Here is a 72089-nt window from a genome sequence, read left to right on the forward strand (position 1 = left end):
CGTGACTGATAAAACCGTTAGAGGTGAGAAACGTTACTGATGGAGTCTGTGCCGTAACACAACACAACAGACCGTTAGAGATGAGAAACATTACTGATGGAGTCTGTACAGTAACACAACAGACCGTTAGAGATGAGAAACATTACCGATGGAGTCTGTATTGTAACACAACATAACAGACCGTTAGAGATGAGAAACGTTACTGATGGAGTCTGTACCGTAACACAACACAACAGACCGTTAGAGGTGAGAAACGTTACCGATGGAGTCTGTACCGTAACACAACAGACCGTTAGAGATGAGAAACGTTACTGATGGAGTCTGTACCGTAACACAACAGACCGTTAGAGATGAGAAACGTTACTGATGGAGTCTGTACCGTAACACAACAGACCATTAGAGATGAGAAACGTTACTGATGGAGTCTGTACCGTAACACAACAGACCGTTAGAGGTGAGAAACGTTACTGATGGAGTCTGTACCGTAACACAACATAACAGACCGTTAGAGATGAGAAACGTTACTGATGGAGTCTGTACCGTAACACAACAGACCGTTAGAGATGAGAAATATTACTGATGGAGTCTGTACCGTAACATAACAGACCGTTAGAGGTGAGAAACGTTACTGATGGAGTCTGTACCGTAACACAACATAACAGACCGTTAGAGGTGAGAAACGTTACTGATGGAGTCTGTACCGTAACACAACAGACCGTTAGAGATGAGAAACGTTACTGATGGAGTCTGTACCGTAACACAACATAACAGACCGTTAGAGATGAGAAACGTTACTGATGGAGTCTGTACCGTAACACAACATAACAGGCCGTTAGAGATGAGAAACGTTACCAATGGAGTCTGTACCGTAACACAACATAACAGACCGTTAGAGATGAGAAACGTTACTGATGGAGTCTGTGCCGTAACACAACAGACCGTTAGAGATGAGAAACGTTACTGATGGAGTCTGTACCGTAACACAACATAACAGACCGTTAGAGATGAGAAACGTTACTGATGGAGTCTGTGCCGTAACACAACAGACCGTTAGAGATGAGAAACGTTACTGATGGAATCTGTACCGTAACACAACATAACAGACCGTTAGAGATGAGAAACGTTACTGATGGAGTCTGTATTGTAACACAACATACCAGGCCGTTACAGATGAGAAACGTTACCGATGGAGTCTGTCCCGTAACATAACAGACCGTTAGAGATGAGAAACGTTACCGATGGAATCTGTACCGTAACACAACATAACAGACCGTTAGAGATGAGAAACGTTACTGATGGAGTCTGTACCGTAACACAACATAACAGACCGTTAGAGGTGAGAAACGTTACTGATGGAGTCTGTACCGTAACACAACACAACAGACCGTTAGAGATGAGAAACGTTACTGATGGAGTCTGTACCGTAACACAACATAACAGACCGTTAGAGGTGAGAAACGTTACTGATGGAGTCTGTACCGTAACACAACACAACAGACCGTTAGAGATGAGAAACGTTACTGATGGAGTCTGTACCGTAACACAACATAACAGACCGTTAGAGGTGAGAAACGTTACTGATGGAGTCTGTACCGTAACACAACATAACAGACCGTTAGAGATGAGAAACGTTACTGATGGAGTCTGTACCGTAACACAACATAACAGACCGTTAGAGATGAGAAACGTTACCGATGGAGTCTGTACCGTAACACAACATAACAGACCGTTAGTGATGAGAAACGTTACCGATGGAGTCTGTACCGTAACACAACAGACCGTTAGAGATGAGAAACGTTACTGATGGAGTCTGTACCGTAACACAACAGACCGTTAGAGATGAGAAACGTTACTGATGGAGTCTGTATTGTAACACAACATAACAGACCGTTAGAGATGAGAAACGTTACTGATGGAGTCTGTACCGTAACATAACAGACCGTTAGAGGTGAGAAACGTTACTGATGGAGTCTGTACCGTAACACAACATAACAGACCGTTAGAGATGAGAAACGTTACTGATGGAGTCTGTACCGTAACACAACAGACCATTAGAGATGAGAAACGTTACTGATGGAGTCTGTATTGTAACACAACATAACAGGCCGTTAGAGATGAGAAACGTTACTGATGGAGTCTGTACCGTAACATAACAGACCGTTAGAGATGAGAAACGTTACTGATGGAGTCTGTACCGTAACACAACATAACAGACCGTTAGAGGTGAGAAACGTTACTGATGGAGTCTGTACCGTAACACAACATAACAGACCGTTAGAGATGAGAAACGTTACCGATGGAGTCTGTACCGTAACACAACAGACCGTTAGAGATGAGAAACGTTACTGATGGAGTCTGTACCGTAACACAACAGACCGTTAGAGATGAGAAACGTTACTGATGGAGTCTGTATTGTAACACAACATAACAGACCGTTAGAGATGAGAAACGTTACTGATGGAGTCTGTACCGTAACACAACATAACAGACCGTTAGAGATGAGAAACGTTACCGATGGAGTCTGTACCGTAACACAACATAACAGACCGTTAGAGATGAGAAACGTTACTGATGGAGTCTGTACCGTAACACAACAGACCGTTAGAGATGAGAAACGTTACCGATGGAGTCTGTACCGTAACATAACAGACCGTTAGAGATGAGAAACGTTACTGATGGAGTCTGTACCGTAACACAACAAAACAGACCGTTAGAGGTGAGAAACGTTACTGATGGAGTCTGTACCGTAACACAACATAACAGACCGTTAGAGATGAGAAACGTTACTGATGGAGTCTGTACCGTAACACAACACAACAGACATATATAAAGATGTTGATTGCACAGTCAGAGGTAGTGCTCTATATAGGGAATAGGCCTGTCTATGTAATATGTCTCTATATATGTAATATGTCTTTATGTAATATGTCTCTATATATGTAATATGTCTCTATATATGTAATATTTCTCTGTGTATGTAATATGTCTCTATATATGTAATATGTCTTTATGTAATCTGTCTCTATATATGTAATATGTCTCTATATAATTAATATGCCTCTATGTAATATGTCTCTATATATGTAATTGTCACGGGTGTCGTAGGGATTGGACCAAAACGCAGCGGAAACGTGTATACTCATCTTCTTTTTTATTGAAGAAGGAAAACAAAAATAAACACGTATACAAAAACAACGACGAAACAGTCCTGTAAGGCTACTAAGCTATACAAGGAACATTAACCACAAACCCCGAAACACATAAAACAAACACCCCCTGCCACGTCCTGACCAACTACAATAACAAATAACCCCTTTTGCTGGTCAGGACGTGACAGTACCCCCCCCCCACCAAAGGTGCAGACCCCGGAAGCACATCACACAAAAATAAACACAAAAAAAATAAACCCCAAAACAAATATTAATCCTAACTAAAGGGGGGTAAGGGAGGGTGGCCACCGTCACCGACAGTACTTGTTCTATACCCCCCCCCTCCCCAACCTCCTACTACGGAGGTAGCTCAGGCTCCGGCCTTACTCCCCAACCTAACCTGTCCACTCCCGCTAAATGCTTATTAAATTTTACCCCTCCCGAAGTCTCTGGGCTATGGCGCATCGCTGAAGGCCTCGGGCTGAGGCGCGTCGCTGGAGACCTCGGACTGAAGGGCGACTCTGGGAGCTCCGGACTGGAGGGCGACTCTGGGAGCTCCGGACTGGAGGGCGACTCTGGGAGCTCCGGACTGGAGGGCGACTCTGGGAGCTCCGGACTGGAGGGCGACTCTGGCTGCGCCGGTTCCGGACTGTAGGGTGACTCTGTCGGTTCCGGACTGTAGGCCGTCTCTGTCGGTTCCGGACTGTAGGCCATCTCTGTCGGTTCTGGACTGTAGGCCGTCTCTGTCGGTTCCGGACTGTGGGCCATCTCTGTCGGTTCCGGACTGTGTGCCGTCTCTGTCGGTTCCGGACTGTGAGCCGTCTCTGTCGGTTCCGGACTGTGGGCCGTCTCTGCCGGTTCTGGACTGTGGGCCGTCTCTGTCAGCTCCGGACTGTGGGCCGTCTCTGTCAGTTCCGGACTGTGGGCCGTCTCTGCAGGCTCCGGACTGTGGGCCGTCTCTGCTGGCTCCGGACTGTGGGCTGTCTCTGCTGGTTCCGGACTGTGGGCCGTCTCTGCAGGCTCCGAACTGTGGGCCATCTCTAGACGGGGCACTGTTGCAGGACACTCTGGACGGGGCACTGTTGCCGGACACTCTGGACAGGGAACTGTTGATAGACACTCTGGACGGGGACTGCGCACTGAAGGCCTGATGCATGGGGCTGGCTTAGGAGGCGCCAGACTAGGGACACGCACCACAGGGCTAGTGCGAGGAGCAGGACGAGCTGGACTGGGCTGACGCACTGGAGGCCTGGTGCGTGGGGCTGGTACTGGAGGTACCAGACTGAAGACATGCACCCCAAGGCTAGTGCGAGGAGCGGGAACAGGACGTACTAGACTGGGCTGACGCACTGGAGGCCTGGTGCGTGGTGCTGACTTTGGAGGCGCCACACTAGAGACACGCACCTCAGGGCTAGTGCGAGGAGCAGGAACTGGATACACCGGGCCATGAGTAGGCACTGGAGGTCTGGAATGCACCTCCTGCACAACCCGTCCTGGCTGGATGGTAATAGTAGCCCTGCATGAGCGGAGTGCTGGCACAGGGTGAACAGGGCTGTGCAGAGGCCTGATGGCTGCCGTGCGTAGAGCAGGCGTAGGGTAGCCTGGGCCTAGGAGGCGCACTGGTGGCCAGATGTGCTGCGCAGGCATCCTCCTTCCAGGCTGGATGCCTACTCTAGCACGGCACTTGCGAGGAGCTGGGATCACTCGCACCGGACTGTGCATGCTCATGGGCGAAATCGTGCGCACTTCCGCATACACCGGTGCTCTCACTGCCAGACGCTCCCCATAATAAACACGGGAAGTTGGCTTAGGGCTTACCCTAGACCCAGCCAAACTAACCGTGTGCCCAAGTGCGAGAGGCAGCCCCCCCCCCAAAAAATGGGGGGCGGCTGCCTCTCGCACTTGCCTGTCGGTGCGTATAATGCCTCATAATAGCGCCGCTCCACCTTGGCTGCCTCCAGCTCCTCCTTAGGGCGCCAGTACTCCCCAGCCTGGTGCCAAGGTCCTGCCCCGTCCAGAATCTCTTCCCATGTCCATGACTCCACAGAGCTCTGCTGCTGCTCCTTCCTCCACTTCTTGGTCCGTTTGTGGTGGGTAGTTCTGTCACGGGTGTCGTAGGGATTGGACCAAAACGCAGCGGGAACGTGTATACTCATCTTCTTTTTATTGAAGAAGAAAAACTAAAATAAACACGTATACAAAAACAATGACGAAACAGTCCTGTAAGGCTACTAGGCTATACAAGGAACATTAACCACAAACCCCGAAACACATAAAACAAACACCCCCTGCCACGTCCTGACCAACTACAATAACAAATAACCCCTTTTACAGGTCAGGACATGACAGTAATATGTCTCTATGTATGTAATAAGACTCTATATATGTAATATGTCTTTATGTAATATGTCTCTATATATGTAATATGTCTCTATGTAATATGTCTTTGTATATGTAATATGTCTTTATGTAATATGTCTTTATGTAATATGTCTCTATAAATGTAATATGTCTCTATATATGTAACATGTCTCTATATATGTCATATGACTCTATGTATGTCATATGACTCTATGTATGTAATATGTCTCTATGTAATATGTCTCCATGTAATATGTCTCTATATATGTAATACCATTGAAGTCGGAAGTTTACATACACCTTATCAAATACATTTAAACTCAGTTTTTCACAATTCCTAACATTTAATCCTAGTAAAAATTCCCTGTCTTTGGTCAGTTAGGATCACCACTTTCTTTTGAGAATGTGAAATGTGAGAATAATAGTAGAGAATGATTTATTTCAGCTTTTATTTCTTTCATCACATTCCCAGTGGGTCAGGAGTTTGCATACACTCAATTAGTATTTGGTAGCATTGCCTTGAAATTGTTTAACTTGCGTCAAACGTTTTGGGTAGCCTTCCACAAGTTTACCACAATAAATTGGGTGAATTTTGGCCCATCCCTCCTGACAGAGCTGGTGTAACTGAGTCAGGTTTGTAGGTCTCCTTGCTTGCACATGCTTTTTCAGTTCTGCCCACAAATTTTCAATAGGATTGAGGTCAGGGCTTTGTGATGGCCACTCCAATACCTTGACTTTGTTGTCCTTAAGCCATTCTGACCCACTGGAATTGATACAGGGAATTATAAGTGAAATAATCTGTCTGTAAACAATTGTTGGAAAAATGACTTGTGTCATGCACAAGGTAGATGTCCTAACCGACTTGCCAAAACTATAGTTTGTTAACAAGAAATTTGTGGAGTGGTTGAAAAACGAGTTTGTATGACTCCAACTTAAGTGTATGTAAACTTCCGACTTCAACTGTATGTCTGTATGTAATATGTCTCTATATATGTAATATGTCTCTATATATGTAATATGTCTCTATGTAATATGTCTCTATATATGTAATATGTCTCTATGTAATATGTCTCTATATATGTAATATGTCTCTATATATGTAATATGTCTCTATGTAATATGTCTCTATATATGTAATATGTCTCTATGTAATATGTCTCTATATATGTAATATGTCTCTATGTAATATGTCTCTATGTAATATGTCTCTATATATGTAATATGTCTCTATGTAATATGTCTCTATATAAGTAACATGTCTCTATATATGTAATATGTCTCTATAAATGTAATATATCTCTATATAAGTAATATGTCTCTATGTAATATGTCTCTATATATGTAATATGTCTCTATATATGTAATATGTCTCTATGTAATATGTCTCTATGTAATATGTCTCTATATATGTAACATGTCTCTATGTAATATGTCTCTATGTAATATGTCTCTATATATGTAATATGTCTCTATATATGTAATATGTCTCTATATATGTAATATGTCTCTATGTAATATGTCTCTATATAAGTAACATGTCTCTATATATGTAATATGTCTCTATAAATGTAATATATCTCTATATAAGTAATATGTCTCTATATATGTAATATGTCTCTATATATGTAATATGTCTCTATGTAATATGTCTCTATATATGTAATATGTCTCTATATAAGTAATATATCTCTATATATGTAATGTGTCTTATGTAATACGGCTCTCAGTATCACAACATAAAACTGCTCCAGTAATAAACTGCTACCCCTCAGGGGACCTATACTGAACAAAAATATAAACGCATAAAAATATAAAATGTAAAGTGTTGGTACCATGTTTCATGAGCTGAAATAAAAGCTTACTTTTCTCAAATATTGTGCACAAATTTGGTTACATCCCTGTTAGTGAGCATTTCTCCTTTGCCAAGGTAATCCATCCACCTGACAGGTATGGCATATCAAGAAGCTGATTAAACAGCATGATCATTACACAGGTGCACCTTGTGCTGGGGACAATAAAAAGCCACTCTTAAATGTGCAGTTTTGTCACACAACACACTGTTACAGATGTCTCAAGTTTTGGCATGCTGACTGCAGGAATGTCCACCAGAGCTGTTGTCAGAGAATTGAATGTTTATTTCTCTACGAAAGCCGTCTCCAACATCGTTTTAGAGAAATTGGCAATGCATCCAATCGGCCTCACAACCACAGACCATGTGAAAACACTCCACATCCGGCTTCCTCACCTGCGGGATCGTCTGAGACCAGCCACCTGTACACAGCTCATCTGTAAATAGTCCATCTAACCAACTACCTACCTCATCCCCATATTTGTTTTAGTTTTTCTGCTCTTTTGCACACCAGTATTTCTACTTGCATATCCTCATCTGCACATATATCAACTGGTCTACCTTGTTAAATAAAGCTGAAATAAAATAAAATAATAAAACCTTGACAGCTGATGAAATTGTGGGTTTGGCACAACCAAAGAATTTCTGCACAAAACGGTCAGAAACTGTCTCAGGGAAGCTCATCTGCGTGCCATTGTCACCAGAGTCTTGACATGACTGCAGTTCGGCGTCGTCACCGACTTCATTTGGCAAATGCTCACCTTCGATGGCCACTGGCACGCTGGAGAAGTGTGCTCTTCACGGATGAATCCCGGTTTCAACTGTACCGGGCAGATGACAGACAGCGTGCAACATTGTGAACAGAGTGCTCCATGGTGGGGTTATGGTATGGGCAGCTATAAGCTACAGACAACCAACACAATTGCATTATATTGATGGCAATTTGAATGCACAGAGACACCGTCATGAGATCCTGAGGCCCAATGTCCTGCCATTCATCCTCCACCATCACCTCATGTCTCAGCATGTTAATGCACAGAGACACCGTCATGAGATCCTGAGGCCCAATGTCCTGCCATTCATCCACCACCATCACCTCATGTTTCAGCATGATAATGCACAGCCCCATGTTGCAAGGATCTGTACACAATTCCTGGAAGCTTAAAATGTCCCAGTTCTTCCATGGCCTGCATACTCACCAGACATGTCACCCAATGAGCATGTTTGGGATGCTCTGGATCGACGTGTACAACAGCGTATTCCAGTTCCCTCCAATATCCAGCAACTTTGAAGAGGAGTGGGACAACATTCCACAATCAAATGCTCTTTCTAGGGTTCAGGTTAGAAGTAGTGTTAGAATGAGGTTTAGGGTTAGGAGCTAGGGTCATGTTTAGAGTTGAGGTTAGGGTTAGGGTTAGGAGCTAGAGTTATGTTTAGGGTTGAGGTTAGGGTTAGGAGCTAGGGTTATGTTTAGGGTTGAGGTTAGGGTTAGGAGCTAGGGTTATGTTTAGGGTTGAGGTTAGGGTTAGGAGCTAGGGTTATGTTTAGAGTTGAGGTTAGGGTTAGGGTTAGGAGCTAGGGTTATGTTTAGGGTTGAGGTTAGGAGCTAGGGTTAGGAGCTAGGGTTATGTTTAGGGTGGAGGTTAGGTTTAGGGTTAGGAGCTAGGGTTATGTTTAGGGTTGAGGTTAGGGTTAGGGTTAGGAGCTAGGGTTATGTTTAGGGTTGAGGTTAGGGTTAGGGTTAGGAGTTAGGGTTATGTTTAGGGTTGAGGTTAGGGTTAGGAGCTAGGGTTATGTTTAGGGTTAGGGTTAGGGGAGTGAGAGGGAGAGAGAGGAGGGAGAGAAAGGGGGAGAGAGGAGGGAGAGAGGGGGGGAGAGGGAGGGATAGAGGGGAGAGGGAAAGGAGAGAGGGAGGGATAGAGGGGAGAGGGAAAGGAGAGAGGGGAGAGGGAGGGAGAGGGGGAGGAAGGGAGAAAGAGGGGGGAGAGAGGAGGGGAGGGGGAGGGAGGGATGGGAGAGGGAAAGGAGAGAGAGTGGAGATGGGGAGAGAAGGGGGGACACTAAGCTGTGTCTCTGGTTGACTGTGAATGTCTCTGGTTGACTGTGAATGTGGAGATAGGTTGATGTGACTGTTTCTGGTTGACTGTGAATGTTTCTGGTTGACTGTGAATGTTTCTAGTTGACTGTGTATGTTTCTAGTTGACTGTGACTGTTTCTGGTTGACTGTGAATGTTTCTGGTTGACTGTGAATGTCTCTGGTTGACTGTGCATGTCTCTGGTTGACTGTGAATGTCTCTGGTCGACTGTGAATGTCTCTGGTCGACTGTGAATGTCTCTGGTTGACTGTGAATGTCTCTAGTTGACTGTGAATGTCTCTGGTTGACTGTGAATGTCTCTAGTTGACTGTGAATGTCTCTAGTTGACTGTGAATGTCTCTGGTTGACTGTGAATGTTTCTGGTTGACTGTGAATGTTTCTGGTTGACTGTGAATGTCTCTAGTTGACTGTGAATGTCTCTAGTTGACTGTGAATGTCTCTGGTTGACTGTGAATGTTTCTGGTTGACTGTGCATGTCTCTGGTTGACTGTGAATGTTTCTGGTTGACTGTGAATGTCTCTAGTTGACTGTGAATGTTTCTGCTTGACTGTGAATGTTTCTGGTTGACTGTGAATGTCTCTAGTTGACTGTGAATGTCTCTGGTTGACTGTGAATGTCTCTGGTTGACTGTGAATGTCTCTGGTTGACTGTGAATGTCTCTGGTTGACTGTGAATGTCTCTAGTTGACTGTGATTGACTGCAGTCATAATCACAACACCTCATAGACTGCAACTTACTTTACTAACGCTGGTAAAGTTGTGGTAAATCTCCTCTCTTCTGCAAGTTGATACAATTCAGAACTGTTGAGACAAGGTTCATACATTAGATAAAATACAGTAACCTCTCTGGGAGTCTGATGTTAGTAATCTTACACCCTTTCCCACCACCTCTTATCTTCTCTCTGAATGGAAGACTAAACACTACAGGGAGAGAATGTGATTCTGGAACAAGAAGAGAGATACAGGAGCTGACAAACACTACTTCCCACTTTCAGAGACACTGGCTGCATCCCAAATAGAACCCTATTCCCTATGGGGACTGGTCAAAATGGAACCCTATTCCCTATGGGGACTGGTCAAAATGGAACCCTATTCCCTATGGGTCCTGGTCTAAATGGAACCCTATTCCCTATGGGTACTGGTCTAAATGGAACCCTATTCCCTATGGGTACTGGTCTAAATGGAACCCTATTCCCTCTGGGAACTGGTCTAAATGGAACCCTATCCCTATGGGCACTGGTCTAAATGGAACCCTATTCCCTATGGGCACTGGTCTAAATGGAACCCTATTCCCTATGGGGACTGGTCAAAATGGAACCCTATTCCCTATGGGTGCTGGTCTAAATGGAACCCTATTCCCTATGGGTACTGGTCTAAATGGAACCCTATTCCCTCTGGGAACTGGTCTAAATGGAACCCTATCCCTATGGGCACTGGTCTAAATGGAACCTTATTCCCTATGGGCACTGGTCTAAATGGAACCCTATTCCCTATGGGGACTGGTCTATATGGAACCCTATTCCCTCTGGGCTTTGGTCAAAGTAGTGCACTATATGGTGCTCTTTGGGACGCAAACAATATTCAAATCAGCCCTCATCACAAGTGACATGGGTCTCCATGGCTACAACCCCCCCTGGCTTTCAACGGGAGCTAATGGTAGATGATAAGCTATCATTACTGGATGGCAGAAAGCAATATCTCATCACAGATGATCTTAGACCACTCCAGGCCTCTCACAGACCTCTCACAAACACCCACACACTGTCCTCTTCACTGACACCCACACACACACACTGCCCTCTTCACTGACACCCACACACACACACTGCCCTCTTCACTGACACCCACACACACACACTGCCCTCTTCACTGACACCCACACGCACACACACACACACACACTGTCCTTTTCCCTGAATAACACACACAAGCAGGCAGGCACACACACACACAGAAACACAGACATACATGCACACATGCACGCACACACACAACACACCACTCTCTTCCCTGACTCTCACACCAAATCCCACAGCTACTCCAACTCCAACACAATCCCCTGGGAGCAGAGGAGCATCGTCACCTTGGCTACTGGTGCCATAGCTACCTACCTGGAGGGCTGAGTACTTCCTCCCTCTCCCTCAGTGACTACTGTTACTACCCATGTTACTGGTGAGGTTTGGTAACTACTCTATCCCTCTCCCTCAGTGACTACTGTTACTACCCATGTTACTGGTGAGGTTTGGTAACTACTCTCTACCTCTCCCTCAGTGACTACTGTTACTACCCATGTTACTGGTGAGGTTTGGTAACTACTCTCTACCTCTCCCTCAGTGACTACTGTTACTACCCATGTTACTGGTGAGGTTTGGTAACTACTCTCTACCTCCCCTTCAGTGACTACTGTTACTACCCATGTTACTGGTGAGGTTTGGTAACTACTCTCTACCTCCCCCTCAGTGACTACTGTTACTACCCATGTTACTGGTGAGGTTTGGTAACTACTTCATGTTCATGTTCATAAGAAGAAAAGGGAAAACCTGAACTGTGTTTTGCACTGGAAACCCATGATGTACCTTTCTGCATTAATAGAGTAGCCTAGTCCAACCTCACTCTCTGTGTCTCCATAGATCAACACCAAACTAGATAATGTAGTCTAGTCCAACCTGACTCTCCTGTGTCTCCATAGATCAACACCAAACTAGATAATGTAGCCTAGTCCAACCTGACTCTCCTGTGTCTCCATAGATCAACACCAAACTAGATAATGTAGCCTAGTCCAACCTCACTCTCCTGTGTCTCCATAGATCAACACCAAACTAGATAATGTAGTCTAGTCCAACCTCACTCTCCTATGTCTCCATAGATCAACACCAAACTAGATAATGTAGCCTAGTCCAACCTCACTCTCCTGTGTCTCCATAGATCAACACCAAACTAGATAATGTAGCCTAGTCCAACCTCACTCTCCTGTGTCTCCATAGATCAACACCAAACTAGATAATGTAGCCTAGTCCAACCTCACTCTCCTGTGTCTCCATAGATCAACACCAAACTAGATAATGTAGCCTAGTCCAACCTCACTCTCCTGTGTCTCCATAGATCAACACCAAACTATATAATGTAGCCTAGTCCAACCTGACTCTCCTGTGTCTCCATAGATCAACACCAAACTAGATAATGTAGCCTAGTCCAACCTCACTCTCCTGTGTCTCCATAGATCAACACCAAACTAGATAATGTAGCCTAGTCCAACCTCACTCTCCTGTGTCTCCATAGATCAACACCAAACTAGATAATGTAGCCTAGTCCAACCTGACTCTCCTGTGTCTCCATAGATCAACACCAAACTAGATAATGTAGCATAGTCCAACCTCACTCTCCTGTGTCTCCATAGATCAACACCAAACTAGATAATGTAGCCTAGTCCAACCTGACTCTCCTGTGTCTCCATAGATCAACACCAAACTAGATAATGTAGCCTAGTCCAACCTCACTCTCCTGTGTCTCCATAGATCAACACCAAACTAGATAATGTAGCCTAGTCCAACCTCACTCTCCTGTGTCTCCATAGATCAACACCAAACTAGATAATGTAGTCTAGTCCAACCTCACTCTCCTGTGTCTCCATAGATCAACACCAAACTAGATAATGTAGCCTAGTCCAACCTCACTCTCCTGTGTCTCCATAGATCAACACCAAACTAGATAATGTAGCCTAGTCCAACCTCACTCTCCTGTGTCTCCATAGATCAACACCAAACTAGATAATGTAGCCTAGTCCAACCTCACTCTCCTGTGTCTCCATAGATCAACACCAAACTAGATAATGTAGTCTAGTCCAACCTGACTCTCCTGTGTCTCCATAGATCAACCCCATCTAGATAATGTAGCCTAGTCCAACCTCACTCTCCTGTGTCTCCATAGATCAACACCAAACTAGATAATGTAGTTTAGTCCAACCTGACTCTCCTGTGTCTCCATAGATCAACACCAAACTAGATAATGTAGTCTAGTCCAACCTCACTCTCCTGTGTCTCCATAGATCAACACCAAACTAGATAATGTAGCCTAGTCCAACCTCACTCTCCTGTGTCTCCATAGATCAACACCAAACTAGATAATGTAGCCTAGTCCAACCTCACTCTCCTGTGTCTCCATAGATCAACACCAAACTAGATAATGTAGCCTAGTCCAACCTCACTCTCCTGTGTCTCCATAGATCAACACCAAACTAGATAATGTAGCCTAGTCCAACGTGACTCTCCTGTGTCTCCATAGATCAACACCAAACTAGATAATGTAGCCTAGTCCAACCTGACTCTCCTGTGTCTCCATAGATCAACACCAAACTAGATAATGTAGCCTAGTCCAACCTCACTCTCCTGTGTCTCCATAGATCAACACCAAACTAGATAATGTAGCCTAGTCCAACCTGACTCTCCTGTGTCTCCATAGATCAACACCAAACTAGATAATGTAGTCTAGTCCAACCTGACTCTCCTGTGTCTCCATAGATCAACACCAAACTAGATAATGTAGCCTAGTCCAACCACACTCTCCTGTGTCTCCATAGATCAACACCAAACTAGATAATGTAGCCTAGTCCAACCAGACTCTCCTGTGTCTCCATAGATCAACACCAAACTAGATAATGTAGCCTAGTCCAACCTCACTCTCCTGTGTCTCCATAGATCAACACCAAACTAGATAATGTAGCCTAGTCCAACCTCACTCTCCTGTGTCTCCATAGATCAACACCAAACTAGATAATGTAGCCTAGTCCAACCTGACTCTCCTGTGTCTCCATAGATCAACACCAAACTAGATAATGTAGCCTAGTCCAACCTCACTCTCCTGTGTCTCCATAGATCAACACCAAACTAGATAATGTAGCCTAGTCCAACCTCAGTCCACCTCTCTGTGTCTCCATAGATCAACACCAAACTAGATCCAACACAATCCCAAACTACAGGATTCAAACAAAAAACTAAACCGATCATTTGTATCATAGGACAGGTGGGCTCCACCAATGGCACGCGAGGCCTTTGGACAGGAGGCGGAGCCTTAGTAGGTTGAATCTAGAGGTCAGGGGTGTCAGACAGATCATGAGATGTGAGAAAGAGCCAAGATGGTGTCGCTGTGAGAGGGACTGTTTTCTCGCTTGTCAAAACGACATTGAGGGTTAGGTGGTTAACAGTCTAATATTGGCTATCAATGTTGAAAGAAACTAACTATAACTTGTTTTAGCGACATAGGACAAGTTTAGAGTTTGTTTTTGTCAAGTTGAATGGAAAAGAACATGACAGGAAGACAACAGTAGATGGAATATCCCAGCCTCACAGAAGACGGCAGGCATGCTAGCTAGCTACAACGAGAGCAACATGGATATAGAAGATGCCGCGAGCTCAAGCAAGAGAAAGAACAAAACTGACCAGGATGAAATCCTTGCAAACTATTTACCTCAGACCCCAATTAAAAATCCACCAGTGAAAGAAGTGAAAGAGAACATTTCTATGTTTGAACTTTTCTCTGCAATCCAGTCCCTGTCTACTAAACAAGACGTCACGTTCTCCAACGTGTCCATCATAAAGCGGGCTACCGAAGAAACATCAAAGAAGATCGATCATTTGTCAGAAACTGTCAATCAGCTTCACAAAATTGTGAGCGAGAACAAGGAAAAGACACCGTTCCTCGAGAATGAGCTGAAGAAACTGCAACCCCAATATAATGAGCTGTGAGAGAATGTAGCTGAACTTCAAAGGTACTCTCGCAGGTGGAATCTGAAAATCCAAATGTGTAAAAGAGGTAGAGGGAGAGGATATTAGGGAAGCAGTCATTAATATCCTGGGAAAGGTGGCTCCGTGCATCAAAGACAGGCTAAGAGACTTGATCGACGTGGTACATCGACTTGGGAAACGAAGATCTGATGGACCCCCTCGCAATGTCATCTTGCTCTTAACTATGCGCCATTACAGGGACATCATCTGGAGAATGGCCAAGGGGAACAAGTTTCTGGGCGAGAAGAAGCTCCGCATCAAAGAGGCTCTGATACCGCAGGATCAGACTGCCAGGGACAAACTGTGGCCGCTTATACAGAAGGAACAACAAGAGGGAAAGAAGCCTGGGTTCAAGGGCCCACACGCGTTTATCAAAGGAAGAATGATTACTGGGTAACACTGTTGACATGAATCATACTGGAACTGTGAGTACTGCCAAAAATACATTTAATGTACTGCCACGAGTTAACGCACCGTGCGAACTACAATTTATGAACACTTGCCAACTAAAAAAAGGGGTGAAAAAGAGATTTGTTATACTGTTAACCACCGCTACCTCAGCTGAGGGTAGTTTCCCTCAGAGTAACCCTCTCAACGTTTGTTTTATTGTTCACATTACTACTTCTGTTATCTAGTTTGTGTTCTTTCTTTTTTAATGCAGGAGTTCGTTTTCAACTCACTCAGTATCGTTAGTCTGAATGCTAGGGGTTTGAGAGATCTTACACTGTCACGTCCCGACCATAGAGAACTTGTATTTTTCTATGGTAGAGTAGGTCAGGGCGTGACTGGGGGGTTTTGTCTCGTTTACTTATTTCTATGTTGGTTCTAGTTTATTTTTCTATGTTGGGGGTTTTGTCTAGTTTATTTATTTCTATGTTGGTTCTAGTTTCTTTTTTCTATGTTGGGGTTTTTGTATGATTCCCAATTAGAGGCAGCTGGTCATCATTGTCTCTAATTGGGGATCATATTTAAGTTATTGTTTTTCCCACTAGGTTTTGTGGGAGATTATTTTGAGTTAGTGTATGTTGCACCGCTTCGTCATGGTTTGTTGTTTTTGTTTATTAGTTTATTGTATGTCTTGCATAATTTCACAGATAAATAAAGATGTGGAACGATACACACGCTGCGCCTTGGTCCATTCCTACACACAATTGTGACATACACAAAGGAAAGCCTTATTTTTATGTTGTAAATGCAGTAACACAGTTTTTGTCCTTTTTCAGTAAACTCATTCGTGTGAAAGTGATTTGAAATTTTGGAAATCACAATGGGGAGACATGGCCTATTTCAGTCATGGATCAAACCATTCTGTCACGGTTGTCGTAGGATGAAGGAGCGGACCAAAGCACAGTGTGTATCGTTCCACTTTTTTTTTATTAAACTGTGAAACTAATGCAATACATACAAATAAACTGAATGACCAAAACAACAATCCGTGACGAAGAGTTACAACATACACTTACTCAAAAACAATCTCCCACAAACCCAGGTGGGGAAAAACAACTACTTAAGTATGATCTCCAATTAGACAACGATGACCAGCTGCCTCTAATTGGAGATCATCCCAAAAAAGCCCAACATAGAAATACAAAACTAGAACATAACATATAAAATCTAAACTCGAAAAAAACCTGTCACGCCCTGACCTACTCTACCATAGAAAATAACAGCTTTCTATGGTCAGGACGTGACACATTCTGCTGGTGTTTTGACACTTATTCACAAGTTTAAAGGCAACATTCTAGAATCAACATCTTCACAGGATGGGAGATGGGTCATAGTAACTGTTAAACTTGACAATGATATTTTCATCATCTGTAATGTATATGGACATAACTCACATGCTCCAAATAAGACCCTTTTTACCCAATTTACCAGGAAAATACAGGATTTAAGCAACTCAGAGGCTTTTTCAAATTATTTCAGGGGATTTTAATGAAACACCTGATGCATCTTGATCGTTTTCCTCCTACAATGAGTCAAAGCCTTCAAAATAGCAATATCATCACTACATTATGCAAGGATCTCTCTGTTGATGATGCCTGGCATCATTTCAATCCAGATGCAAAGGAAATACCTGGACCAACAAAACTATGTCACGTAAATCTAGAATAGATGTATTCCTAATTCACCCGTTTTGTTACAATTAGTTATAGATGTAGATCATCAGTTGGCTCCCTTTTCTGATCATCACATGATTCCCCTGATTTTACAAGCTACTAAAAAAATCTAAAGGTACTCGAGGATATTGGAAATTAAACAACACACTTCTTAAAGATCCTATTGTCATTGGAAACATCAAATCATTGGCCAAAGATATTTTTGCAAGAAAAGACTTGGGTCATGTAAGTAGATGGGAATTTTTCAAATATAAAGTCAGAGCCATTAAATGTGCCAAAGAGCTGATGCAATTAATGAACCTTAGAGAAAAAGAGTTGATGAGCAAGCTTGACAGTTTTCTAAAGAAAGATAATCTATCTCAAGAAGAAGAGTCTGTATTTAAGTCTTTACAACTAGAATTAGAACAGCTTTACACGGATCAAAGGGTGCCTTTGTCAGATCAAGAGCAAAATGGATTGAAGAGGGGGAAAGAAACACTAGTTAGTTTTTTGCACTTGAAAAGAGAAACTATAAAATAAAATCTATAACTGCACTCAAAATTAATGTGTTATGCAAAGATCCCATTGCAATGTCAACATTTGTCAATTCCTTTTATGAAAACCTTTACAACTCACAATTTCAGGAAGATGGTTGTGAAAGCTACATTTGCCACATTCAGTTATGTCCCTGTAATTGAGGATGATTTCCACTCAGTTTGCGATTCACCTGTGTCAATTGAAGAAATTAGAGAGGCTCTGAATTCAATGAAAAAAGGGACATCACCTGGCCCTGATGGCCTGTCAGTTTTTTTATTTCTTTATTTCACCTTTATTTAACCAGGTAGGCAAGCTGAGAACAAGTTGAATTCTATTGTCATAATCTTCGTCTTCTGAGGAGTAAGAAATATCGGACCAATACGCAGCGTGGTAAGTGTCCATACTTATACTTTTATTTTTTAAACGTGAACACTAAACAAAACAAGAAAACGAACGACAGTCCTGTAAGGCTACACAGCTATACAAAGAAACAACCACCCACAAACACAAGAGAACATAAACCCACTTAAATATGGCCTCCAATTAGAAGCAACGACAACCAGCTGTTTCTAATTGGAGGTCGTTCCCAAAACTAACATAGAAATAGAAAACATAGAACATAAACCAAAAACCCCGAAACACACAAAACAAACACACCCCTGCCACGTCCTGACCAACTACAATAACAAAATGACCCCTTTACTGGTCAGGACGTGACTTCTATAGACAGTTTGGGGAGTTACTAGAAGACCCTATTTTTAATATGTTTCAAGATTGCATTAAAAATGGGGAAATGGTCTCCACTATGAAACAGGGCCTTTTTTCACTGATCCAGAAGCCCGATAAAGACCCTTCTCTCATTGACAGTTGGAGACCAATTACTTTATTAAATACTTTATTAAATATTGATTACAAATTGATTGCTCTGGTTTATGCCAAAATGTTAATGAAAGGAATAGATACCATTATAAATGAGACTCCAACAGGATTTATGAAGGGCCGTCACATATAAGCTCTAACATTCGTTTAGTCTTGGACCTTCTAGATTATTCAGATGCAATTGACTCAGATGCGATTGTTTTATTTTTGGACTTCTGTGAAGCATTTGACACAATTGAACATGTATTTCTCTTTAGGTCACTTAAACTGTCTTGGTTCGGTGAACATTTTATCAAAGTAATTCGCTTGTTTTACAAAGATATAAATAGTTCTGTGTTACTAAACCTTAATACATCCGAAAGATTCAGTATCAACAGAAGTGTACGACAGGGATGCCCAATTTCGCCATTTTTATTCATTTTGGTTGTGGAACTTCTATCTCTAGATATTCTGAATAATGCAAATCTGTATGATTTAACCATTTTTAACAGAGAAATTAACATGCCCCAACTGGCTGATGATACTACTCTTTATTTAAGAGACAAAGACCAGGTCGTCCTTAATGCTATCACTGCATTCTCTATTGCATCAGGATTAAAACTGAACGTCTCTAAATGTGAAATCTTATGATTATATGACTCTGATGATAAAGAATTTGAAAATATTCCTGTAAAGGACTGTGTTAAATATTTAGGAATACATCTGTCAGACAACATATTCTCTCCTAAAATTAAGAAAACAAAAAATATATTTAATAATTGGCTACAAAGGGATCTTTCTATACTTGGGAGAGTGATTCTGTCCAAGGCAGAGGGACTTTGTGTACCCCTCATTATATTTATTTGTAAATCCCTCTACTTGTAAAGAGATCAACAAGACCTTTCTTGACGTCATCTGTAAAAATAAGTCTCACAAACTGAAAGAGTCAGTCCTCTCTAATAAAAGAGCTGAAGGAGGTCTGGAAGTGTTGGATTATGTTGACATAAATAACACTTTCAAGATCAACTGGTTGAAAAGATGTTTGATCAATACTGATTCAATATGGTATTTCATTCCAAATTATGTGTTTAATAATTTGGGAGGTCTTCAATTTTTACTGAAATTTAAATATATTTCTGAAAGATTACCCGCTAAATTGGCTAGGTTTCACCAACAAGCTTTAATGGCCTGGAAAATATGTTTCCTGCACAATTGTTCCCCACATAAAGCTCTTTTGTGGAATAATTCAAACATAACATAAGGAATAAGTCATTGTTCTACCCCAGCTGGCATTAGAGGAATATTGACTTTGTTCTTGATGTTTTTGACAACAGGGGTAATATTCTCACGTATGAACAATTCATAACATTGAAAGAGTTTCCAATACCTTTCAGAGAGTTTATTTCTGTGATCAAAGCCGTTCCCAGTGGTCAAACTACACTAATGAAAACTCATCTTAGCTTTGGTAATGATCACAAAGTTTATCCAGAACTCAGATTGGAAGGCGTGGGCTTACTTGATAAATCTTGTTGTAATAAATATATAAGACAAATTCTCCGTTCACAGAACCAAATTACGCCGAGAGGAAAATGTTTCTGGAACATGTTTATTCCTGACATTGTCTGGAAAAAAGCTTGGTTAAGGCCTAACAAATTGCAGAATACTTATTTACCATTATGAACACTACCCATGTTTACAACATGAAGGATATATAATATCCTACTATAGCAATGATAACAAGACCATTGAAATGATAGTGATTTTTTTAAATTCTTGTTTCCAAATACGCACACAACACACACACACACGCACACAACACACGCACACACACAACACACGCACACACACAACACACGCACACACAACACACGCACACACACACAACACACACACACACGCACACACAACACACGCACACACACACAACACACACACACAGAACACACGCACACACAACACATGCACACGCACACACAACACACACACACACGCATGCACACACACACAACACACGCATGCACACACACACAACACACGCACACAACACAACGCACGCCACACACACACACACACACACACACGCACAACACACGCACACGCACACACACAACACACAACACATGCACACACACAACACACGCACACACACTCACACAACACACACACACGCACGCACGCACGCACGCACGCACACACACACACACACACACACACACACACACACACACACACACACACACACACACACACACACACACACACACACACACACACACACACAGGTCAGATGGGCCACAGCTGTACTGACTCTACAGGGTTGTTTGTATGCAGCCCTTCCCAGTGGTGTGCTGAGGACATCATCTCAGCCTCTCTCCCAAAACATGACACACACTTTCACACACACACACACACACACACACACACACACACACACACACACACACACACACACACACACACACACACACACACACACACACAATTAAAAACAACACACACACAACACACACCACACACACGCACACACTCACACAACACACAAACACACAAACAACACACACACGTAAACAACACACACACACACACACACACACACACACACACACACACACACACACACACACACACACACACACACACACACACACACACAACACACACAGGGAAATCATGTGATGTGAATGTGATACAGTGTTGTACCAGAAGCCTTTTGAAGCACAGAGCAGAATCAGAATATTGGCCAGATTTCCTTTCTATTCCTTTGAGGATTTCTTCCATATCACTGGTCTCTTTCATGTTTCTTAAATCATGCTGGCTTGAACACAGCATTTCTGTTGCTACTTTTTATTCCTGTTATTATAAATGGCCCTTTAATGAATTAATGGCTCAGTCTATGCTATGTGTGTGTGTGCATGTGTGTGCGTGTGTGTAGTAGTAGTAGTAGTATTTTTCATTATTACTGGAAGTCAAGGATTTCAGCATTTAACTACTCTCAATGAAATGACATAGTAAAAAATATATATACAGTACCAGTCACAAGTTTGGACACACCTACTCATTCCAGGGTTTTTCTTTATTTTTACTATTTTCTATATTGTAGAATAATAGTGAAGACATCAAAACTATGAAATAACACATATGGAATCATGTAGTAACCAAAAAAGTGTTAAACAAATCAAAATATATTTTATATTTGAGATTCTTCAAAGTAGCCACCCTTTGCCTTGGATATATCTTTTTATTTTTATTGTACATTGTAGAAAATAGTAAAAACCAAGAAAAACCCTGGAATGAGTAGATGTGTCCAAACTGTTGACTGGTATATGTATTATTCTGTATAGGAGTTCTTATTACCTGGAATTTCAGGTTCAAATGAATAAGGCTGCTCTCGAGCGGTGTCACGTCCTGACCAGCAGATGGAGCTATTGTATTAGTTTTGGGGTCAGGACGTGGCAGTTTTTGTATGTGAATGATTGTGTTGTTGATTGGGACTTCCAATTGAAGGCAGGTGTGTTGAGTTGCCTTTGATTGGAAGTCCTATATAGGTGTGTGTGTTTTTCTTTGGGGTTGTGGGTGGTTGTTTTTGCACTGCGTTTAATAGCCTGCAGAACTGTTGCTGTTGTCACCTTTATTGTTTTGTCAAGTGGATGCTTTACTCCTTTTTTTAAAATTAAATATGACTATTCACATACCTGCTGCGCCTTGGTCTTCTCTCCATGACAACATCTGTTACAGAACTACCCACCAAACCAGGACCAAGCAGCAGAAGAGGAGGAAGCCACAGGAGAAAAAAAGGGAGGAATGGACATGGGAGGAAGTCCTGGACGGCAAGGGAGCCTACACCTGGGAAGAGATCCTGGCCGGAAGGGATCGCCTCCCATGGGAACAGGTGGAGGCACTCAGGAGAGTGGAGGCAGCTGGACAGAGGAACCAACGGGAACGTTATGGTGGAACACGGTTGGGTAAGAAACCCGAGAGGCACCCCCAAGACATTTTTTGGGGGGGCACACGGGTAGCTTGGCCAGGCCAGGGAAGAGCCGTAAGCCAGCTACCCGTGACTACAGGGAGGTGCGTATGAGGTGGAGGGCGCCATGTTACGCTGAGGTACGCACCATCTCGCCTATACGGACGCACAGCCCAGTCCGCCCAGTACCAGCGCCCCGCAGGTGCCAGGGCAAGGTGAGCATCGAGCCGGAAGGGGTGATGCCAACCCTGCACTCAAGACCGCCAGTGCGCCCTTTCGGTCCGGTGTTTCCCGCTAGACGCACTAGCATGGAGGTGCGTGTCTCCAGGCTGGCACGTCCAGTACCAGCCTCACGCATTAGGAGTCTAGTGCGTCAGCCCAGCCTCGCCAGTCAAGAGTCACCAGAGCTGCCCGCCAGTCGTAAGTCACCAGAGCTGCCCGCCAGTCGTAAGTCACCAGAGCTGCCCGCCAGTCGTAAGTCACTAGAGCCGCCCGCCAGTCGTAAGTCGCCAGAGCCGCCCGCCAGTCGTAAGTCGCCAGAGCCGCCCGCCAGTCGGAAGTCGCCAGAGCCGCCCGCCAGTCGGAAGTCGCCAGAGCCGCCCGCCAGTCAAAAGTCGCCAGAGCCGCCCGCCAGTCGTAAGTCGCCAGAGCCGCCCGCCAGTCGTAAGTCGCCAGAGCCGCCCGCCAGTCAGGAGTCGCCAGAGCCGCCCGCTAGTCAGGAGCCGCCAGAGCCGCCCGCTAGTCAGGAGCCCCCAGAGCCGCCCGCTAGTCAGGAGCCCCCAGAGCCGCCCGCTAGTCAGGAGCCGCCAGAGGGGCCCGGCTGCCCGGAGCCGCCAGAGTGGCCAGACTGCCCGGAGCCGCCAGAGTGGCCAGACTGCCCGGAGCCGCCAGAGTGGCCAGACTGCCCGGATCTGCCAGAGGTGCCCGCCTGCCCGGATCTGCCAGAGGTGCCCGCCTGCCCGGATCTGCCAGGGTGCCCTGCCTGTCCTCCGGCCCAGCCCGAGTGGCCCTCCTGTCCTCCGGCCCAGCCCGAGTGGCCCTCCGGTCCTCCGGCCCAGCCCGAGTGGCCCGCCTGTCCTCCGGCCCAGCCCGAGTGGTCCGTCTGCCAGGGTCAGCCCGAGTGGCCCTCCGGTCCTCCGGCCCAGCCCGAGTGGACCTCCTGTCCTCCGGCCCAGCCCGAGTGGCCCTCCTGTCCTCCGGCCCAGCCCGAGTGGCCCTCCTGCCCTCCGGCCAAGCCCGAGTGGCCCTCCTGCCCTCCGGCCCAGCCCGAGTGGCCCTCCTGCCCTCCGGCCAAGCCCGAGTGGCCCTCCTGCCCTCCGGCCCAGCCCGAGTGGCCCGCCTGTCCTCCGGCCCAGCCCGAGTGGCCCGCATATCTTCCGACCCAGCCCGAGTGGCCCGTCTGCCCGGCACAGCTATCGGCGCCACCAAAGTGGGCGACGCCGAAGGTGGAGCGAGGTCCACGTCCTGCACCTGAGCCACCTCCAGGATAGGTGGGTTGGGGAGGGAGGGTGTAGCACAGTGCCGTCGGTGACGGTAGCCACCCTCCCTTCCCTCCCTTATTGTTTAGGGGTTATTGTTTATGTTTTTTTTGTTGGTGTTTTCTGTTGGTAGGTGCATTCCGGGGTCTGCACCTTGAGGGGGGTACTGTCACGTCCTGACCAGCAGATGGAGCTATTGTATTAGTTTTGGGGTCAGGACGTGGCAGTTTTTGTATGTGAATGATTGTGTTGTTGATTGGGACTCCCAATTGAAGGCAGGTGTGTTGAGTTGCCTTTGATTGGAAGTCCTATATAGGTGTGTGTGTTTTTCTTTGGGGTTGTGGGTGGTTGTTTTTGCACTGCGTTTAATAGCCTGCAGAACTGTTGCTGTTGTCACCTTTATTGTTTTGTCAAGTGGATGCTTTACTCCTTTTTTTAAAATTAAATATGACTATTCACATACCTGCTGCGCCTTGGTCTTCTCTCCATGACAACATCTGTTACAAGCGGCTGGATGTTCTTCACCATTCGGCCATCAGATTTGCCACCAATGCTCCTTAAAGGACACATCACTGCACTATATATATTTTTTTAAATTGAACCTTTATTTAACTAGGCAAGAACAAATTCTTATATACAATGATGGCCTACACCAACCAAACCCCGACGACGCTGGACCAATTGTCTGCCGCTCTATGGGACTCCCAATCCCGGCTGTTTGTGATACAGCCTGGATTCGAACCAGGGTGTCTGTAGTGACGCGTCAAGCACTGAGGTGCAGTGCCTTAGACCGCTGCGCCACTCGGGAGCCCTGTAAACTATACTCTTGTGTAAACTGGTCATCTCTGTATACCCGTTGCAAGATCCACTGGTTGATACTATTTATAAAACACTCTTACTGTAGGCCTCATCCTCCACATACAACATCCGTTCTGCCAGCACACACATCTCTGGGTCACTCCTCTGGCGACTGGAACGAGCTGCAACAAACACTCAAACTGAACTGTTTTATCTCCATCTCTTCATTCAAAGACTCAATCATGGACACTCTTACTGACAGTTGTGGCTGCTTCACATGATTTATTGTTGTCTCTACCTTCTTGCCCTTTGTGCTGTTGTCTGTGCCCAATAATGTTTGTTCCATGTTTTGTTCTGCTACCATGTTGTGTTGCTACCATGTTGTTGTTATGCTGTGTTGCTGCATGGTGTGTTGTCATGTTGTGTTGCTACCATGTTGTTGTCATGTTGTGTTGCTACCATGCTGTGTTGTCATGTTGTGTTGCTACCATGCTGTGTTGTCATGTTGTGTTGCTACCATGTTGTTGTCATGTTGTGTTGCTGCCATGCTGTGTTGTCATGTTGTGTCGCTACCATGCTGTGTTGTCATGTTGTGTTGCTACCATGTTGTTGTTATGCTGTGTTGCGACCATGCTGTGTTGTCATGTTGTGTTGCTGCATGCTGTGTTGTCATGTTGTGTTGCTACCATGCTATGCTGTTGTCTGAGGTCTCTTTTTATGTAGGTTTGTGGTTTCTCTCTGGTCATGATGTGTGTTTTGTCCTATTTGTTTTTGCCTTATGTTAGGCCATCATTGTAAATAAGATGTTTTTCTCTACTGATTGGCCTAGTTAAATAAAGGTCACATGAATAAAATAAAATGTTAAAAAATGAAGGCTCCGTTAAAAGAATGACCTATATATATCTTCAGAAAGGTTGCTTCTGATTCAAATTATAGGCTTTGTTTACATGATTACTTTCATCTGAATCAGTTATGATTTCGGAGGAAAGGCTATTACAGCCAAAAATGAGGACAATAGACCAAATATCGAACTTCCTTTATGGCTGAACCGAACTGGAGAGAAAGAAAGAGAGAGGAGGAGGGGATAGCCTTAGAGGACGGAAACGGCGAGGGCTTCATCAACAGACAGAGGAGTCTCTTGTCAGGCTGATAGAGGGCAGGCTGTAGGAAATGAAAGCCTGACACGGGATACGCCACGGAAATCTCTCTGGCTGAGATAACATAGTCGACGTTTACAGAAAATAATTCCAGCGGCTGGAGATCCAGATGTTTACATAAAACAGCTGTCAATCTTATTCTTGGAACTGGAACTTTCATCGCATTTTGATTCTCTCTGTGCTGATTGGGGGGTTGGCTACAACCGTGCCACATTTAACTCGTTTGCGTCACGCTTTGGAGTTTCCTCCCTGGTTAGACATTTGGCGTTTGCTGAGGTTTTGGGACCAAAACCGAAATTCCAGACCATTTTTGGCTGGTGGGCTAAAGCTGCGTTCTCTGATGGGTTACATGGCGTGCGTTTGATCCTGGGGTGTGCGCTGCGCGATGGCCGCGTCGGGCGGACGGAAGAGCGAGAAGTTGGACGAGGCACAGGCGTTGGCCCGGAGCTGCGCGGGGAGACCGGACTTTCTCCCGTGCGACGGACTGTCCATCTGCGCAACACACAGCCATGGGAAGTGCTTCAAGCTCCACTGGTGCTGTCACTTGGGATGGTGTCACTGTAAGTAGCCTTGCTTAAAGCCCGTCGATGTCTCACCATTCTCTGGGTTGTCCATGTGCTTAGCTGTGCTCTCCCCTCACTCCCTGGTTGGAAGGAGAACATCAATGTCTATAAATAGCCTGTTATATGTCAATGTTTACAAGAATAGCAGCCTATTGTTTGACTTCAGACAATTATACTGCCCTGCCAAGCAAAAAGACAGTAACTGCTCATAGCGTGGAACTGAGAAAAATAGCTTTTATTTACCTTGGTTTCACAGTAACTTTATGCAGTTAATGCTAACATGACCCCTATTTTCTTCAAAACACAATACAATAGAGGCAGGATACTTGTCCACATGATTAACATGTATTTAATGTAGCAAAAATGACATTAACTCATTTTCGACCAAATGAGCAGTTACTGCCTTTTTGCTTGGTAGGGCAGTGTAGCCCTCTGCCGTTTTTGTTGGCTTGTTGGAAACCAGACATCCATCTCCTTAGCTGGATGGGACAAGTCAACACAGACATTCTGATTGGTTAGACTACATATTTAAATGCACAGCCTAAATTCAGCTGATTAAACCTGTAGCAGGCTAGAATATTGTTCCTAGTTATTCAATGTTGGCTCAGTGGTGCAGACAGGCAGGCAGGCAGGCAGACAGACAGACAGACAGGTAGACAGTGTACCATTCGTGGACTGTCACCCTCACAGCTGGAAGCTGCTGATAGAGAGCGAATGAATGATGTTAAATATACTGAATTCATTCATCCTCTTATTCATCAACAGACCATGTCTGTCTTGCAGCTCAGCCTCAGCAGTTGGCTACTGAGATGACTAAATCGACTACACTGTCTTACAATTTATAAGAATCTCATGACCACGTCTCCAAGAATCCAGACAGGACTGCCAGACTAGAGTACTGAGGATCACTGTCTGGACCTTGATGTTATAAACTACAGTTGGCTCTCTACACCAAAGGATGTTTTTGGGCAACAAGCTTGTTTCTCTGCACTACAACAGCTGGTGTATGATGAAGGTATTATCTTGTATCTCCACTACAACAGCTGGTGTATGATGAAGGTATTATCTTGTTTCTCTGCACTACAACAGCTGGTGTATGATGAAGGTATTATCTTGTTTCTCTCCACTACAACAGCTGGTGTATGATGAAGGTATTATCTTGTTTCTCTGCACTATAACAGCTGGTGTATGATGAAGGTATTATCTTGTTTCTCTGCACTACAACAGCTGGTGTATGATGAAGGTATTATCTTGTTTCTCTGCACTACAACAGCTGGTGTATGATGAAGGTATTATCTTGTTTCTCTGCACTACAACAGCTGGTGTATGATGAAGGTAGTATCTTGTATCTCTGCACTACAACAGCTGGTGTATGATGAAGGTATTATCTTGTTTCTCTGCACTACAACAGCTGGTGTATGATGAAGGTAGTATATTGTTTCTCTGCACTACAACAGCTGGTGTATGATGAAGGTATTATCTTGTTTCTCTGCACTACAACAGCTGGTGTATGATGAAGGTAGTATCTTGTTTCTCTGCACTACAACAGCTGGTGTATGATGAAGGTAGTATCTTGTTTCTCTGCACTACAACAGCTGGTGTATGATGAAGGTATTATCTTGTTTCTCTGCACTACAACAGCTGGTGTATGATGAAGGTATTGTCTTGTTTCTCTGCACTACAACAGCTGGTGTATGATGAAGGTATTATCTTGTTTCTCTGCACTACAACAGCTGGTGTATGATGAAGGTATTATCTTGTTTCTCTGCACTACAACAGCTGGTGTATGATGAAGGTATTATCTTGTTTCTCTGCACTACAACAGCTGGTGTATGATGAAGGTAGTATCTTGTTTCTCTCCACTACAACAGCTGGTGTATGATGAAGGTATTATCTTGTTTCTCTCCACTACAACAGCTGGTGTATGATGAAGGTATTATCTTGTTTCTCTGCACTACAACAGCTGGTGTATGATGAAGGTATTATCTTGTTTCTCTGCACTACAACAGCTGGTGTATGATGAAGGTATTATCTTGTTTCTCTGCACTATAACAGCTGGTGTATGATGAAGGTATTATCTTGTTTCTCTGCACTACAACAGCTGGTGTATGATGAAGGTATTATCTTGTTTCTCTGCACTACAACAGCTGGTGTATGATGAAGGTATTATCTTGTTTCTCTGCACTACAACAGCTGGTGTATGATGAAGGTATTATCTTGTTTCTCTGCACTACAACAGCTGGTGTATGATGAAGGTATTATCTTGTTTCTCTGCACTACAACAGCTGGTGTATGATGAAGGCATTATTACATTGTTAATAATGTATTACAACACTACAACACCAAGTAGTGAAACTGAGTGAAGTTACACTCAGCCACCAGTAGAGGGCAGGTTCACTTCCTCACTGTCTGAAAGACCAAGTTACACGTGGTAAAAACAGGTGATAGAAGACCAAGCCAATACTGAGGGATAGAGAGAGAGTGTGTGTGTGTGGTATGCGGTTGTGTGTGTGGTATGCGGTTGTGTGTGTGGTATGCGGGTGTGTGTGTGTGTGTGCGGTTGTGTGTGTTTGGAGTAAATATTACACTTTCAAAGGAGTGTCTGGAACTGTATCTGTCTAGACTAGCACCGATTAGAGTAGCATGGAGACTGAGTCCCAGAGAGAGTTAGTTTAAGTCTTCCTCAGTCAACTAAGGAGGGAGGGAGGGAGGGAGGGAGGGAGAAGGGAGAGAGAGGGGAAATGGAAGAGGGAGGAAAAGGGGAGGGAGTGAGGAAGGGAGGGATAGGTGAGGAAGGGAGGGATAGGGGAGGAAGTGAGGGAGGGAGGACGTGAGGGAGGGAGGAAGGAAGAGGGGAGGGGAGGGAGGAAGAGAGGAAGGGGGGAGGGAATGTTTAACCAGGGACCACAAAGCCCTGTGTTTAACTAGGGACCACAAAGCCCTGTGTTTAACCAGGGACCATAAAGCCCTGTGTTTAACCAGGGACTAAGTGTTTGACGTGTGTGTTTGTGTGCGTATCTGCGTCCGTGCCCGTGCGTCTTTGTCCATATGGATGTACGTTTTGGAGTAGTGAGACCCTAGAAAAGCCTGTGAAATGTGCTGTCAGTCAGTTTCCTTTTCTGTATCAGTAACACAGCCATCTGTCCTGGCTGTTGACTTCACAGTACTGCTCAGTAACTGGTTGCTGTGTGGCTGTCAGCCTCCATCCTCTGTAATGCTCCTCCATTCTCCTTTTGCTGCATTGTTATTGTGATGGGTAAAGTCAAGCACTCCTGTATCTCCGGGCCGGCCGCCAAAACAACATTGAATTTGTGTCAAGCTGAAGTGACAGAGGATGGCATTTCAAAAAGTATCTCACAGTCAGACTGTATTCTATAGCCTGAACACACTAATGTTATACACAGAACACCAACACACAGCTCTCTGTGGGCTGACTGTCTCTGGGCTGACTGACTCTGGGCTGACTGTCTCTGGGCTGAGTGATCACTGACAGGACAGTCTCTGGGCTGAGTGATCACTGAGAGGACAGGCAGAGGGTCAGCCTCAGAGGTTATAGGTCAGCTGCCACTTGACCTCTCTGGTCCGTCAAGCCCTATCAAACCATCCGGCCCGTTGGCATTTGTGATCCCTCCACACCCAGCCTCCCTCTCCTCCCATCCTAGATGATTCAGACCCTGCTGTCAGCATTAACAGAGGTATCCCAAGGAAGGAGGGATGACAACATCTCTCTTTCTCTCGCTTTCTCTCTTTCTCTCTTCCCCCCCTCCTCCTATGGAAACAAACTGTGTTACAGCCATGTTTCCATCAGCTCCACTCTGCATATTATATGAAGTGTCTATAGTTCTCCCACCGACGATGCCGTTGTTATACATAATATTATATGAAGTGTAAATTAGACAGGGGTTATAGTTAATATAGGTCATTAATAATAAACAGGAAGTGTAAATTAGACAGGGGTTATAGTTAATATAGGTCATTAATAATAAATGGGGAATAATAAACAGGAAGTGTAAATTAGACAGGGGTTATAGTTAATATAGGTCATTAATAATAAATGGGGAATAATAAACAGGAAGTGTAAATTAGACAGGAGTTATAGTTAATATAGGTCATTAATAATAAACAGCAAGTGTAAATTAGACAGGGGTTATAGTTAACATAGTTCATGAATAATAAATAGTGAATTAACAGTCTGAAAAGTAATGTGATAATAAACAGGAAGAGACATGATGTCCTCTGGGGGAGCAGGAAATTACACGTGTGTAGTTGTGTACTACTTCCTGCTTGCGTCTACAGGCTTAAAACCACCGTCTGTCTGTATGTCGTCATCCCAAATGGCACCCTATTACCTATTTAGGGCACTACCCCATAGGACTCTGGTCAAAAGTGGGGGGGAGTGTATGTGTGTGGAGTGGGGGTACCTGTCATTCTCTACATGTAGCTGTCATCCTCTACTCTACATGTAGCTGTCATCCTCTACATGTACCTGTCATCCTCTACTCTACATGTACCTGTCATCCTCTACTCTACATGTACCTGTCATCCTCTACATGTACCTGTCATCCTCTACTCTTCATGTAGCTGTCATCCTCTACATGTACCTGTCATCCTCTACTCTACATGTAGCTGTCATCCTCTACATGTAGCTGTCATCCTCTACTCTACATGTAGCTGTCATCCTCTACATGTACCTGTCATCCTCTACTCTACATGTACCTGTCATCCTTTACTCTACATGTACCTGTCATCCTCTACTCTACATGTAGTTCTCTGCTGCCAATGACTGGAACGAACTACAAAAATCTCTGAAACTGGAAACACTTATCTCCCTCACTAGCTTTAAGCACCAGCTGTCAGAGCAGCTCCCAGATCACTGCACCTGTACATAGCCCATCTATAATTTAGCCCAAACTACTACCTCTTCCCCTACTGTATTTATTTATTTTATTTATTATTTTGCTCCGTTGCACCATATTATTTATATTTTAACTTTCTTCAAATTATAAATCTACCATTCCAGTGTTTTACGTGCTATACTTTATTTACTTTGCCACCATGGCCTTTTTTTGCCTTTACCTCCCTTATCTCACATCATTTGCTCATATTGTATATAGTCTTATTTTTGTCTACTGTATCATTGATTGTATGTTGTTTTACTCCATGTGTAACTCTGTGTTTTTGTATGCTGTCGAACTGCTTTGCTTTATCTTGGCCAGGTCGCAATTGTAACTGAGAACTTGTTCTCAACTTGCCTACCTGGTTAAATAAAGGTGAAAAAAAATAAAAATAAAAAATAAAAATGTAGCTGTCATCCTCTACATGTACCTGTCATCCTCTACTCTACATGTACTTGTCATCCTCTACTCTACATGTACCTGTCATCCTCTACATGTACCTGTCATCCTCTACATGTACCTGTCATCCTCTACTCTACATGTAGCTGTCATCCTCTACTCTACATGTACCTGTCATCCTCTACATGTACCTGTCATCCTCTACTCTACATGTACCTGTCCTCTACATGTAGCTGTCATCCTCTACTCTACATGTACCTGTCATCCTCTACATGTACCTGTCATCCTCTACTCTACATGTAGCTGTCATCCTCTACTCTACATGTACTTGTCATCCTCTACTCTACATGTACCTGTCATCCTCTACATGTACCTGTCATCCTCTACTCTACATGTACCTGTCCTCTACTCTACATGTAGCTGTCATCCTCTACTCTACATGTAGCTGTCATCCTCTACATGTACCTGTCATCCTCTACATGTAGCTGTCATCCTCTACATGTAGCTGTCATCCTCTACATGTAGCTGTCATCCTCTACATGTAGCTGTCATCCTCTACATGTAGCTGTCATCCTCTACATGTAGCTGTCATCCTCTACTCTACATGTAGCTGTCATCCTCTACTCTACATGTAGCTGTCATCCTCTACATGTAGCTGTCATCCTCTACATGTAGCTGTCATCCTCTACTCTACATGTAGCTGTCATCCTCTACATGTACCTGTCATCCTCTACATGTAGCTGTCATCCTCTACTCTACATGTAGCTGTCATCCTCTACTCTACATGTAGCTGTCATCCTCTACTCTACATGTACCTATCATCCTCTACTCTACATGTAGCTGTCATCCTCTACATGTAACTGTCATCCTCTACATGTAGCTGTCATCCTCTACTCTACATGTAGCTGTCATCCTCTACTCTACATGTACCTGTCATCCTCTACTCTACATGTAGCTGTCATCCTCTACATGTAGCCGTCATCCTCTACATGTAGCTGTCATCCTCTACATGTACCTGTCATCCTCTACTCTTCATGTAGCTGTCATCCTCTACATGTACCTGTCATCCTCTACATGTAGCTGTCATCCTCTACATGTAGCTGTCATCCTCTACTCTACATGTACCTGTCATCCTCTACTCTACATGTACCTGTCATCCTTTACTCTACATGTACCTGTCATCCTCTACTCTACATGTAGTTCTCTGCTGCCAATGACTGGAACGAACTACAAAAATCTCTGAAACTGGAAACACTTATCTCCCTCACTAGCTTTAAGCACCAGCTGTCAGAGCAGCTCCCAGATCACTGCACCTGTACATAGCCCATCTATAATTTAGCCCAAACTACTACCTCTTCCCCTACTGTATTTATTTATTTTATTTATTATTTTGCTCCTTTGCACCATATTATTTATATTTTAACTTTCTTCAAATTATAAATCTACCATTCCAGTGTTTTACATGCTATACTTTATTTACTTTGCCACCATGGCCTTTTTTTGCCTTTACCTCCCTTATCTCACATCATTTGCTCACATTGTATATAGTCTTATTTTTGTCTACTGTATCATTGATTGTATGTTGTTTTACTCCATGTGTAACTCTGTGTTTTTGTATGCTGTCGAACTGCTTTGCTTTATCTTGGCCAGGTCGCAATTGTAACTGAGAACTTGTTCTCAACTTGCCTACCTGGTTAAATAAAGGTGAGAAAAAAATTACAAATAAAATAAAAATGTAGCTGTCATCCTCTACATGTACCTGTCATCCTCTACTCTACATGTACTTGTCATCCTCTATTCTACATGTACTTGTCATCCTCTATTCTACATGTACTTGTCATCCTCTATTCTACATGTACTTGTCATCCTCTACTCTACATGTACCTGTCATCCTCTACATGTACCTGTCATCCTCTACTCTACATGTAGCTGTCATCCTCTACATGTACCTGTCATCCTCTACTCTACATGTACTTGTCATCCTCTACTCTACATGTACTTGTCATCCTCTACATGTACCTGTCATCCTCTACTCTACATGTACCTGTCATCCTCTACTCTACATGTAGCTGTCATCCTCTACATGTAGCCGTCATCCTCTACATGTAGCTGTCATCCTCTACATGTAGCTGTCATCCTCTACATGTAGCTGTCATCCTCTACATGTAGCTGTCATCCTCTACATGTAGCCGTCATCCTCTACATGTAGCTGTCATCCTCTACATGTACCTGTCATCCTCTACTCTACATGTACCTGTCATCCTCTACTCTACATGTACCTGTCATCCTCTACTCTACATGTACCTGTCATCCTCTACATGTAGCTGTCATCCTCTACATGTAGCTGTCATCCTCTACATGTAGCTGTCAACCTCTACTCTACATGTAGCTGTCATCCTCTACATGTACCTGTCATCCTCTACATGTACCTGTCATCCTCTACTCTACATGTACCAGTCATCCTCTACTCTACATGTACCTGTCATCCTCTACTCTACATGTACCTGTCATCCTCTACTCTACATGTACCTGTCATCCTCTACATGTACCTGTCATCCTCTACATGTAGCTGTCATCCTCTACATGTAGCTGTCATCCTCTACTCTACATGTAGCTGTCAACCTCTACTCTACATGTAGCTGTCAACCTCTACTCTACATGTAGCTGTCATCCTCTACATGTAGCTGTCATCCTCTACTCTACATGTAGCTGTCATCCTCTACTCTACATGTAGCCGTCATCCTCTACATGTAGCTGTCATCCTCTACATGTACCTGTCATCCTCTACTCTACATGTAGCTGTCATCCTCTACATGTAGCCGTCATCCTCTACTCTACATGTAGCTGTCAACCTCTACTCTACATGTAGCTGTCAACCTCTACTCTACATGTAGCTGTCATCCTCTACTCTACATGTAGCTGTCATCCTCTACATGTACCTGTCATCCTCTACTCTACATGTACCTGTCATCCTCTACTCTACATGTACCTGTCATCCTCTACATGTACCTGTCATCCTCTACTCTACATGTAGCTGTCATCCTCTACATGTACCTGTCATCCTCTACATGTACCTGTCATCATGTATGTAGTCTAGTCCTGGTAGATACTGTACTGTATGTAATCTAGTCCTGGTAGATACTGTATATAGTCTAGTCCTGGTAGATACTGTATGTAGTCTAGTCCTGGTAGACACTGTATGTAGTCTAGTCCTGGTAGATACTGTATGTAGTCTAGTCCTGGTAGATACTGTATGTAGTCTAGTCCTGGTAGATACTGTATGTAGTCTAGTCCTGGTAGATACTGTATGTAGTCTAGTCCTGGTAGATACTGTATGTAGTCTAGTCCTGGTAGATACTGTATATAGTCTAGTCCTGGTAGATACTGTATGTAGTCTAGTCCTGGTAGATACTGTATGTAGTCTAGTCCTGGTAGATACTGTATATAGTCTAGTCCTGGTAGATACTGTATATAGTCTAGTCCTGGTAGATACTGTATGTAGTCTAGTCCTGGTAGATACTGTATGTAGTCTAGTCCTGGTAGATACTGTATGTAGTCTAGTCCTGGTAGATACTGTATGTAGTCTAGTCCTGGTAGATACTGTACTGTATGTAGTCTAGTCCTGGTAGATACTGTATATAGTCTAGTCCTGGTAGATACTGTATATAGTCTAGTCCTGGTAGATACTGTATATAGTCTAGTCCTGGTAGATACTGTATATAGTCTAGTCCTGGTAGATACTGTATGTAGTCTAGTCCTGGTAGATACTGTATGTAGTCTAGTCCTGGTAGATACTGTACTGTATAGAGTCTAGTCCTGGTAGATACTGTACTGTATAGAGTCTAGTCCTGGTAGATACTGTACTGTATATAGTCTAGTCCTGGTAGATACTGTACTGTATATAGTCTAGTCCTGGTAGATACTGTACTGTATAGAGTCTAGTCCTGGTAGATACTGTACTGTATAGAGTCTAGTCCTGGTAGATACTGTACTGTATAGAGTCTAGTCCTGGTAGATACTGTACTGTATAGAGTCTAGTCCTGGTAGATACTGTGTGTAGTCTAGTCCTGGTAGATACTGTGTGTAGTCTAGTCCTGGTAGATACTGTATGTAGTCTAGTCCTGGTAGATACTGTATGTAGTCTAGTCCTGGTAGATACTGTATGTAGTCTAGTCCTGGTAGATACTGTATGTAGTCTAGTCCTGGTAGATACTGTATATAGTCTAGTCCTGGTAGATACTGTATATAGTCTAGTCCTGGTAGATACTGTATATAGTCTAGTCCTGGTAGATACTGTATGTAGTCTAGTCCTGGTAGATACTGTACTGTATAGAGTCTAGTCCTGGTAGATACTGTATAGAGTCTAGTCCTGGTAGATACTGTACTGTATAGAGTCTAGTCCTGGTAGATACTGTACTGTATATAGTCTAGTCCTGGTAGATACTGTACTGTATAGAGTCTAGTCCTGGTAGATACTGTACTGTATAGAGTCTAGTCCTGGTAGATACTGTACTGTATAGAGTCTAGTCCTGGTAGATACTGTACTGTATAGAGTCTAGTCCTGGTAGATACTGTACTGTATAGAGTCTAGTCCTGGTAGATACTGTACTGTATAGAGTCTAGTCCTGGTAGATACTGTACTGTATAGAGTCTAGTCCTGGTAGATACTGTACTGTATAGAGTCTAGTCCTGGTAGATACTGTATGTCGTCTAGTCCTGGTAGATACTGTATGTCGTCTAGTCCTGGTAGATACTGTATGTAGTCTAGTCCTGGTAGATACTGTACTGTATGTAGTCTAGTCCTGGTAGATACTGTATGTAGTCTAGTCCTGGTAGATACTGTACTGTATAGAGTCTAGTCCTGGTAGATACTGTACTGTATAGAGTCTAGTCCTGGTAGATACTGTACTGTATAGAGTCTAGTCCTGGTAGATACTGTACTGTATAGAGTCTAGTCCTGGTAGATACTGTACTGTATAGAGTCTAGTCCTGGTAGATACTGTACTGTATAGAGTCTAGTCCTGGTAGATACTGTACTGTATAGAGTCTAGTCCTGGTAGATACTGTACTGTATAGAGTCTAGTCCTGGTAGATACTGTACTGTATAGAGTCTAGTCCTGGTAGATACTGTATAGAGTCTAGTCCTGGTAGATACTGTATGTAGTCTAGTCCTGGTAGATACTGTATGTAGTCTAGTCCTGGTAGATACTGTATGTAGTCTAGTCCTGGTAGATACTGTATGTAGTCTAGTCCTGGTAGATACTGTATGTAGTCTAGTCCTGGTAGATACTGTATATAGTCTAGTCCTGGTAGATACTGTATATAGTCTAGTCCTGGTAGATACTGTATGTAGTCTAGTCCTGGTAGATACTGTATGTAGTCTAGTCCTGGTAGATACTGTATAGAGTCTAGTCCTGGTAGATACTGTACTGTATAGAGTCTAGTCCTGGTAGATACTGTACTGTATATAGTCTAGTCCTGGTAGATACTGTACTGTATAGAGTCTAGTCCTGGTAGATACTGTACTGTATAGAGTCTAGTCCTGGTAGATACTGTACTGTATAGAGTCTAGTCCTGGTAGATACTGTACTGTATAGAGTCTAGTCCTGGTAGATACTGTACTGTATAGAGTCTAGTCCTGGTAGATACTGTACTGTATAGAGTCTAGTCCTGGTAGATACTGTACTGTATAGAGTCTAGTCCTGGTAGATACTGTATGTAGTCTAGTCCTGGTAGATACTGTATATAGTCTAGTCCTGGTAGATACTGTATATAGTCTAGTCCTGGTAGATACTGTATATAGTCTAGTCCTGGTAGATACTGTATGTAGTCTAGTCCTGGTAGATACTGTATGTAGTCTAGTCCTGGTAGATACTGTATGTAGTCTAGTCCTGGTAGATACTGTATAGAGTCTAGTCCTGGTAGATACTGTACTGTATAGAGTCTAGTCCTGGTAGATACTGTACTGTATATAGTCTAGTCCTGGTAGATACTGTACTGTATAGAGTCTAGTCCTGGTAGATACTGTACTGTATAGAGTCTAGTCCTGGTAGATACTGTACTGTATAGAGTCTAGTCCTGGTAGATACTGTACTGTATAGAGTCTAGTCCTGGTAGATACTGTACTGTATAGAGTCTAGTCCTGGTAGATACTGTACTGTATAGAGTCTAGTCCTGGTAGATACTGTACTGTATAGAGTCTAGTCCTGGTAGATACTGTACTGTATAGAGTCTAGTCCTGGTAGATACTGTACTGTATAGAGTCTAGTCCTGGTAGATACTGTACTGTATAGAGTCTAGTCCTGGTAGATACTGTACTGTATAGAGTCTAGTCCTGGTAGATACTGTACTGTATAGAGTCTAGTCCTGGTAGATACTGTATGTATAGAGTCTAGTCCTGGTAGATACTGTATGTAGTCTAGTCCTGGTAGATACTGTATGTAGTCTAGTCCTGGTAGATACTGTACTGTATATAGTCTAGTCCTGGTAGATACTGTACTGTATAGAGTCTAGTCCTGGTAGATACTGTATGTAGTCTAGTCCTGGTAGATACTGTACTGTGTATATAGTCTAGTCCTGGTAGATACTGTATAGAGTCTAGTCCTGGTAGATACTGTACTGTATAGAGTCTAGTCCTGGTAGATACTGTATATAGTCTAGTCCTGGTAGATACTGTATGTAATCTAGTCATGGTAGATACTGTGTAGAGTCTAGTCCTGGTAGATACTGTACTGTATAGAGTCTAGTCCTGGTAGATACTGTACTGTATAGAGTCTAGTCCTGGTAGATACTGTACTGTATAGAGTCTAGTCCTGGTAGATACTGTATGTAGTCTAGTCCTGGTAGATACTGTATATAGTCTAGTCCTGGTAGATACTGTATGTAATCTAGTCCTGGTAGATACTGTGTGACGGAGAAGTCAGTCACTGGCCGCGGGCAGCGTTTGGTACACCAACAAACACATTCATCGCGCCTCCCTGCTCCGTTATCAGCTCCGTTAACAATGTCGACGTACATACATTTCACACTTTATTCTTACCTCCTGTCAGTAACAGTTTCTGGTATAAAGAATATACAGACAAGCCTTCATGTTTAATTTAAGCAACGTTTATTGTACTTGTCAATGTTATGGATGAGCGCTTTGTTTGTTTGGTTCTGTTCCTCTCTCTCCATCTCTGTAGCTTCTGGGTATGCTGGGATAAGGACCAGAGCTACGGTAATCGGGCTGGCTTTGTAGTGCCTGTCCTGAATGGCTCGTTCATGTGAATGGGCATATTGGAAGTAGGGATGGGATTTTATAAATGTGTTATATTGGTATATTGTATCATGAGAAATGTGTTGCAATGTATATAATTCAGTATGTTTAGCTGAGTGGAAAATGTAGGCTTTGATGAAGGTAATTGCTTAATGAATTAGTGCTGGGTATGTTCTGATGGGATGGGCTTCCCCTATAAAAAGGAGCCTCTCTTTCAGTTCAAGGGGTGAACCATTTTGGATTGATCTGTTGATGGGGCAGCATTGTTTTTAACCTGTCCCCATAATGGATACTTTGGATGGCAGTACTGTTGTTTTTCTTCCGGATTCACTATGTAAATAAACACCCAGAAGCACAGAAGTACTTTTGCGGCTCCGCCATCTTTTTATTTGATAGAGGTTAGGTTTTTCAGTTTAGCCTTCTGGCCTACTCTACGTGACATACTGTATGTAGTCTAGTCCTGGTAGATACTGTATAATCTAGTCCTGGTAGATACTGTACTGTATGTAGTCTAGTCCTGGTAGATACTGTACTGTATGTAGTCTAGTCCTGGTAGATACTGTACTGTATGTAGTCTAGTCCTGGTAGATACTGTATGTAGTCTAGTCCTGGTAGATACTGTATGTAGTCTAGTCCTGGTAGATACTGTACTGTATGTAGTCTAATCCTGGTAGATACTGTACTGTATAGAGTCTAGTCCTGGTAGATACTGTATGTAGTCTAGTCCTGGTAGATACTGTATGTAGTCTAGTCCTGGTAGATACTGTATGTAGTCTAGTCCTGGTAGATACTGTATGTAGTCTAGTCCTGGTAGATACTGTATGTAGTCTAGTCCTGGTAGATACTGTATATAGTCTAGTCCTGGTAGATACTGTATATAGTCTAGTCCTGGTAGATACTGTACTGTATGTAGTCTAGTCCTGGTAGATACTGTACTGTATATAGTCTAGTCCTGGTAGATACTGTACTATATATAGTCTAGTCCTGGTAGATACTGTACTATATATAGTCTAGTCCTGGTAGATACTATATATAGTCTAGTCCTGGTAGATACTGTATGTAGTCTAGTCCTGGTAGATACTGTATGTAGTCTAGTCCTGGTAGATACTGTATGTAGTCTAGTCCTGGTAGATACTGTATATAGTCCTGGTAGATACTGTATGTAGTCTAGTCCTGTTAGATACTGTATATAGTCCTGGTAGATACTGTATATAGTCCTGGTAGATACTGTATGTAGTCTAGTCCTGGTAGATACTGTATGTAGTCTAGTCCTGGTAGATACTGTATGTAGTCTAGTCCTGGTAGATACTGTACTGTATGTAGTCTAGTCCTGGTAGATACTGTATGTAGTCTAGTCCTGGTAGATACTGTACTGTATGTAATCTAGTCCTGGTAGATACTGTACTGTATGTAGTCTAGTCCTGGTAGATACTGTACTGTATGTAGTCTAGTCCTGGTAGATACTGTATGTAGTCTAGTCCTGGTAGATACTGTATGTAGTCTAGTCCTGGTAGATACTGTATATAGTCCTGGTAGATACTGTATGTAGTCTAGTCCTGGTAGATACTGTATGTAGTCTAGTCCTGGTAGATACTGTACTGTATGAAATCTAGTCCTGGTAGATACTGTACTGTATGTAGTCTAGTCCTGGTAGATACTGTACTGTATGTAGTCTAGTCCTGGTAGATACTGTATGTAGTCTAGTCCTGGTAGATACTGTATGTAGTCTAGTCCTGGTAGATACTGTATGTAGTCTAGTCCTGGTAGATACTGTATGTAGTCTAGTCCTGGTAGATACTGTATGTAGTCTAGTCCTGGTAGATACTGTATGTAGTCTAGTCCTGGTAGATACTGTATATAGTCTAGTCCTGGTAGATACTGTACTGTATGTAGTCTAGTCCTGGTAGATACTGTACTGTATGTAGTCTAGTCCTGGTAGATACTGTACTATATATAGTCTAGTCCTGGTAGATACTGTACTATATATAGTCTAGTCCTGGTAGATACTATATATAGTCTAGTCCTGGTAGATACTGTATGTAGTCTAGTCCTGGTAGATACTGTATGTAGTCTAGTCCTGGTAGATACTGTATGTAGTCTAGTCCTGGTAGATACTGTATATAGTCCTGGTAGATACTGTATGTAGTCTAGTCCTGGTAGATACTGTATATAGTCCTGGTAGATACTGTATATAGTCCTGGTAGATACTGTATATAGTCCTGGTAGATACTGTATATAGTCCTGGTAGATACTGTATGTAGTCTAGTCCTGGTAGATATACTGTATGTAGTCTAGTCCTGGTAGATACTGTACTGTATGTAATCTAGTCCTGGTAGATACTGTACTGTATGTAGTCTAGTCCTGGTAGATACTGTACTGTATGTAGTCTAGTCCTGGTAGATACTGTATGTAGTCTAGTCCTGGTAGATACTGTATGTAGTCTAGTCCTGGTAGATACTGTATGTAGTCTAGTCCTGGTAGATACTGTATGTAGTCTAGTCCTGGTAGATACTGTATGTAGTCCTGGTAGATACTGTATATAGTCCTGGTAGATACTGTATGTAGTCTAGTCCTGGTAGATACTGTATGTAGTCTAGTCCTGGTAGATACTGTATGTAGTCTAGTCCTGGTAGATACTGTATGTAGTCTAGTCCTGGTAGATACTGTACTGTATGTAATCTAGTCCTGGTAGATACTGTACTGTATGTAGTCTAGTCCTGGTAGATACTGTACTGTATGTAGTCTAGTCCTGGTAGATACTGTATGTAGTCTAGTCCTGGTAGATACTGTATGTAGTCTAGTCCTGGTAGATACTGTATGTAGTCTAGTCCTGGTAGATACTGTATGTAGTCCTGGTAGATACTGTATATAGTCCTGGTAGATACTGTATGTAGTCTAGTCCTGGTAGATACTGTACTGTATATAGTCTAGTCCTGGTAGATACTGTACTGTATATAGTCTAGTCCTGGTAGATACTGTACAGTATGTAGTCTAGTCCTGGTAGATACTGTACAGTATGTAGTCTAGTCCTGGTAGATACTGTACAGTATGTAGTCTAGTCCTGGTAGATACTGTATGTAGTCTAGTCCTGGTAGATACTGTATATAGTCTAGTCCTGGTAGATACTGTATGTAGTCTAGTCCTGGTAGATACTGTATGTAGTCTAGTCCTGGTAGATACTGTATATAGTCTAGTCGGAGTAGACACTGTTTTAACAGTCGTTCGAGATGCTCTGTCTTGAGAGGAGAGGAGCTAGCTACATGACTGCTAGTGTAGGAAGTATGCATTATTGAACAGACAGAGAGACTGCACTGTCCACACTGACCCAGAACCAAGGGATTACCAAGGGAATTACCCAGAGAACCTAGGACAGGGATGGGAAACTCCAGTCCTCCAGGGCCTGATTAGTGTCCCAGCCCACAATAATCACCTCATCATGATCTTCAGTTTAGAATGCAATTAGTTTAATCAGCTGTGTTTGCTAGGGATGGGGGAAATGGTTGACACCACTTCAGAGGTGGGCTTGAACCCAACCTGAGAGCTACACCCTGAGAGCTACACCCTGAGAGCTACACCCTGAGAGCCACACCCTGTGAGCCACACCCTGTGAGCCACACCCTGTGAGCCACACCCTGTGAGCCACACCCTGAGAGCCACACCCTGTGAGCCACACCCTGAGAGCTACACCCTGAGAGCTACTACTGTATGATCAAATAGAAATCTATTCATACAGTGTGTATGTCTGTTTCCTTGTTCGTCCCTGGAGGCTGGGTTGGAGTGGTACTATGCATGTTCTCCTCTGTGATTACTCAGAGCGACAGGAAGTGAAACTAGGGCTGAAAATAGGAATGGATTTGGCACTCATGGTTTTTGTGAATATTTTTTATTAAAAATTAAAAAAAATTGTGGCCTCATTTTACATTAGAGTGGCTGAAATGTTTCATTCTGAAAACAGTTTTTCTACCCCTCTTCAAACCATTGGCCTCATTTTACATTAGAGTGGCTGAAATGTTTCATTCTGAAAACAATCACTACACAACTGTAGTTTTATGAAACCTGTAAGATGCAACAATTCTGACAGTATTGTAAGTATTCTGGACTGTTTGTACTACACAATATGACATAAAATAGGTTTTGTCTCTACATGCGCTCCAGAGATGTTTCCTCCACATCTTAATGTGTTGTGGTATGTTCATGACTGTTGCTGAGATGGAAAGAGACCGTTGGTGATGGACAATCAGTCACAGCTAGTGATGGACAATCAGTCACAGCTAGTGATGGACAATCAGTCACAGCTAGTGATGTTAGATAGAAAGAGACCGTTGGTGATGGACAATCAGTCACAGCTAGTGATGTTAGATAGAAAGAGACCGTTGGTGATGGACAATCAGTCACAGCTAGTGATGTTAGATAGAAAGAGACCGTTGGTGATGGACAATCAGTCACAGCTAGTGATGTTAGATAGAAAGAGACCGTCGGTGATGGACAATCAGTCACAGCTAGTGATGTTAGATAGAAAGAGACCGTCGGTGATGGACAATCAGTCACAGCTAGTGATGTTAGATAGAAAGAGACCGTTGGTGATGGACAATCAGTCACAGCTAGTGATGTTAGATAGAAAGAGACCGTTGGTGATGGACAATCAGTCACAGCTAGTGATGTTAGATAGAAAGAGACCGTTGGTGATGGACAATCAGTCACAGCTAGTGATGTTAGTCATGTCACCAGATCTGCATATTTCTGGGACTTATCTGTTTGTCGCTGCCAGATCTGCATATTTCTGGGACTTATCTGTTTAATGTCGCTGCCAGAGCCAATAATGTATGTTATCTCTCATTAGAGAGTGCGTAGGTATGTGTCAAATCAAAGTTTATTGGCGTGTGCATGTGATTAGCAGAGGTCGATTCCCAGCTGTGCTTGAGAGCTCAGCCTAATCATCTGTAAATACCATCAGTCCCTATGATGCATCTCTGTGAATTCATTATTCATGACATAACATCCAACCAGTTGGGAGGGAGGTTGAGGACCAGGAAACTCCCTGTTTAGGGGAACTGTCTCTGTATGTAGTGTCTATAGTATGACATTAGCATGTTATAGCATGTATTACATCGCTAGCCCTGCACCCCTTTATGTGGGTTAAAACCCCTTTTGAAGGCTAAAGTGTAGCTAAGCTAACAACACTGAAACAGCCCCAGGAAGTCTTCAGTGAACCATCTGAAATGCTTCTTTAGCAGGCTATGAGTCTTCCTATAGTGCTGAAACCAAAACTTCATATCCAACCTTTACATCCCATCAACTTGTATGAATTGAGAGGCTAAGACCCTGGAATGCTGCCTGCCTTCCTGCCTGCCTTCCTGGTCTCTCTGTGTGTGACTGACTCTGATCCTGGTAAACTAGAGGACTAGTGTTTTCCCAGCCTCTCATCAATCTTACAGCTCCTCTGCAGCCCTGAAGAAGAAAAAAAAACACACGCACGCACGCACACACACAGGCACACACACACACACACACACACACACACACAAACATCGCAGCACATTCAGCCCAGAAAAGGACATTAGCAAAGTGGAGCAAGAAGCCCAAGTCTTCAACCATCCACACTATACAGTACAATAACAACCTTCCACACAGATCCACAATATACAGTACAATAACAGCCTTCCACACTATACATTACAATAACAACCTTCCACACTATACAGTACAATAACAACCTTCCACACATATCCAGTACAATATACAGTACGATAACAACCTTCCACACGGATCCACACTATACAGTACAATAACAACCTTCCACACAGATCCACAATATACAGTACAATAACAACCTTCCACACGGATCCACACTATACAGTACAATAACAACCTTCCACACAGATCCACACTATACAGTACAATAACAACCTTCCACACAGATCCACAATATACAGTACAATAACAACCTTCCACACAGATCCACAATATACAGTACAATAACAACCTTCTACACAGATCCCCACTATACAGTACAATAACAGCCTTCCACACTATACATTACAATAACAACCTTCCACACTATACAGTACAATAACAACCTTCCACACATATCCAGTACAATATACAGTACGATAACAACCTTCCACACGGATCCACACTATACAGTACAATAACAACCTTCCACACAGATCCACAATATACAGTACAATAACAACCTTCCACACGGATCCACACTATACAGTACAATAACAACCTTCCACACAGATCCACACTATACAGTACAATAACAACCTTCCACACAGATCCACAATATACAGTACAATAACAACCTTCCACACAGATCCACAATATACAGTACAATAACAACCTTCTACACAGATCCACACTATACAGTACAATAACAGCCTTCCACACTATACATTACAATAACAACCTTCCACACTATACAGTACAATAACAACCTTCCACACATATCCAGTACAATATACAGTACGATAACAACCTTCCACACGGATCCACACTATACAGTACAATAACAAACTTCCACACAGATCCACACTATACAGTACAATAACAACCTTCCACACAGATCCACAATATACAGTACAATAACAGCCTTCCACACAGATCCACACTATACAGTACAATAACAACCTTCCACACAGATCCACACTATACAGTACAATAACAACCTTCCACACAGATCCACACTATACAGTACAATAACAACCTTCTACACAGATCCACAATATACAGTACAATAACAACCTTCTACACAGATCCACACTATACAGTACAATAACAATCTTCCACAATATACAATACAATAACAATCTTCCACAATATACAGTACAATAACATCCTTCCACACAGATCCACACTTTACAGTACAATAACAACCTTCCACACTATACAGTACAATAACAACCTTCCACACAGATCCACAATATACATTACAATAACAATCTTGCACAATATACAATAACAACCTTCCACACTATACAGTACAATAACAACCTTCCACACTATACAGTACAATAACAACCTTCCACACAGATCCACACTATACAGTACAATAACAATCTTCCACAATATACAGTACAATAACAACCTTCCACACTATACAGTACAATAACAATCTTCCACAATATACAATAACAATCTTCCACAATATACAGTACAATAACAACTTTCCACACTATACAGTACAATAACAACCTTCCACACAGATCCACAATATACATTACAATAACAATCTTGCACAATATACAATAACAACCTTCCACACTATACAGTACAATAACAACCTTCCACACTATACAGTACAATAACAACCTTCCACACAGATCCACAATATACAGTACAATAACAATCTTGCACAATATACAGTACAATAACAACCTTCCACACTATACAGTACAATAACAACCTTCCTCACAGATCCACAATATACATTACAATAACAATCTTCCACAATAACCTTCCACACTATACAGTACATTAACAACCTTCCACACAGATCCACAATATACAGTACAATAACAACCTTCCACACTGTACAGTACAATAACAACCTTCCACACAGATCCACACTATACAGTACAATAACAACCTTCCACACAGATCCACAATATACAGTACAATAACAACCTTCCACACAGATCCACAATATACAGTACAATAACAACCTTCCACACAGATCCACACTATACAGTACAATAACAGCCTTCCACACTATACAGTACAATAACAACCTTCCACACAGATCCACACTATACAGTACAATAACAACCTTCCACACAGCAAATATACAGTACAATAACAACCTTCCACACTATACAGTACAATAACAACCTTCCACACAGATCCACAATATACAGTACAATAACAGCCTTCCACACTATACAGTACAATAACAACCTTCCACACTATACAGTACAATAACAACCTTCCACACAGATCCACTAACAACCTTCCACACTACACAGTACAATAACAACCTTCCACACAGATCCACAATATACAGTACAATAACAACCTTCCACACAGATCCACAATATACAGTACAATAACAACCTTCCACACAGATCCACAATATACAGTACAATAACAACCTTCCACACTATACAGTACAATAACAACCTTCCACACTATACAGTACAATAACAATCTTCCACACTATACAGTACATTAACAGGCAAACATCTCCATGCCTTGTCCTTCAACACAATAAAACAGTGGTTGTCAGGAAACAGTCCCAGCCTTGGAACTTCCTGTCAGAGGAAAGTCCCTGAGAGGGCCATCTTCACACCAAGTGCATGGATGGATGGGAAATACATTATTGTGGGGATTCAGTCCTTGAAATACTTTTTATTTCATTTCATTTGAATCGGATTTCTTTTTGACAATAGATCAGGCTAGAGAAGGGTGGGTGTGATTGTATCACTGTGCTGCTAGTCAGTCAGCCAGCCAATCTGTCAGCCAGCCAGCCAGCCAATTAGCCAGCCAGTCAGTCAGTCAGCCAGCCAGCCAATCAGCCAGCCAGTCAATCAGCCAGTCATCCCGCCAATCAGCCAGCCAGTCAGTCAGTTAGCCAGCCAATCAGCCAGTCAGCCAGCCAGCCAGTTAGCCAGCCAATCAGCCAGTCAGCCAGAGGTGTGCTGCTCTCACACATAATGTTAACATGTGGGCAGTGAGTGTGACTGTGCATGAGGTACTGGTACAGTACGTAACATGGTGGGCAGTGAGTGTGACTGTGCATGAGGTACTGGTACAGTACGTAACATGGTGGGCAGTGAGTGTGACTGTGCATGAGGTACTGGTACAGTACGTAACATGGTGGGCAGTGAGTGTGACTGTGCATGAGGTACTGGTACAGTACGTAACATGGTGGGCAGTGAGTGTGACTGTGCATGAGGTACTGGTACAGTACGTAACATGGTGGGCAGTGAGTGTGACTGTGCATGAGGTACTGGTACAGTACGTAACATGTGGGCAGTGAGTGTGACTGTGCATGAGGTACTGGTACAGTACGTAACATGGTGGGCAGTGAGTGTGACTGTGCATGAGGTACTGGTACAGTACGTAACATGGTGGGCAGTGAGTGTGACTGTGCATGAGGTACTGGTACAGTACGTAACATGGTGGGCAGTGAGTGTGACTGTGCATGAGGTACTGGTACAGTACGTAACATGGTGGGCAGTGAGTGTGACTGTGCATGAGGTACTGGTACAGTACGTAACATGGTGGGCAGTGAGTGTGACTGTGCATGAGGTACTGGTACAGTACGTAACATGGTGGGCAGTGAGTGTGACTGTGCATGAGGTACTGGTACAGTACGTAACATGGTGGGCAGTGAGTGTGACTGTGCATGAGGTACTGGTACAGTACGTAACATGGTGGGCAGTGAGTGTGACTGTGCATGAGGTACTGGTACAGTACGTAACATGGTGGGCAGTGAGTGTGACTGTGCATGAGGTACTGGTACAGTACGTAACATGGTGGGCAGTGAGTGTGACTGTGCATGAGGTACGGCGAACAGTGGGCAGTGAGTGTGACTGTGCATGAGGTACTGGTACAGTACGTAACATGGTGGGCAGTCGTGCTGACAGACATGAGCGCTCTCGCTCAATTTTCTTTTCAATTCAAATTGTTTTATTGGCATGACGTAACAATGTACAGTACCAGTCAAATGTTTGGACACACCTACTCATTCAAGGGATTTTCTTAATTCTTACTATTTTCTACATTGTAGAATAATAGTGAAGACATCAACACTATGAAATAACACACATGGAATTAAGTAGTAACCAAAAAAGTGTTAAACAAATCTAAATATATTTTAGATTCTTCAAAGTAGCCACCCTTTGCCTTGATGACAGCTTTGCACACACTTTGCATTCTCTCAACCAGCTTCACCTGGAATGGAGTTCCCATATATGCTTAGCACTGCTTTTCCTTCACTCTGCAGTGCAACTCATCCCAAACCATCTCAATTGGATGGAGTTTGGGTGATTATGGAGGCCAGGTCATCTGATGCAGCACTCCATCACTCTCCTTCTTGGTCAAATAGCCCTTACACAGCCTGGAGGTGTGTTGGGTCATTGTCCTGTTGAAAAACAAATGATAGTCCCACTAAGCGCAAACCAGATGGGATGGTGTATCGCTGCAGAATGCTGTGGTAGCCATGCTGGTTAAGTGTGCCTTGAATTCTAAATAAATCGCTGACAGTGTCACCAGCAAAGCACCATCACGCCTCCTCCTCCATGCTTTATGGTGGGAACCACACATGCAGAGATTATCTGCTCACCTACACTGCGTCTCACAAAGACACGGGGGTTGGAACCAAAAATCAAAAAAATCTCAGACCAAAGGACAGATTTCCACCAGTCTAATGTCCATTGCTCGTGTTTCTTGGCCCAAGCAAGTCTCTTCTTCTTATTGGTGTCCTTTAGTACTGTCTTTGCAGCAATTTGACCATGAAGCCTGATTCATGCAGTCTCCTCTGAACAGTTGATGTTGAGATGTGTTTGTTACTTGAACTCTGTGAAGCATTTATTTGGGCTGCAATTTCTGAGGCTGGTAACTCTAATGAACTTGTTCTCTGCAGCAGAGGGAACTCTGGGTCTTCCTTTCCTGTGGCGGTCCTCATGAGAGCCAGTTTCATCATAGCGCTTGATGGTTTTTGCAACTGCAATTGATGTAATGATGTTTCCAAAACTTAATTGCTCTTTTTTGAGTTGTTATTATTAGTGGATATTGGCCTAAATCTGCCCTGCATGCATTGTTTGTAGTTTTCCTCTGGACATGTAGGAGAATCTTACAGAACTCTGCATGCAGGGTTTCAATTGGGTGTTTGTCCCATTGGGTGAAATCTTGTTTTGGCAGTGGACTCCACACCTCGCTGCCATAAAGTGCAATTAGTTCAATGACACAATCAATTAGTTTTAGCCACATTTGTATAAGTATATTCATTTGTATTTGTTTTTTAATGGCGTAGAATACCCTGCTTGCTTTCTCTCTCAGTTCATTTAGTGGCTGATTTAGGTTTCCAGTTGAGCTTCTTTTTAAACCTGAGTAATTGTAGTGTGTGGGTATGTACGACCAGGCCCCTGGTCTGACAGGTCCAGGATCTGCTGTAGGACATGTGCTGTGGGTGACAGCAGGCACAGGTCATCTGGGTAGAGCAGGTATTTCATCTCTGAATTGCAGAGACTAACACCAGGGGCTGAGGATTCTACTAGAATAGTGGCCAATTCATTATGTACAGTGCCTTTGGAAAGTATTCAGGCCCCTTGACCTTTTCCACAATTTGTTAGGTTACAGACTTATTCTAAAATTGATTAAATCATTTTTTCTCATCAATCTATACAAAATACCCCATAATGACAAAGCATAAACAGGTTTTTAGAAATTTGAGCAAATGTTTTAAGAAAATATATTCAAATTTACATGAACATTCAGACCATTTACTCAGTACTTTGTTGAAGAACCTTTGGCAGCAATTACAGCCTCGAGTCCTCTTGGGTATGGTGCTACAAGCTTGGCACACCTGTATTCGGGGAGTTTCTCCCATCCTTCTCTACAGATCCTCTCAAGCTCTGTCAGGTTAGATGGGGAGTGTTGTTTCTCATGGTCTGAGAGGCCTTTAGGTGCTTTGGCAAACTCCAAGCGGGCTGTCATGTGCCTTTTACTGAGGAGTGGCTTCCGTCTGGCCACTCTACTATAAAGGACTGTTGGAGTGCTGCAGAGATGGTTGTCCTTCTGGAACATTCTCCCATCTCCTTCAGAGGAACTCTGGAGCTCTGTCAGAGTGACCATTGGGTTCTTGGTCACCTCCCTGACCATGGCCCTTCTCCCCCTATTGCTCAGTTTGACTGATAGGCCAGCTCTAGGAAGAGTCTTGGTGGTTCCAAACTTCTTCCATTAAAGAATGATAGAGGCCACTGTGTTCTTGGGGACCTTCGATGCTGCAGACATGTTTTGGTACCCTTCCCCAGATCTGTGCCTCGACACAATCCTGTCTCAGAGCTCTACGGACAATTCCTTCAACCTCTTGGTTGGGTTTTTGCTCTGCCATGCACTGTCAACTGTGGGACCTTATATATATATATATATATACAGGTGTGTGCCTTTCCAAATCATGTTCAATCAATTGAATTTACCACAGGTGAACTCCAAGTTGTAGAAACATCTCAAGGATGATCAATGGAAACAGGATACAACTGAGATCAATTTCTCATAGCAAATGGTCTGAATACTTATGCAAATAAGGTATTTCATTTGCACAAAAAAATCGGTTGTGTGTAGATTCATGAGGAAAAAAATGTACTTAAACAATTTTAGAATACGACTGTAACGTAACAAAATGTGGAAAAAGTCAAGGGGTCTGAATACTTTTTGAATGCATTGATTTCATTATGTAATGTTTTACTCCCTACACTGCTTTCAATAACTTTGTAGAACAGTTCTGTATGCCAAACTTATGATTACCCATCTGTAGCCTGTGGGACAGTGACAGCATGATCACCTCTCTGTAGCCTGTGGGACAGTGACAGCATGATTACCTCTCTGTAGCCTGTGGGACAGTGACAGCATGATTACCCATCTGTAGCCTGTGGGACAGTGACAGCATGATTACCTCTCTGTAGCCTGTGGGACAGTGACAGCATGATTACCTCTCTGTAGCCTGTGGGACAGTGACAGCATGATTACCTCTCTGTAGCCTGTGGGACAGTGACAGCATGATTACCTCTCTGTAGCCTGTGGAACAGTGACAGCATGATTACCTCTCTGTAGCCTGTGGGACAGTGACAGCATGATTACCTCTCTGTAGCCTGTGGGACAGTGACAGCATGATTACCTCTCTGTAGCCTGTGGGACGGTGACAGCATGATCACCTCTGTAGCCTGTGGAACGGTGACAGCATGATTACCTCTCTGTAGCCTGTGGAACAGTGACAGCATGATCACCTCTCTGTAGCCTGTGGGACGGTGACAGCATGATTACCTCTCTGTAGCCTGTGGAACGGTGACAGCATGATTACCTCTCTGTAGCCTGTGGAACAGTGACAGCATGATTACCCATCTGTAGCCTGTGGGATGGTGACAGCATGATTACCTCTCTGTAGCCTGTGGGACAGTGACAGCATGATTACCCATCTGTAGCCTGTGGGACAGTGACAGCATGATTACCTCTCTGTAGCCTGTGGAACGGTGACAGCATGATTACCTCTCTGTAGCCTGTGGGACAGTGACAGCATGATTACCCATCTGTAGCCTGTGGGACAGTGACAGCATGATTACCCATCTGTAGCCTGTGGGACAGTGACAGCATGATTACCCATCTGTAGCCTGTGGAACAGTGACAGCATGATTACCCATCTGTAGCCTGTGGGACAGTGACAGCATGATTACCTCTCTGTAGCCTGTGGAACAGTGACAGCATGATTACCTCTCTGTAGCCTGTGGAACAGTGACAGCATGATTACCCATCTGTAGCCTGTGGGACGGTGACAGCATGATTACCCATCTGTAGCCTGTGGGACAGTGACAGCATGATTACCCATCTGTAGCCTGTGGGACAGTGACAGCATGATTACCTCTCTGTAGCCTGTGGGACAGTGACAGCATGATTACCTCTCTGTAGCCTGTGGAACAGTGACAGCATGATTACCCATCTGTAGCCTGTGGGAGAGTGACAGCATGATTACCTCTCTGTAGCCTGTGGAACAGTGACAGCATGATTACCTCTCTGTAGCCTGTGGGATGGTGACAGCATGATTACCTCTCTGTAGCCTGTGGGATGGTGACAGCAAGTATTCAGACCCCTTCACTTTTTCCACATTTTGATATTTTACAGCCTTATTCTAAAATGGATTAAATAGAAATCCTCATCAATCTACACACAATACCCCATAATGACAAAAACAGAAATACCTTATTTACATAAGTATTCAGACCCTTTACTATGAGACTGTAAATTGAGCTCAGGTGCATCCTGTTTCCATTGATCATCCTTGAGATGTTTCTACAACTTGATTGGAGTCCACCTGTGGTAAATTCAATTGATTGGACATGATTTGGAAAGACACACACCTGTCTATATAAGGTCCCACAGCTGACAGTGAGAGAGAGCGATAGAGAGAGTATTTCTGCACTGAAACCCTTTACATGGTTCCAGCACTGAATGCTGATTGGCATTCCGTGGTATATCAGACCGTATACCACGGGTATGACAAAACATGTATTTTTACTGCTCTAATTACGTTGGTAATTAGTTTATAATAGCAATAAGGTAACTCGGGGTTGGTGATATATTGACAATATACCACGGCTAAGGTCTGTATCCAGGCACTCTGCGTTGCGTCGTGCGTAAGGACAACCCTTAGCCGTGGTATATTGACCACATATCACACCTCCTCAGTCCTTATTGCTTTAAAGCCTTCCCAGAAGAGTGGAGGCTGTTATAGCAGCAAAGGGGGGACCAAGTCCATATTAATGCCCATGATTTTGGAATGAGATGTTCGATGAGCAGGTGTCCACATACTTTTGGTCATGTAGTGGTATATTGTCAATATATCACCAAGGAGGAGGAGATGTAGTGCCGTATACCATTCCCGTGGTATACAGCACTACATGATCAAAAGTATGTGGACACCTGCTCATCGAACATCTCATTCCAAAATCATGGGCATTAATATGGAGTTGGTCCCCCCTTTGCTGCTAGAACAGCCTCCACTCTTCTGGGAAATCTTTCCACTAGATGTTGGAACATTGCTGCGGGGACTTGCTTCCATTCAGCCACAAGAGTATTAGTGAGGTCGAGCACTGATGTTGGGCGATTAGACCTGGCTCGCAGTCGGTGTTCCAATTCATCCCAAAGGTGTTCGATGGGGTTGAGGTCAGGGCTCTTTGCAGGCCAGTCAAGTTCTTCCACTTTGTGCACAGGGGCATTGTCATGCTGAAACAGGAAAGTGCCTTCCCCATTTCTGCATTGTCATGCTGAAACCGGAAAGGGCCTTCCCCATTTGGACATTGTCATGCTGAAACAGGAAAAGGCATTCCCCAAACTGTTGCAACAAAGTTGGAAGCACAGAATCATCTAGAATGTCATTGCATGCTGTAGCATTAAGATTTCCCTTCACTGGAACTAAGGGGGGAGCGTAGCCCGAACCATGAACAACAGCCCCAGACCTCCTCCACCAAACTTTACAGTTGGCATTATGCATTAGGGCAGGTAGCGTTATCCTTGCATCTGCCAAACCCAGATTTGTCCGTCGGACTTCCAGATGGTGAAGCGTGATTCATCACTGCAGAGAACGCGTTTCCACTGCTCCAGAGTCCAGTGGTGGCGAGCTTTACACCACTGCAGCCAACGCTTGGCATTGCGCATGGTGATCGTTAGGCTTGTGTGCGGCTGCTCGGCCATGGAAACCCATTTCATGAAGCTCCCGACGAACAGTTCTTGTGCTGACGTTACTTCCAGAGGCAGTTTGGAACTTGGTAGTGAGTGTTGCAACCGAGGACAGACACTTTTTATGCGCTACGCGCATCAGCGGCCTACCACTTCGTGGCTGAGCCGTTCTTGCTCCTAGATGTTTTAATAATAACAGCACTTACAGTTGACCGGAGCAGCTCTAGCAGGGCAGAAATTTGACAAACTGACTTGTTGGAAAGGTGGCATCCTATGACGGTGCCACGTTGAAAGTCACTAAGCTGTTCAGTAAAGCCTTTCTACTGTCAATGTTTGTCCATTGAGATTGCATGGCTGTGTGCTCGATTTTATACACCTGTCAGCAACGGGTGTGGCTGAAATGATCAAATCCACTAATTTGAAGGGGTGTCCACATACTGCTGTATATATAGTGTATCTTGCTTGTCATTCTAACTGTTTCCCTTGTAATGCCTTCTATCTTTGTGATTGAATACCCATGTATTTCAGTAATGTATTTGTTGGGTTACATAAAGAAACCCTGTCTCTCTCTCCTTCTCTCTCTCCTTCTCTCTCTCCTTCTCTAGGTAAATACGTGTACCAGCCGATGACCAACGTGTGCCGCCTCCCCAGCACCCCAGTGCCTGCCACGCCCACAGACCACACCCACACCATGGACCTGACAGTCTCATTGGCCGAACGTTTCCTCATGACCGCCCCCGCCTTCCAAGCCCCGCCCTGCCTGGAGTCGCCCAAGTTCTGCATCATCTCAGACCTCTTTGTGGACGACTACATGGTCAAACGCATCAATGGGAAGATGTGCTATGTTCAGAGACCTCAACCTTCGACCATGCCCAGCCCGCCTCAATCACATGCTCCTCACCCCCGTAACCCCCATCCCCAACGGACCCCCAGACACCACCCACACCCCCAGGGCACCAAGCCCAGTGCCCTGGGGGACAAGGTCACCACCCCCAAAATAGACCACTGCTCCTCCCCGTCCAGCTCTGAGGATTCTGGGATAAATGCACTGGGCGGCCATTACATGGAGTCATGTGACGAGGGTTCTGAGGAAGAGGAGGAAGACGAGGAGGAAGAGGAGGAAGAGTTAAGTAGTGATGGAGAGTCTAGTCCAATAAGTATGTGGACTCAAGATGAGTGTTCTCTGCTCTCTCCGTCCAAGTCTATGGTGGAGATTATCGAGAAGATAGAGACAACTGTGTGAGACAACTTGCAGTGTCACGTTGAGACAGCGACCTAGCCGGTTCATCTTAGAGCCACACACACACACACACACACACTAGCCTGCCAACGTTCCTCTAACTACAGTATACTAATCTTACAACGCCAAAACAGTGACCTGTTACCTATGAACTTTGACCTTTCACCCTGTTATAGCATGGTTACCTACCACCTTTCACCCTGTTATAGCATGGTTACCTACGACCTTTCACCCTTTTATAGCATGGTGTACCTACCCCATTCTACTCTACTCTGGAGGGATTTCACTTATCTTTCCAAACCAGTAGTCAGCTGAAAGAACCCACAAATGAACAAGAGCACAAATGTAGGAATAAGTGAATCTAATCTAGTCCATGACCCAACACACTTAAAGACAGAAGATGTGACCAAACAGATTCTACATCATGAGGCTACTACTTTTTATACAACAATCCAGGGCCAAACCCAAATGGCACCCTATTCCCTATGTAGTGCACTACTTTAGACCAGAGCCCATAGGGGATAGTGCACTACTTTTGACTATGGCCCATCGGGGATAGTGCACTACTTTTGACCAGGACCCATAGGGGATAGTGCACTAGTTTAGACCAGTGCCCATAGGGGATAGTGCACTACTTTAGACCAGGGCCATTGGGGATTGTGCACTACTGTGGACCAGGGCCCATAGGGGATAGTGCACTACTTTAGACCAGGGCCATAGGGGATTGTGCACTACTGTGGACCAGGGCCCATAGGGGATAGTAGGGAATATGTAGAAAAAAGGGTGCCATTTGGCCCACATTCCACGTGTTACATCACTAGTGTACTAAGAAGTATCTTCACAAGCTTACATCACAAACACAGGACAGGAGAGGAGAGGAGAGGAGAAGGGGACATGTGTGATGATGAATCTGTGACATCATGAGCATATTAACATCTGAAGTCTTTTACAACACTGCACATGTTTACAGGCCACGCCCACAAACAACCCAGACAACATGGATGACCTGTTACAGGACTTATCTACACAGGTGGATGGATGGTTACAGCGTACAGACGCACCCAGGGTCCTGCCAAGGCTTTCTGACAATCATCTGACTACAATCACCCAGCTGAAATGTGAACATAGCCCTGTACATGGAGCTTCGGAGCATGAGGAGTCACAGCCCAGGACAGGGGTCTCAGTGTATTTCACACAATGCAGAGCAGTAGCAGTGGCTCGAGGACATTGTTCTGACCACCACAAAACAACAAGGAGAAGAAGACTGTCTTGTCTGTCTCTAAATGATTTCTCCAGTCACATGTTGAGGGTCTTGAGCAAAGCACACCTTTCTGATCTATTAACACACAGAAACTATAGACACACACACGCACACACAAACACACATATACACACACACACACGCTTTGTGGGTGAATTTCTATTCCTCTCTGATTGAAAGAGAATTGTAACATCAGGGATAAAAAAATATATACGCTTTAAAACATCACTGTAAATACAGATGTAGGATCTTGATTTGATCACCCTGTTGCAGGACAACTTTCCTGCAATGCAGGAAATGTACAACTTGTAGTGTATTTGAGGTTTAAAAAGGCTTCTGAAGTTTGTAATTTCCACTTTGAAATTTCAGACTTGATTTTCCCTTACAAAACATCTATCAACCCCTACAAAAATGTAAATTCTTTATAATCCACATAATAATTCGCATTTCCTGTTGATGCAGGGTTCATTTCATACTGTAGCAAACTGGCTCAAATGAAGATCCTACATCTGTACACGTACAGTCAAATGATCACATATTATAGAGGGTATATAAAGCACACCATTGTTTTCTGATGTCTTCAGTATATTGTTGCTATTCTGATTTTTTTAATAAAGGATTTCACTAAAAAGAGACTGTTTTGTGTGGTGATTGAGTCCCAAGAAGTGAGTTTGTCATATTAACATTTCTATCAGCATTATAAACGGTATCTATCTCTAAAACAGCATTACAATACATCCATCAGCTACAGTAGAGACATAGGATTAATACAGTACAATATTACCACACTGTCAACAGTAGACATAGGATTAATACAGTACAATATTACCTCACTGTCAACAGTAGACATAGGATTAATACAGTACAATATTACCACTGTCAACAGTAGACATAGGATTAATACAGTACAATATTACCTCACTGTCAACAGTAGACATAGGATTAATACAGTACAATATTACCTCACTGTCAACAGTAGACATAGGATTAATACAGTACAATATTACCTCACTGTCAACAGTAGACATAGGATTAATACAGTACAATATTACCTCACTGTCAACAGTAGACATAGGATTAATACAGTACAATATTACCTCACTGTCAACAGTAGACATAGGATTAATACAGTACAATATTACCTCACTGTCAACAGTAGACATAGGATTAATACAGTACAATATTACCACACTGTCAACAGTAGACATAGGATTAATACAGTACAATATTACCACACTGTCAACAGTAGACATAGGATTAATACAGTACAATATTACCTCACTGTCAACAGTAGACATAGGATTAATACAGTACAATATTACCTCACTGTCAACAGTAGACATAGGATTAATACAGTACAATATTACCTCACTGTCAACAGTAGACATAGGATTAATACAGTACAATATTACCTCACTGTCAACAGTAGACATAGGATTAATACAGTACAATATTACCTCACTGTCAACAGTAGACATAGGATTAATACAGTACAATATTACCTCACTGTCAACAGTAGACATAGGATTAATACAGTACAATATTACCTCACTGTCAACAGTAGACATAGGATTAATACAGTACAATATTACCTCACTGTCAACAGTAGACATAGGATTAATACAGTACAATATTACCTCACTGTCAACAGTAGACATAGGATTAATACAGTACAATATTACCTCACTGTCAACAGTAGACATAGGATTAATACAGTACAATATTACCTCACTGTCAACAGTAGACATAGGATTAATACAGTACAATATTACCTCACTGTCAACAGTAGACATAGGATTAATACAGTACAATATTACCTCACTGTCAACAGTAGACATAGGATTAATACAGTACAATATTACCTCACTGTCAACAGTAGACATAGGATTAATACAGTACAATATTACCTCACTGTCAACAGTAGACATAGGATTAATACAGTACAATATTACCTCACTGTCAACAGTAGACATAGGATTAATACAGTACAATATTACCTCACTGTCAACAGTAGACATAGGATTAATACAGTACAATATTACCTCACTGTCAACAGTAGACATAGGATTAATACAGTACAATATTACCTCACTGTCAACAGTAGACATAGGATTAATACAGTACAATATTACCTCACTGTCAACAGTAGACATAGGATTAATACAGTACAATATTACCTCACTGTCAACAGTAGACATAGGATTAATACAGTACAATATTACCTCACTGTCAACAGTAGACATAGGATTAATACAGTACAATATTACCTCACTGTCAACAGTAGACATAGGATTAATACAGTACAATATTACCACACTGTCAACAGTAGACATAGGATTAATACAGTACAATATTACCACACTGTCAACAGTAGACATAGGATTAATACAGTACAATATTACCTCACTGTCAACAGTAGACATAGGATTAATACAGTACAATATTACCTCACTGTCAACAGTAGACATAGGATTAATACAGTACAATATTACCTCACTGTCAACAGTAGACATAGGATTAATACAGTACAATATTACCTCACTGTCAACAGTAGACATAGGATTAATACAGTACAATATTACCTCACTGTCAACAGTAGACATAGGATTAATACAGTACAATATTACCACACTGTCAACAGTAGACATAGGATTAATACAGTACAATATTACCTCACTGTCAACAGTAGACATAGGATTAATACAGTACAATATTACCTCACTGTCAACAGTAGACATAGGATTAATACAGTACAATATTACCACACTGTCAACAGTAGACATAGGATTAATACAGTACAATATTACCACACTGTCAACAGTAGACATAGGATTAATACAGTACAATATTACCTCACTGTCAACAGTAGACATAGGATTAATACAGTACAATATTACCACACTGTCAACAGTAGACATAGGATTAATACAGTACAATATTACCTCACTGTCAACAGTAGACATAGGATTAATACAGTACAATATTACCTCACTGTCAACAGTAGACATAGGATTAATACAGTACAATATTACCACACTGTCAACAGTAGACATAGGATTAATACAGTACAATATTACCACACTGTCAACAGTAGAGTGACCTTGCCACCCCTCTCTCTTCCCTCCCATCCACCACTTCCTCCTTCCCTCACCCTCTCTCTCCACTCCCCTTCCCGCCTTTTCCCCATTCACACCTCTCTTCTCTTCCTTCCCCTCTACTCCCCCTCCCTCTCTACTCCCCTCCCTCCTTCCTCTCTACTCTCCCTTCCTCCCTCCTTCCCTTCTACTCTACTTCCCTCCCCCTCCATCCTTCCCCACCACTCTACTCCCCTCCCTCCCTCCTTCCCCTCTACTCCCCTCCCCCTCCACTCTACTCCCCCCCTCCTTCCCCTCTACTCCCCTCCCCCTCCACCCCACCCCCCCTCCCTCCCTCCTCCCCTCTACTCCCCTTCTACTCTACTCCCCTCCCCCTCCATCCCTCCTTCCCCTCTACTCCCCTCCCCTCCCTCCTTCCTCTCTACTTCCCTCCCCCTCCCTCCTTCCCCTCTACTCTCCTCCTTCCTTCCCCTCTACTCCCCTCAACTCCCCTCCCTCCTTCCCCTCTATTCCCCTCCCCTCCCTCCTTCAACTCCCCTCCCCCTTTCCCCTCTACTCCCCTCCTTCCTTCCTCTCTACTCCCCCCTCCCTCCTTCCCCTCTACTCCCCTCCCTCCTTCCCCTCTACTCCCCCCTCCCTCATTCCCCTCTACTCCCCTCCCTCCTTCCCCTTTACACCCCCCCTTCCTCCATCCCCTCCCTCCTTCCGCTCTACTCCCCTCCCTCCTTCCCCTCTACTCCCCTCCCCCTCCCTCCTTCCCCTCTACTCCCCTCCCCCTCCCTCCTCCCCCTCTACTCCCCTTTCCCGTCCCTCCTTGCCCTCTACTCCCCTCCCCCTCCTTCCCCTCTACTCCCTCCCCCTCCCTCCTTCCTCTCTGCTCCCATGAAGCATTCATCCTTTCCACTCTAGTGTGTTTCTCACCACCATGAATGAGATGGCAGCCAGAACCACCAGGAGATAGCAGCCAGAACCACCAGGAGATAGCAGCCAGAACCACCATGCAGGAGATAGCAGCCAGAACCACCATACAGGAGATAGCAGCCAGAACCACCAGGAGATAGCAGCCAGAACAACCAGGAGATAGCAGCCAGAACCACCAGGAGATAGCAGCCAGAACAACCAGGAGATAGCAGCCAGAACCACCAGGAGATAGCAGCCAGAACCACCATGCAAGAGATAGCAGCCAGAACCACCAGGAGATAGCAGCCAGAACCACCATACAGGAGATAGCAGCCAGAACCACCAGGAGATAGCAGCCAGAACAACCAGGAGATAGCAGCCAGAACCACCAGGAGATAGCAGCCAGAACAACCATACAGGAGATAGCAGCCAGAACAACCATACAGGAGATAGCAGCCAGAACCACCAGGAGATAGCAGCCAGAACCACCAGGAGATAGCAGCCAGAACCACCAGGAGATAGCAGCCAGAACCACCAGGAGATAGGAGCCAGAACCACCAGGAGATAGAGACATCTGCTCTACAAAGACACCTCTCTCTCTCTCTCTCTCTCTATCCACCCATCATGATGTGAGTCATGTGTCCAAAGGGGGAATTACCGGTCCCCTGGGGCCCTTTGGTAAATATGCTAATTGTTTTCTTCACATGCCTGCCAGTAAAAATATGGATGACAGTTACTCCAAATGAATTGAAATTTTCCCACCTCCAGTGATAGATTTGTATTGCTGTTGTTTTCTTGTCTTTGTTTTTGTCCTGCTTCAATAACAAATGTCCCCAGATTGGGTCTGCTGGATGCTGGGATTTCTCCCTGAGGATTAGCCCTCTGACTCTCTGACCTGTAACTCTGCAGTGAGATTATAAACAGAGATATCTTTCCTTCTCAAAACAAGGTCTGGGCGTACTGCCAAATTGCAGATACTGATAAGTGAGGATTCGTTCAATCAGTCACTTGCATGAACACAGAAATTGGTTATTAGAACAGCACAAAACATTTCCATCATATTCTATCCTCTTATCACTTGTGTGACCTCTCTCTCAAAAGACACCTCTCTCCTTTTATCTTCTGGAGAGAAAGAACGAGAGGGAGAAATAGAATGAGAGAGAGAGTGCCTGGGAGACAGGGGAGAGATAGAGTTTCTCCCTAGAGGGGAGAAAGCCATTCACATCACTTGTCAATCATAATAGGTGCCCAAATGGTGTCAGTCCAGAAGGCTTGGTGAAACACCCAGAAAACCCCCCTGTTATCAGACTCCTGCTTCCCAACTCAAACACACAACAATTATTTCAACGGATTTCCATTTAATTGGTCCGCCGACACGCTTCGCACACAGGAGAATGAAATACATTATTTTCCCGGTTTTCTCAACCTATCAAAATCTACCTCAGGCGGGGAAAATGAGAGAAAAATAAGGAAACAGTAATTGTTAATGTGCTCATGAATATTCTCCCTAATGGAAGTGAAATGAAGTGGTTCTCTGTGTGTGTGTGTGTGTGTGTGTGTGTGTGTGTGTGTGTGTGTGTGTGGTGGATTGTCTGGAGGTAAGAGGGAAAGATGCTGATGATGGAGGGAGGAGGAGAGGGGGAAGGAATATAATGATCAACAGATGCACGCACACACACACACACACACACACACACACACACACACACACACACACCCCCCAATGTTACAGTAGCAGCCTCCGGCATGGAAAGCCTCGGGGAGTGTATCTCTCTCTCTTTCCCTCTCTTTACTGTATATCTCTCTGTTTTCCCTCTCTTTACTGTATCTCTCTCTCTTTCCCTCTCTTTACTGTATATCTCTCTCTTTCCCTCTCTTTACTGTATATCTCTCTCTTTCCCTCTCTTTACTGTATATCTCTCTCTTTCCCTCTCTTTACTGTATATCTCTCTCTTTTCCCTCTCTTTACTGTATATCTCTCTTTACTGTATATCTCTGTTCTCTCTCCCTTTCCCCCTCCCTCTTTACTGTATCGCTCTCTTTACTGTATATCTCTCTGTTTTCTCTCTCTTTACTGTATCTCTCTCTCTTTTCCCTCTCTTTACTGTATCTCTCTCTTTACTGTATATCTCTCTGTTTTCTCTCTCTTTACTGTATATCTCTCTGTTTTCTCTCTCTTTACTGTATATCGCTCTGTTTTGCCTCTCTTTACTGTATCTCTCTCTTTCCCCCTCTCTCTTTACTGTATATCTTTCTGTTTTTTCTCTCTTTACTGTATCTCTCTCTGTTTTCCCTCTCTTTACTGTATATCTCTCTTTACTGTATATCTCTGTTCTCTCTCCCTTTCCCCCTCCCTCTTTACTGTATCTCTCTGTTTTCTCTCTTTACTGTATTTCTCTCTTTACTGTATCTCTCTCTGTTTTCCCTCTCTTTACTGTATTTCTCTACTGTATCTCTCTGTTTTCTCTCTTTACTGTATTTCTCTCTTTACTGTATCTCTCTCTGTTTTCCCTCTCTTTACTGTATTTCTCTCTTTACTGTATCTCTCTCTGTTTTCCCTCTCTTTACTGTATTTCCCTCTTTACTGTATCTCTCTCTGTTTTCCCTCTCTTTACTGTATTTATCTCTTTACTGTATCTCTCTGTTTTCTCTCTTTACTGTATCTCTCTCTGTTTTCCCTCTCTTTACTGTATTTATCTCTTTACTGTATCTCTCTCTGTTTTCCCTCTCTTTACTGTATTTCTCTCTTTACTGTATCTCTCTTTACTGTATTTCTCTCTTTACTGTATCTCTCTCTGTTTTCCCTCTCTTTACTGTATTTATCTCTTTACTGTATCTCTCTCTGTTTTCCCTCTCTTTACTGTATTTATCTCTTTACTGTATCTCTCTCTGTTTTCCCTCTCTTTACTGTATCTCTCTCTGTTTTCTCTCCCTTTCCCCCTCTCTCTTCACTGTATATCTCTCTGTTTTCTCTCCCTTTCCCCCTCTCTCTTCACTGTATATCTCTCTCTCCCTCTTTCATCCCGTCTCTACCTTAGGCAGAATAACACATTTGGAAAAACAAACCAGATGCCCTTCTAAAGAACTGTGTTAGCTTTGGACCTTGTTCTTTTTCAGGATATATATATATATAAATAAATAAAACACACACACACACACACTGCATCCAGGACTTGCGTCAAGTTATGTGTAAATACTTACAGAAATAAACACCCTTTTGAGAAGAGGAAATGTTCTCATTGTATGGAACTAAACAGTGTTTAGTTCCATACACTCAGACAGAGATCTATCCAGTTCAATACAGTGTTTAGTTCCATACACTCAGACAGAGATCTATCCAGTTCAATACAGTGTTTAGTTCCATACACTCAGACAGAGATCTATCCAGTTCAATACAGTGTTTAGTTCCATACACTCAGACAGAGATCTATCCAGTTCAATACAGTGTTTAGTTCCATACACTCAGACAGAGATCTATCCAGTTCAATACAGTGTTTAGTTCCATACACTCAGACAGAGATCTATCCAGTTCAATACAGTGTTTAGTTCCATACACTCAGACAGAGATCTATCCAGTTCAATACAGTGTTTAGTTCCATACACTCAGACAGAGATCTATCCAGTTCAATACAGTGTTTAGTTCCATACACTCAGACAGAGATCTATCCAGTTCAATACAGTGTTTAGTTCCATACACTCAGACAGAGATCTATCCAGTTCAATACAGTGTTTAGTTCCATACACTCAGACAGAGATCTATCCAGTTCAATACAGTGTTTAGTTCCATACACTCAGACAGAGATCTATCCAGTTCAATACAGTGTTTAGTTCCATACACTCAGACAGAGATCTATCCAGTTCAATACAGTGTTTAGTTCCATACACTCAGACAGAGATCTATCCAGTTCAATACAGTGTTTAGTTCCATACACTCAGACAGAGATCTATCCAGTTCAATACAGTGTTTAGTTCCATACACTCAGACAGAGAGATCTATCCAGTTCAATACAGTGTTTAGTTCCATACACTCAGACAGAGATCTATCCAGTTCAATACAGTGTTTAGTTCCATACACTCAGACAGAGATCTATCCAGTTCAATACAGTGTTTAGTTCCGTACACTCAGACAGAGATCTATCCAGTTCAATACAGTGTTTAGTTCCATACACTCAGACAGAGATCTATCCAGTTCAATACAGTGTTTAGTTCCATACACTCAGACAGAGATCTATCCAGTTCAATACAGTGTTTAGTTCCATACACTCAGACAGAGAGATCTATCCAGTTCAATACAGTGTTTAGTTCCATACACTCAGACAGAGATCTATCCAGTTCAATACAGTGTTTAGTTCCATACACTCAGACAGAGATCTATCCAGTTCAATACAGTGTTTAGTTCCATACACTCAGACAGAGATCTATCCAGTTCAATACAGTGTTTAGTTCCATACACTCAGACAGAGATCTATCCAGTTCAATACAGTGTTTAGTTCCATACACTCAGACAGAGATCTATCCAGTTCAATACAGTGTTTAGTTCCATACACTCAGACAGAGATCTATCCAGTTCAATACAGTGTTTAGTTCCATACACACACACACCACCCTGACAGTAGGGTCCAGCAGGCTTCAGTGTTATCTATCCATCCACACACCACCCTGACAGTAGGGTCCAGTGTTATCTATCCATCCACACACCACCCTGACAGTAGGGACCAGCAGGCTTCAGTGTTATCTATCCATCCACACACCACCCTGACAGTAGGGTCCAGCAGGCTTCAGTGTTATCTATCCATCCACACACCACCCTGACAGTAGGGACCAGCAGGCTTCAGTGTTATCTATCCATCCACACACCACCCTGACAGTAGGGTCCAGTGTTATCTATCCATCCACACACCACCCTGACAGTAGGGACCAGCAGGCTTCAGTGTTATCTATCCATCCACACACCATCACACACACTGACACCATCAGTTACCACTGCAATCCTGTTTCTAACCACTGAGCATCACATTCTCTCTGCCCTTTAGAGGGATGGGGTATTGTTCCATATAATGCATAGCATTATTCCCCCGGAAAAAAATGCTTTTAAGCAATCAATCCACAAACCACTCAGACTACACCAGACAGACAAGTATCATTTACCTGACACCACTCCACTCAACCAGCCACCTCATACCACTTCAAGCCTGTTTCTAAACACTGAGCATTCTCCTGTTGAGAGGTATATTCTTCCATTGTTTCATGGTAGACAGTCTCATTCTCCTGTTGAGAGATACATTCTTCCATTGTTTCATGGTAGACAGTCTCATTCTCCTGTTGAGAGGTATATTCTTCCATTGTTTCATGGTAGACAGTCTCATTCTCCTGTTGAGAGGTACATTCTTCCATTGTTTCATGGTAGACAGTCTCATTCTCCTGTTGAGAGGTATATTCTTCCATTGTTTCATGGTAGACAGTCTCATTCTCCTGTTGAGAGATACATTCTTCCATTGTTTCATGGTAGACAGTCTCATTCTCCTGTTGAGAGATACATTCTTCCATTGTTTCATGGTAGACAGTCTCATTCTCCTGTTGAGAGGTGAATTCTTCCATTGTTTCATGGTAGACAGTCTCATTCTCCTGTTGAGAGGTACATTCTTCCATTGTTTCATGGTAGACAGTCTCATTCTCCTGTTGAGAGGTACATTCTTCCATTGTTTCATGGTAGACAGTCTCATTCTCCTGTTGAGAGGTACATTCTTCCATTGTTTCATGGTAGACAGTCTCATTCTCCTGTTGAGAGGTGAATTCTTCCATTGTTTCATGGTAGACAGTCTCATTCTCCTGTTGAGAGGTACATTCTTCCATTGTTTCATGGTAGACATTCTCATTCTCCTGTTGAGAGGTACATTCTTCCATTGTTTCATGGTAGACATTCTCATTCTCCTGTTGAGAGGTACATTCTTCCATTGTTTCATGGTAGACAGTCTCATTCTCCTGTTGAGAGGTGAATTCTTCCATTGTTTCATGGTAGACAGTTTTATTCTCCTGTTGAGAGGTACATTCTTCCATTGTTTCATGGTAGACAGTGCACAGTTTTGAAAACAAACAGTTATTAATAAACAAATTAGGCACATTTTGGCAGTCTTGATACAACATTTTGAACAGTAATGCAATGGTTCATAGGATCAGTCTAAAACTTTTCACCTACACTGCTGCCATCTAGTGGACAAAATCTAAATTGCAGCTGGGCTGGAATAATACATTATGGCCTCTCTCTTTAAAAGATGGTTAAAAAACACACAAAAGAAAGATTGTTTTTTTCTTTGTATTATCTTTTACCAGATCTAGTGTGTTGTATTCTCCTACATTAATTTCACATTTCCACAAACGTCAAAGTGTTTCCTTTCAAATGGTACCAAGAATATGCATCTCCTTGCTTCAGGGCCTGAGCTACAGGCAATTAGATTTGGGTATGTCATTTTAGGAGAAAATTGGGAAAAAAGTGGCGGATCCTTAAGAGGTTTTAAAACAAAGGCACATTCCTCTGGTGAACATTGGAGGGAGATGCTGAATGTTCTGTTCTTGATATACAATAGGGTGTGAGGTGTTAACCCCAACCAGTTCCCTCGTCCCCCTCTGCAAAGCTCATCTGACCTACTGTATTTGGATCCTCACAAGACAGTCATGACAATTTTGATGCTGTGACAGACTGTCATACCAGCCCTAATGGACAGAACATGTCACCTCCATCCCAGAGATCACTCTCTCCACAGCCAGAGGAGAGGACATGGAGAGGACGGGGTCACAGCCAGAGGAGAGGACATGGAGAGGACGGGGTCACAGCCAGAGGAGAGGACATGGAGAGGACGGGGTCACAGCCAGAGGAGAGGACATGGAGAGGACGGGGTCACAGCCAGAGGAGAGGACATGGAGAGGACGGGGTCACAGCCAGAGGAGAGGCCATGGAGAGGACGGGGTCACAGCCAGAGGAGAGGACATGGAGAGGACATGGAGAGGACATGGAGAGGACAGGGTCACAGCCAGAGGAGAGGACATGGAGAGGACGGGGTCACAGCCAGAGGAGAGGACATGGAGAGGACGGGGTCACAGCCAGAGGAGAGGACATGGAGAGGACGGGGTCACAGCCAGAGGAGAGGACATGGAGAGGACATGGAGAGGACAGGGTCACAGCCAGAGGAGAGGACATGGAGAGGACGGGGTCACAGCCAGAGGAGAGGACATGGAGAGGACGGGGTCACAGCCAGAGGAGAGGACATGGAGAGGACATGGAGAGGACAGGGTCACAGCCAGAGGAGAGGACATGGAGAGGACGGGGACACAGCCAGAGGAGAGGACGGGGTCACAGCCAGAGGAGAGGACATGGAGAGGACGGGGTCACAGCCAGAGGAGAGGACGGGGTCACAGCCAGAGGAGAGGACATGGAGAGGACATGGAGAGGACGGGGTCACAGCCAGAGGAGAGGACATGGAGAGGACATGGAGAGGACATGGAGAGGACGGGGTCACAGCCAGAGGAGAGGACATGGAGAGGACGGGGTCACAGCCAGAGGAGAGGACATGGAGAGGACATGGAGAGGACAGGGTCACAGCCAGAGGAGAGGACATGGAGAGGACAGGGTCACAGCCAGAGGAGAGGACATGGAGAGGACGGGGTCACAGCTAGAGGAGAGGACATGGAGAGGACATGGAGAGGACGGGGTCACAGCCAGAGGAGAGGACAAGGAGAGGACGGGGTCACAGCCAGAGGAGAGGACATGGAGAGGACGGGGTCACAGCCAGAGGAGAGGACATGGAGAGGACGGGGTCACAGCCAGAGGAGAGGACATGGAGAGGACGGGGTCACAGCCAGAGGAGAGGACATGGAGAGGACATGGAGAGGACGGGGTCACAGCCAGAGTAGAGGACATGGAGAGGACGGGGTCACAGCCAGAGGAGAGGACATGGAGAGGACGGGGTCACAGCCAGAGGAGAGGACATGGAGAGGACGGGGTCACAGCCAGAGGAGAGGACATGGAGAGGACATGGAGAGGACGGGGTCACAGCCAGAGGAGAGGACATGGAGAGGACGGGGTCACAGCCAGAGGAGAGGACATGGAGAGGACGGGGTCACAGCCAGAGGAGAGGACATGGAGAGGACGGGGTCACAGCCAGAGGAGAGGACATGGAGAGGACAGGGTCACAGCCAGAGGAGAGGACATGGAGAGGACGGGGTCACAGCCAGAGGAGAGGACATGGAGAGGACATGGAGAGGACATGGAGAGGACAGGGTCACAGCCAGAGGAGAGGACATGGAGAGGACGGGGACACAGCCAGAGGAGAGGACATGGAGAGGACGGGGTCACAGCCAGAGGAGAGGACGGGGTCACAGCCACAGGAGAGGACATGGAGAGGACGGGGTCACAGCCAGAGGAGAGGACATGGAGAGGACGGGGTCACAGCCAGAGGAGAGGACATGGAGAGGACGGGGTCACAGCCAGAGGAGAGGACATGGAGAGGACAGGGTCACAGCCAGAGGAGAGGACATGGAGAGGACGGGGTCACAGCCAGAGGAGAGGACATGGAGAGGACGGGGTCACAGCCAGAGGAGAGGACATGGAGAGGACATGGAGAGGACAGGGTCACAGCCAGAGGAGAGGACATGGAGAGGACGGGGTCACAGCCAGAGGAGAGGACATGGAGAGGACGGGGTCACAGCCAGAGGAGAGGACATGGAGAGGACGGGGTCACAGCCAGAGGAGAGGACATGGAGAGGACATGGAGAGGACAGGGTCACAGCCAGAGGAGAGGACATGGAGAGGACATGGAGAGGACAGGGTCACAGCCAGAGGAGAGGACATGGAGAGGACGGGCTCACAGCCAGAGGAGAGGACATGGAGAGGACATGGAGAGGACAGGGTCACAGCCAGAGGAGAGGACATGGAGAGGACGGGGTCACAGCCAGAGGAGAGGACATGGAGAGGACGGGGTCACAGCCAGAGGAGAGGACATGGAGAGGACGGGGTCACAGCCAGAGGAGAGGACATGGAGAGGACGGGGTCACAGCCAGAGGAGAGGACATGGAGAGGACGGGGTCACAGCCAGAGGAGAGGACATGGAGAGGACATGGAGAGGACATGGAGAGGACAGGGTCACAGCCAGAGGAGAGGACATGGAGAGGACAGGGTCACAGCCAGAGGAGAGGACATGGAGAGGACATGGAGAGGACATGGAGAGGACAGGGTCACAGCCAGAGGAGAGGACATGGAGAGGACGGGGTCACAGCCAGAGGAGAGGACATGGAGAGGACATGGAGAGGACAGGGTCACAGCCAGAGTAGAGGACATGGAGAGGACGGGGTCACAGCCAGAGGAGAGGACATGGAGAGGACGGGGTCACAGCCAGAGGAGAGGACATGGAGAGGACGGGGTCACAGCCAGAGGAGAGGACATGGAGAGGACATGGAGAGGACGGGGTCACAGCCAGAGTAGAGGACATGGAGAGGACAGGGTCACAGCCAGAGGAGAGGACATGGAGAGGACATGGAGAGGACGGGGTCACAGCCAGAGTAGAGGACATGGAGAGGACAGGGTCACAGCCAGAGGAGAGGACATGGAGAGGACAGGGTCACAGCCAGAGGAGAGGACATGGAGAGGACGGGGTCACAGCCAGAGGAGAGGACATGGAGAGGACGGGGTCACAGCCAGAGGAGAGGACATGGAGAGGACGGGGTCACAGCCAGAGTAGAGGACATGGAGAGGACGGGGTCACAGCCAGAGGAGAGGACATGGAGAGGACGGGGTCACAGCCAGAGGAGAGGACATGGAGAGGACGGGGTCACAGCCAGAGGAGAGGACATGGAGAGGACATGGAGAGGACGGGGTCACAGCCAGAGGAGAGGACATGGAGAGGACGGGGTCACAGCCAGAGGAGAGGACATGGAGAGGACATGGATAGGACATGGAGAGGACGGGGTCACAGCCAGAGTAGAGGACATGGAGAGGATGGGATCACAGAGTGTAGATAGAGAGAGAGGAGAGAACAGAACTTTTAAAGAAATGATTGTGTAACTACAGTACTACAGATCAGGGTCTGGTAGAAGAGTGCTGAGACATTTCAAGCAATGTGTAGTAGGCTAAACCACTCCTCCCTTCTCTCTCCTTTAACATCCCTTCTCTCTCTCTCCCTGCCTGCCTCCCTTCTTCCTCTCTCCCTACCTCCCTGCCTGCCTCCCTTCTTCCTCTCTCCCTACCTCACTGCCTGCCTCCCTTCTCCCTCTCCCTACCTCACTGCCTGCCTCCCTTCTCCCTCTCCCTACCTCACTGCCTGCCTCCCTTCTTCCTCTCTCCCTACCTCACTGCCTGCCTCCCTTCTTCCTCTCCCTACCTCACTGCCTGCCTCCCTTCTCCCTCTCCCTACCTCACTGCCTGCCTCCCTTCTTCCTCTCTCCCTACCTCACTGCCTGCCTCCCTTCTCCCTCTCCCTACCTCACTGCCTGCCTCCCTTCTCCCTCTCCCTACCTCACTGCCTGCCTCCCTTCTCCCTCTCCCTACCTCACTGCCTGCCACCCTTCTCCCTCTCCCTACCTCACTGCCTGCCTCCCTTCTCCCTCTCCCTACCTCACTGCCTGCCTCCCTTCTCCCTCTCCCTACCTCACTGCCTGCCTCCCTTCTCCCTCTCCCTACCTCACTGCCTGCCTCCCTTCTCCCTCTCCCTACCTCACTGCCTGCCTCCCTTCTTCCTCTCTCCCTACCTCACTGCCTGCCTCCCTTCTCCCTCTCCCTACCTCACTGCCTGCCTCCCTTCTCCCTCTCCCTACCTCACTGCCTGCCTCCCTTCTCTCTCTCTCCGTCCGTCCCTCTCCCCCTACCTCCATGCCTGCCTCCCTTCTCTCTCTCTCCCTCCGTCCGTCTCTCTCTCCTTACCTCCATGCCTGCCTCCATCCCTCTCTCTCTCCCTACCTCCCTCCCTCTCTCCCT

General features: G+C 44.3%; 1 protein-coding gene across 1 annotated transcript; it reads left to right on the plus strand.

Annotated features, from left to right (window-relative positions):
• Nucleotides 1–26085: 26085 nt before the first annotated feature.
• Nucleotides 26086–57764, plus strand: LOC106592822 (UPF0524 protein C3orf70 homolog A). Its single transcript, XM_045698360.1, has 2 exons — nucleotides 26086–26685; nucleotides 55236–57764. Exons 1-2 carry the CDS (start codon nucleotides 26511–26513, stop codon nucleotides 55871–55873), a joined length of 813 nt encoding a protein of 270 aa, XP_045554316.1. The 5' UTR covers nucleotides 26086–26510; the 3' UTR covers nucleotides 55874–57764.
• Nucleotides 57765–72089: the final 14325 nt, after the last annotated feature.

Source organism: Salmo salar, chromosome ssa16 (genome assembly GCF_905237065.1).
Source record: "Salmo salar chromosome ssa16, Ssal_v3.1, whole genome shotgun sequence".
NCBI classification, from domain to species: Eukaryota; Metazoa; Chordata; class Actinopteri; order Salmoniformes; family Salmonidae; genus Salmo; species Salmo salar.

Coding starts and splice junctions, on each gene's coding strand:
- LOC106592822 (XM_045698360.1), top strand. CDS start 26,511: ATGGCCGCGTCGGGCGGACGGAAGAGCGAGAAGTTGGACGAGGCACAG. Junction 26,686..55,235: donor TCACTTGGGATGGTGTCACT/GTAAGTAGCCTT, acceptor CTCCTTCTCTAG/GTAAATACGTGTACCAGCCG.